The sequence below is a fragment of the Perca flavescens genome, chromosome 21 (assembly GCF_004354835.1).
Source record: "Perca flavescens isolate YP-PL-M2 chromosome 21, PFLA_1.0, whole genome shotgun sequence".
NCBI classification, from domain to species: Eukaryota; Metazoa; Chordata; class Actinopteri; order Perciformes; family Percidae; genus Perca; species Perca flavescens.
Window position 1 is genome coordinate 11,351,967 of NC_041351.1, and position 72,089 is coordinate 11,424,055.

General features: G+C 39.0%; 2 protein-coding genes across 4 annotated transcripts; one reads left to right on the forward strand and one right to left on the reverse strand.

Moving 5' to 3' along the window:
* Positions 1 to 4,930: 4,930 nt before the first annotated feature.
* Positions 4,931 to 9,192, reverse strand: ghitm (growth hormone inducible transmembrane protein). 3 transcript variants are annotated; one of them, XM_028567842.1, is made up of 9 exons: positions 9,086 to 9,192; positions 8,554 to 8,712; positions 8,035 to 8,137; positions 7,559 to 7,670; positions 7,110 to 7,251; positions 6,810 to 6,918; positions 6,429 to 6,617; positions 5,664 to 5,835; positions 4,931 to 5,547 (listed from the first exon to the last, which is right to left on the reverse strand). In XM_028567842.1, the coding sequence occupies exons 2-9, from the start codon at positions 8,683 to 8,685 to the stop codon at positions 5,460 to 5,462; spliced, it is 1,047 nt and encodes a 348-aa protein (XP_028423643.1). In that variant the 5' UTR covers positions 8,686 to 8,712; positions 9,086 to 9,192; the 3' UTR covers positions 4,931 to 5,459. The 3 variants fall into 3 exon arrangements, with proteins under 3 accessions (XP_028423643.1, XP_028423645.1, XP_028423644.1); XM_028567844.1 differs by having other exon boundaries at positions 9,111 to 9,158; XM_028567843.1 differs by having other exon boundaries at positions 9,023 to 9,127.
* A 1,191-nt stretch (positions 9,193 to 10,383) lies between these two features.
* chst3b (carbohydrate (chondroitin 6) sulfotransferase 3b) lies at positions 10,384 to 17,439 on the forward strand. The gene is made up of 3 exons (XM_028568306.1): positions 10,384 to 10,619; positions 14,926 to 15,141; positions 15,342 to 17,439. The coding sequence occupies exons 2-3, from the start codon at positions 15,062 to 15,064 to the stop codon at positions 16,567 to 16,569; spliced, it is 1,308 nt and encodes a 435-aa protein (XP_028424107.1). The 5' UTR covers positions 10,384 to 10,619; positions 14,926 to 15,061; the 3' UTR covers positions 16,570 to 17,439.
* The last annotated feature ends 54,650 nt before the right edge of the window (positions 17,440 to 72,089 follow it).

A 72,089-nucleotide genomic window follows, 5' to 3' on the forward strand; every position in this document is an offset into this window, starting at 1 on the left:
AGCCCCCGGAAAAAACAGCTGATCTGATTATGAATATAACGTACATTTTGATCTATCTGCGTATCTGATAGCAGCCAAGAGCCCGAAACTTAATACTTTGGCACTGAGAGAGTCTTGCACCTTTTAAAAACAAATAAGATCCACTTATAAGCAGATGTCATGTGAGTGCACGTTTGCCTGCTGTTTCAGCTTGGTGTGTTAACTGTATTGATTTAGTCACTTAGAGGTGCAGACTTGTGCACTTCCTATTTTCACATGTATAAAAATAGTGTCTGACGTTCAATAACACACTCATGCATCTTACTCGTTGGCAGCCAATGACAAATCTGCTCTGTTAACTAAAATAAACACAGAATCCATGAAATGCCCAGGGTTTATAACGCACTTTGAAAGTGCAGACACAATGATTAATGTTACAGAATCTTAAGGATTTAAAACAGAAAAAAACATATGTGGAAGAACTATGCAGAATTAAAAATACTCAAGTAGACATCCTGCATTCAAAACATTACTTACTGTAATTAAAAAAATGGGACGTATAATCAGTAACATGTACTCATGTATTAATAGTACAAGTACACATTAAGCAGCTTTTAGAGTGTTAAATAATTGGAATATTATAACTGATTCAAGAACACGTAAGCAACATTTTAATGTTGTAGTTAGTCAAGGTGGGGCTCCTTTTAACAACTTTTTTATTGTTAGGTGCTTTAATCTAGAATAATGAGTCGGATTTTATGATCTGATTTTTCCACAGATAATCTGAATCTGCAAAGTAAATGTAGCAGTAGTCAGATAAATGTAGTGGAATGAAAAGTACAATTTCCTACTGTAGTTGAGTAGTTTATTTTTAAAGTACTATATTTAGTAAGTTTAAAGTAGCATTGCATATATTATGTACTGTTGCTAAATATATTGAGAAAAAAGTACATAGCAGAACAAGACTAAGAGTCATGCTTGCAGCTCTTTGAGGCTGTACTTTGGCACAGTGGAGCTTTGAGCTAAATGCTAACTTTAGCAGGCTAACGCAGATGTTTTGCAGGTATAATGTTTACCGCGTTCACTTCATGCTTAGTTTAGTGTGTGTAAACTGTGGGTCTGATATGTGGCAGTTAATGAGAAGAAACAGTACGATGGAGATGAATAACTTTCTTAAGCAGCTTCAGTGGATTTTAAATCATCTAATGATTGTTGAAACATTTCACCAAAATTTACAAATTTTGATCTCATGGTAGTGCTAGAGAAGGATCACTAAAGTCTGTAGGATTTATCCTCTGGGGATCCCAAATGTACAAAATGTTGTGCCATTCCATCTAGTAGACGAGATAATTACCATGAACGTCTGTTCAAAATTTCAAGGCAATCCATCTGACAGTTGTTGAGATAACTCGTCTATTTAAGAAATTAACTGAAAAGACGATGGTTTGGCAACATTGTTATTGAAACTTATTAAAGCCTCTTTGAATTGAACTATACCCATAGCCATTATTCAGTGTCTACTTAACTTGTTCTCTCTTTCTCTTTCTCTCTCACAAACACCATGTCATGGCTACATTATGCAATAAAAACCTTGGTCCCTAACCAAATATTAGTCATCAATCTGAAAATGACCGCCAGAGAGCAACGTTTATCCCCAGTAATGCCAGATCTCCACATGCTGAAGCTTTCCCCAATCTCATCCATTATTGCCCTCTTTATCCCTCCCATCTGCAGTGTTTTTTTTCCCGATACAAAGTATATATGAGTCATACGTGTCCTTAACATTAACATGATCTGAGATTGACACACCCCCTGGCAGCTGTGTGCTCCAAATGTACATGCTTTAATGCATCACCTGCATATTTACAGATGTTAGCATCTGTTGCAAGTGCCCTGGTTTGAAGGTTTAATTTTAGAGGAGCAGCCAGATGGTGGACAAGAGGATTACTACACTAAGCCTTTGTCATCTGCTGCTACACACTGACTGTTTATAGGAAAATACAAGGTGGACCCCCACCAGTCCCTTATAGTCTTGTCAGAGCTGCTATAAGTGTGGATGTGTATGTATGTAGTAGCAGAGCGGTGAGGGGTTGAGGACAAAACTGTACACTAACATTTGCTTGCAGATTTAATACACCGCTCATTCGAGTGATGGTGGCATCGCAAGTCGTGAACAAATAAGTAAACTTATTTGTAAAGTTATTGCAAGGTCTAGCCAATACATTTCTTATAAAAGGCACCTAAAACATAATTGTTACCGTTAGAATCTTTTCAACAACTTGAGTGGATGATACTATTGTTGGAATAGTCCATTCTTTTCAACATGATCATACTACAAATGCCAGCATGCAAATAGATGTGTTCAACCAGGATCAAAGCACATTTATGAATATTTGGTAGTATTTAATTGGAAATGTTGATTATGTGGTTTTCCAAGAAAATAATTAATTGACTATAAAAAGGAAGGGTTCAATAATTGATTTAAGAAGACATTTTAAGAACCAAAACTTCTCTGTAAAATAATTCTAACTTATTAGACACAGGGTCATAATATAATTGATTAGGTATATGAATTATATTGTTATTATAGAGCCCAAATATGCAAATAACGTCATCCTGTTTAATGTCAAGTTGTCTTAATAAGGACACGCCAAAGAAATGTTAGGTCAAGTTGTTCATGACAAATACATCTTCTGGTAATGTCTCCCTGGTTAATGTCAAGTTGTTATTACAAAGACATCACAAACAAATGTAATGTCAACTTGTCATGACCAAGACCACTTCTGGTAATGTCACTTTGATTAATGTCAACTTGTCATAATCAAGAAAACCCAAACAATGCCAACTTGTCATGACAAAAACCGAATGACCCTTAACAACGGAAGTCATAAACGTTTGACTTGTTTATAACGTTTAACAGTGTGATGTCATAGTTATGACAGTGTCATAGCATGATTATGTCGATATCTTCAAGTGTTACCAAAAAATCATATAAAAAACTTTTTTTTAACATTATATATTTCAATGACAGATGTTCTTGGTGACTGGCCATAGTAGCAAAATAACAGGAGTTACTAGAAACATTAACAATGGCTCTATTCAAGTGTACCAGCAAGTAGTGAAGTTATTAAAACTGAAGTTATTGTGATAGGACCAACGCACCGCCGAACTTCGTTTTCGAAAGATATAGTTACTCTGGATGGTATTACCCTGGCCTCCAGCACTGCTGTCAGAAATCTAGGAGTTATTTTTGATCAGGATATATCCTTCAACGCCCACTTAAAACAAACCTCAAGAATAGCCTTTTTCCATCTTCGTAACATTGCCAAAATTAGGAATATCCTGTCTCAAAACGATGCTGAAAAACTAGTCCATGCATTCGTTACTTCTAGACTAGATTACTGCAATTCCTTATTATCAGGTTGCCCAAATAAGTCCATTAAGACTCTCCAACTGATCCAGAATGCTGCAGCACGTGTTCTGACGAGAACTAAGAGAAGAGATCATATTTCTCCTGTATTAGCTTCTCTGCATTGGCTTCCAGTGAAATATAGGATTGAATTTAAAATCCTCCTCCTGACTTACAAAGCTCTAAATGGTCAAGCACCATCATACTTAGAAGAGCTCATAGTACCTTATTGTCCCACTAGAGCACTGCGCTCCCAGAATGCGGGGCTACTTATGGTTCCTAGAGTCTCTGGAAGTAGACTGGGGGCCAGGGCCTTCAGCTATCAGGCTCCAGTATTATGGAACCAGCTCCCAGTCGGGGTTCGAGAGGCAGACACCGTTACCACATTTAGGAGTAAACTGAAAACCCTCCTCTTTGATAAAGCTTATAGTTAGGGACGAGGAGTTGAAGCGTCCACCTAACCCGGCCCACTGCTTCTCCTCGTAGTCATCAGTTTTTTCTATACTGTATAATTAATAATCGAGCGAGAGTAGAGGGAGGCAGGCCAGTACAGCCCGATCCGGTTGGGGGAGTTCTAGCCCGACCAGGCACCTCTCTTTAACCTGCCTCTCTTAAGTTATGCTATTACAATTCTAGACTGCCGGGAGGCTGTTCCTCCCTAAGACACACTGAGCTGCTCTCTCATCTCTACTTGTTACTTTTGTATGCATCCTGTCCCAGAAATGCTTGTTACTAATCTAGCTCTGGGGAGTTTACTCCCCGAGTCCTTATATTTCTTCTTCGCAGAGCTATGCTCTGCGATTCTCTGCATTTCCCGGCTGCATCCTGCTGCGTCCTGCTGCATCCGCAGCCTCCACCCGTGCTCTGCAGCGCCACGTTACATCCCGCAACGCCCTGCTGTGATGTTCATACGCACAGAGTAGTCAGGATCCGGTATAGGAGACTGCACTACTCAGTATGACACGATGTGCCCTGCTATGACATGAACTTCCACGATAACCTTCGAAGTCAATGTGACTTCTAATGTGACTGTTATCACCACTGTTCATCACGCCCCCAACCGGCCCGTCAGACACTGCCTACCAAGAGTCTGGGTCTGCCGAGGTTTCTTCCTAAAAGGGAGTTTTTTCTTGCCACTGTCGCAATAGCCACTACTAATGCTTGCTCTTGAGGGAATTACTGTAATTGTTGGGGTTTTGGAATTTATAGAGTGTGGTCTAGACCTACTCTATCTGTAAAGTGTCTCGAGATAACTTTTGTTATGATTTGATACTATAAATAAAATTGAATTGAATTGAAATTGAAAATAGTGATTGAGCCACCTTGAATAATACCCTGAAAACCAAAGCAGCTAAATAGAATTCAGCCATAATTAATTTTAGTATTTAATAATAGGGTTTTTCCTACAGTGACATACCTACTGTGTTCTGGGAAAAAGGCCTATAACAGGAGTCATCTCAGCGCAACCTCTGCTGGATTTTATGATCACTTTTCAACATATAAATAATAATAATAATAATAAACCATCACACAAAAAAAACATCACTTTTGACTTGTTTATTGAGTAATTCCATTGTTGAAATTACGGTTTATTTTCTCAGAAATATATGAACTAGTGCCAACCTCATTAACCCATCTCATAAGTGCAATATCAGTGTATACTGTGGTCATTTATTGTACTGAGTCTGAATCATACATTTCTTTTGCACATACCAGATATTCTTGAACTTTCATCCTTATAGAAACAGAAACACATCACCATCAAGTTGAAATAAATACAAAAACATGAAGAATACAAACGACATCTGAGGCAGGCAAAATTATGCTGACAGACAGATTTAACTCATCTGTAACCCCCAGGGTTAACCAGATACTTCCACAACCAAGGTAAGAGCTCTCAGGGTGTTATCAATATACAACGATTGGTCTTCTTCACACTTTTGCAAAGCATTCATGTATATTTACCAGTTAATCACTAAGAGAACACCTGGCGTATGCTGCTAGTAATAAAATATGTTTTTGTTTAGCTCTGTGGAAGGTAAAACTGAAGCTCAAGTCAGGATGCTGCGGTTTACTTCCTTTTGCCGCCGCCACCGTTAGCCAGAATCATCACCAGTCTCATGAAGATGTTCAGTGTGTCCATATAAATCCCCATACACCTGTACGATAAAGAAGAATGAGATCCCTACCTTGGTGCAAGTACATTACTAGCATTCTGCTGAAAACAGCATTTAAAGTGTAATAGTGTGAGTGAATATTTTCTGATGTGACTTACGCATTAATGGGGTCATATTTCTGTACACCATAGAGTGGGTGTGTCTCTGCCCTCTTGATGACCTTCTGTGTGTCATAGAGGAGGAACATGCTGAACAGGACCAGGCCTCCGTAGATGGCCACAGAGTACAGGCCTGCTCCGAACGCTGAGGTGGGTGGCAGGAACATTGATCCTGAAAAAGACGAGAAGATTGGCCTTGAGACTGACAAGTACAGATTCAAAGTGATAGCACACAGACCTAAATAATTAATGATAATAATTATAATAATATGTATGTAGCTGATAGATTAGCTACCTTCCTAAAGGGTTTATAAAATGAATGAGATGTTAAGCTGCTTGGCACAGTTTATTAATAAACATACATGTATGTGACAAATTGTTCTATTTTATCTGACAGCATCATAATTGGTAGATATGTGTGCTATTTATTTTTTATAGATTATGCAAATTAATTCCGACAGAACAAAGATACTTTTCTCTTGTGTGACATCAACCAAATTAATTTGCAAAATGGATTAGTTGTGTGAAAATGAACACTTTGGTTGTGATTTAATTTTGATTTTTTGTGTCAGTGAATTTTCTCATAAAAACATCTTATACCTGGCTATTGTCTATAATTAAGCATTATGTACACGTCATGTCATATTGACTTCTGTACTCTTAACGCAATGCCATTTTCAGTCTGAAAACCCCAAAACTTGCATTCAGTACTGCATGTAGTGCACCTGAGACCAAGTTTAAGAGGTGAAACTGCATTATACTAACCAATTGAGGAAGCAAAGACCACTCCAAAGCCAACAGCCAATGGCCCGCCCATATTGAGGAACTTCTCACTAGGGGCACACATTGCCACAGTAGACAGACCTCCCACAATTCCAGCGGTGTACCAGGCGGCCCTCATCACCAGAGGCCCTCCCAGGAGAGTAAGAGGAGCGATGACAGCCCCCATCACACCTAATCAGTAAATTAAGTAAAAAGACAACTGAATACCACATTTACAACAAACAACACAGATCTGTGCCAAACGACTAGATGTTATTCTCTGCCTTTACATGACTGCCCTCTAGTGTCAAACTGAGGCACCTACATAACAGAAACAACAGCTGAGTGGGACAAAATAAGAGAATAAGACATTGTCTTACAAACCTGCATGGAACATCCAAGCCAGGTGTTTGGGCATCGGGCTCTGCTCATATGAAATGGACCTGACCAGCATGCCGGCACCAATCATAGCCGCAAAAGTTGCTCCAATAGCCTGGGTTAGAACAAACATCAGGCATTCATATTAATAACCTGTAAATACACCTATGTTCTTTGAGTCAGTTTTGAAAAGTACAGATATTACCAAACCAGCTCCACTGCGTATTAGCCTTCAATTTAATTTGAAAATAAATGTTGCAATGCAGTGAGGACCTATGTTGGGTCTACGTGAGTTATAAAGCTTACCAGCCAAGATCCTCTCATCATCAGACCCATAAGTGCCGGGGTCCTGCTCACTGCTACAGCTGACAAAGCCGTCAATCCAATACTGCCTGCAAAGTACATGTAGGTGGAGTGGATCCTGTCCTTCACATACTGAGGCCAGATCCTGCACAGAGAGGGAAGATCAAGGTAAATATAGAGCTCTTAGAAGGAAGATTTTCATTAAATTACAAGTCATTTAGCTGACGCTTTCATCCAAAGCGACTTTGCTACATATGTCACAGGCCGCAAGCCTCTGGAGCAACTATGGGTTAAGTGTCTTGCTCAGGGACACATTGGTTGATGAATCGCAGTGGGAATTGAACCCAGATCTCCCACACCTAAGGCATGTGTCATATCCACTGCGACATCACTACTGGCCTATGCTTCAAAACAAAATTAAAGAGCTGCTTGTACACAAAGCTGCTACTCACACTGCTTTCTCAATGGCACCGATTTCATTGGACATGCCGAGTCCATAGTAGCACAAAGCTCCAAGGCCAACTGCTGCACCTCCAGCCAGAACCATTCTTCCCATGCCGTCAACTGTGGACACAACAATTAATATTTTACATATTTTCCATTGCATGCATTAATTAATTACTGATAAACACAGTGACTGTCACAGATATAGGATTTGTGATTCAATAGGATATTTTGGCATTATGGCAATTTAGATAGCCATTAAAGAAGGATCTAAACTATGCAAACTCATTATGTTTGCATAACATATTTCAGTTCAGTTATGTAACAGTGCACTCTACGTAACAGCATGTAGTATAGTATATTATATATTTTATATATATATATTTTATATATATATATATATATATATATATATATATATATATATATATATATATATATATATTAAATAGTATATTTAACTTGTATATGTAATAGTGATTACTTCTAATGGCGGTATCTGTTGCTGGTTCAAAAGCTGCTTCTTTGAGCTGGTCTTTGGTTGTCTTCCCACGGCGGAAACCAAATCTGGCCTTGGAGGAATAACCCTGGTGAAAGAAAAATAAATTTTACACAAAACTGCAATTGTTGATTTTGTGGCTGGGATTTCACACCCACCCTTGTTAATAAAAACTGACAATGATCATACTGTGGTGTGGATACACCATTTCAGTGGACTTCATTTCAACTATCATTTCACAATGTAGGTGTTTTGCTTGCAGTCGTGATGACAGAAACTACAGAGAAAGATGTTTAAATTCAATTAATAGGGGCACTGATGGTACAAGACAGACGCTGCACGGTTCAAATTTGTGACCCATCTATTACAGGACTGTTTTTAAGCCTTGTGTCAGACCTCTCAATTGTTGCCAACATCTCAAATTGTCATAATGGAAAGTAGCAATCAGAAAGCTTAGAGAAGTGTAGAGAGCCATGAATAGCAGCCTGTTGGGGTTGACAGTACCTGCTGGGGCCTGAGCAGGGGTGGACAGGCCTTCAGGGTGGGTGCTCTCAGGGCTGGGGAGCCCTGTGACAGCACAGGACGGAGCCCGGCGAGAGGAAGACTCCTCAGGCACGTCAACCTCGCCACCAACATGGTTACAGTATATTATTCTGTATCAATCTGAAAGATAAACTGAGCGTCTGTTAACTTACACTAAGCGACAGTCGTGTTACATAAAGTTTAAACACACAGGCCTACAGTATATTTGAGTAAAGTCAAAAACCAGTTAGGCAACACCGTTAAAAGTACTGTAGCAATACCACTGGCCATTTAAAAAAAAAATAATACATTTCACGTTAGTTATCTAACGTTAGCTCACATGACATTATGCTAGCTGCGGGACGTTAAAGACTAGCTAGCTAATTTCGCTAGTCTTTTGGGAACTTCTGGTATTACGATGTTCAGCCTGACCACATACATTAACTCTTACCACTAACAATGAATTATCTGATGTCCTATTTCAAGAAATTTTGATGTAAATTAAAGTTACTACCAAGAGAGCAATGTTCGACGTTCACCTTTCTGGAAACTGTAGCTAGTGCGCAATTTATTGACGCAATTGTTTTGCAACCTTCGTGAAAATTCTCCAATCGTGCGTCATCATTATGCGACAGGTTTGATGGGAATTGTAGTCCTAATTCGGGCTCCATAATCAGTTGTTGAAGAGCAGGCCTATTCAGATTATAATAGATCAAATAGAAATACCAAAATGTAAATAAAATGAGCAAGTACTGCATTCAATGTTTAATATAAGTGAAAGTGCAGATGTATTATTTAATCAGCAAAGGGTAGCCTACTTAAAGTCTCAAAAGTAATTTAATTTATACTTTTTATTGATCCCCGGTGGGGAAAGTACAATTTTTTCACTCTGTTGTTAGAACACGCTACATACAGGCCTGAAATACAAATACATGCTCAGGTCCTTTACATGCACAAATGGAGACATGTTAGAGTGAGGGGGCTGCGACTACTGCATGCTCTCCGAGCCACCGGCTGGAGGGCGAGGGGGGCTTGCTCAGGAGGTGAACTGGCACATCTCCAGCTACCAGTCCACACTCCGTACTTCAGGGACTTGAACCAGCGACCCTCCGATTCCCAACCCAACGGACTACTACTGCCACCCCAAAAATTAGCCAGCTACTCATAATTCACAATTCCCCATTGTTGTACTGATGCAGTAATGTGTTAGGAGTGATGTGTTAATGCTGCAACTGTATCTCATTTAAACTACTTTACATACAATATATTTTAAGAACTGATCTCAAAATGTAACAAAAGTAACAAATAACAGCTGTCAGATAAATGTAGTGGGGTAAAAAGTATAGGCCTATTTCCTCTTGAAATGTAGTAGGCTAGGAATGACTTGTTTTTTAATTTAATTTAGCCTAACATACATCACGTTATAGACAGAATCTGTAAGCGTTTTGTGATTATTTGTACAGAACAATGTATAGGCTACACTGAGACGCACATTATTTTATATTTCCACTAGGTGGAGTACTTGCCTCTTCTTTTGTTGTGACTAGCATACATCAATACAAATATAAAATAGGCCTAAATAACAGCGGCACTCCGGCACATAACAACAGTATCAGCCCCTCGCATTGTTTACCATGTGTTTTATGTGTATTAAGTTTATTTGCCAATTTATCACAGACTACAAACTGAGTCTGTGAGGGGCAGTGGCAGTGTACCTCCTGCCTGAAGCTCCGCTCCTTTGAACCAAACTTTCCCATGTGATTCACTGAGTCTCAACTGTTCACAGACTTGTCATTCAGTTCGGCGGGCTGCCTGACCTGCAGCCTCCTCAAACATGAGTCCATCAGACCCAAAGGTTTTACTTACCAAAACTAGTAGAGCTACTTCTTCTTCCGGATCGGACTGTTTTTTGTTACAGGAGTGAAGTATTGGGAAGTAATGGAATTAAATTATATCCGGAGTCGCTCTTCTCTTTGAGGAAAGGCTGATAAACTTTTTACGCGTGAACCAAAGCGGGACGCCTTCAGACACCGCAGCTGATCATGATGGTGGGTATGGAGAGCGGATAAACCTTATACATTTGAATGATATTTTATAAATATCAAAGGCTAACAAATAATATAACAATGGCAATTTGTAAACTCGAATGACACCCTAATAAAAAAATAAAATAAACATAAAGTAGCCTACAATAAAATCACCATAAAACAATTGTGGATCTCTAACATAAAAGTTGAAGCAAAGTGGCTTTTTCCTTTTAAAGAGTTTTCTTATTAAGAAAGCATGACTTCAGTTTGGCCGGTTTGTCCTTTTGACCTTTGAATGCAGCACATGCTCCCCAGAGACCCACTGTTGCATTATGACTGTTGCAGTACGACTTACCAAATTATAAATTAACAGAAAAGTTGCTAAGTCTCTGTCTGGATGTATAATAATATCATTTGTGCATACTTTTTTTGACTTGTGCTGCATGGCCACTACATCTACTATTTGCAAAATCACCACATTGTCCCAAACATATTCCATCAACAAGCATTAATCTCGCCTACACTCAGATTTAATTAAGCATGCATGCATGCCATACTCCAGTGTCCTTTTAAAGATGTTTAGACAAGGTTCTTTTTGTAGGCCTACTAGAAATGGACATATGTCAGTCAGTCGGACCAAGAACAAACTTTTCTGCAATCTAGTCATGATTGTAAAATGTACATATTCTGGAAAGTAAATTAAGAAACATGTTTATAGATAAAATAACCAGATGGGGATGTCTGTGTTTGGCTAATTAAATACCTGAAGTAACAATGCATCCCATTTTTAAAAGGCTGATGATGTGTTTTACAGTAAATGAAAAATCTTAATTTGATGAATTTATGAAATAAATTACACAACAATTACTTCAAAATAAAAAGAAATATTACAAAGATAGATATCACGGTAAAACCAGTACAGAAAAAATGATGGTTTACAAATTTCTAACATCTCATGCTGTATATAGTGGTATAATGCCCAATCTTACACTGCCATTATTTTTCAAAAGTATTGTATTCTGTTATTTTTGTGTATTGAGACACGCATCCTGTAATTATCATGCCTACATACTGTATTTTAGAGAGGATCTAAAATAAATGTCCTTTATCTGTTGGCCACAAATGAAAACTATTTTGTACATATAGTGCTCACTTGCAATATCGCAGGCAAAGTGGGTTTGCCTGGGTGGTGTTCAATTTGTCTTCACATAAGATTTACATTAAATAAGAGGCAGCTATTAAAAGCATTTGTAGCAAGATGATAAATGGTGCAGTGGTGGTTTTGTTATGAGTAGATGATCAAAAGTGTCATATGCCTCAGTGGTTTGTGAATATTCAACAATGTCAGCTCATGTGTGTTTTCTTTTTTTTTTTACTTTACACAGCAGATGCAGTAAGCTGAGATAATTGGTGTACATCCAATTTACCATATAAATGACAAAACCTCAGACCACTTATTTTCTTGATGAATTGTTGATGTGGCTTACTTTGCTTAGTTTTAAATTATATATAGAGATAAATAAAACTGCTAAAAGGTATAATATGTAACTTTTACAGACTAAAATGTATAAAAAGGACTAGACCTATGTTATATATTTTTGATGAATTGTGTACTTACATTATCCCGAATGTTTCCAACAATGTTCAAACCCAGAGAAATTAGTAATTTTAATCAAGATAACGGTCCATACAATTAGTTGCCTGTTAGTATGGTCATATCCTCTTTGCACATTCGTCAGCATTGTGGTGTCTTCCAGAAGCTGTCATGAATGGACTTTTTATCTAGTTTGAAGCCACATTTTTACATTACACTTTTTAGATTGTTTGTAACCATATATTTTCGCTGCGACTCGCAGCCCCTCCGGGATGTCCTGTATCCGCCGAACAGATTCAGAGAAACAGATTTTTAATGCAAAACTGCTTTATTCAGTGTTTTTACCGGTTTTAATCACCAGCTTGGTTTCTTTGCAAAGGAGGAGATGATTTGGCTCCCGGTGAAAACCTCCTGAGCAATCATTTTAAACACACATACTGTATTGTGCGTTTAAATATATAGTCTAGTACTCTAAATTGATTTCAAATTAACTTTTTCACTGAACGAACAGTCACTCGTGTCTCTTTCATTAGGCCAAATCATTTTTGCCGTCCAGTCACAGTAGAAAAAAACTGCAGACCATATATGCTGTTCTAAAATGGTAGATTTACTAAGATATTCTGGTGGTTTACTTACACAAACTGTGACTTTATTTGTACAATGTTAAATGACCACTGACAACTAAAAGACTAGTAAAAGAAGTAATATCCTTTGGTGCAGCTGACTATCTGACGTTGATGTTCAACATGACTTGTTACATCAGGGGGTTAGTTACTGACGCTGTGACGTGTGAGTGACCTGGGAGTTTATGTTCTGCGATCTCAGCCCAAAGGAGGTTTAGACTTACTCCTGTGTAAAGAGACCTTTGTGGTTGTGGCAGGGTGGTGCAAGACAGAGCGGATTTTTCCTCCCGATGAAAATGTGTCTCAGTAGACAAGCCATTTCATTACACGCCGTTCCACGTCAACCATGCTCTATTGGAACTGTAAACTTCCCATTCGTCCTCAGAGAATTTCGCAGGAAGGGTCCAACCATTTCCCTGTGTTTAGAGTGCAGTTATTTGAACTGGCTTCTGTGCTTCAAAACTGGCCCGGGACAAAGGTTGAAACAGGGTGTGAGAATTGGACCTCCAGACGTGTTACACAGAAACTTAAAAAGGCTCACCAGAATTTAGAAAATTATGCTCTTGTATCAGGCTTCCAACACCATGCTGCTTGTTTCATGTCAAACACACGACTACCTTGCTGAAGTTAGAGAAATGTTGGCCTGTTGACTTGTGGCTCTGCTGATTAATAGCAGCAGTTTCACTAATGTTTTGGCCCCGAGGCTAGACCTGCAACCGGTTAAAAGTGATCTATAAGAAATCACAGACATACTCAGGAGTCTGTGCGTAGCCAATAAACAATTGTTTTCACAAACCCAGATGTCTGATTCAGGATTTAAAAAGACAGACTGTACACATTTAATGTTTCTAAATGTCTAACTTAGGCATTTTTGTGGGCACACATCAAACTGACATATTGCCAATTTCCTCAGGGTAGAGACTGTCTCATTTACTTTTGCTGTGTTATTGACCCTTTCACAGGCAGACAAGGTAAGGCAGGATTATGCTAAAATCCGAAGATTAGTCAGGGATCTGAGCCAAGCTGCCATTATCTTAAAATATCAATCTTTCAGGAATGTGGAAGACATTCCCAAATACACATAGGCATAATTAAATCCACTCTTATCTTCATTTGACTACCCACTGCCCGCCCTCCACAGAGTATACACAACTACTGAACAGCCTGCAGGCTCAGAGCACTACAATTTATGGCTCCACGACATGCAGACTTTCCCCTTCAATTTCAGCACTGTGCAGTTATACATCTCAGCGTTGGGACATGTGTCCCCCTAGTGTCAGTCAGTGTTTTAGAAGTACAAAGGCATATTATGGGGAAGCAGCAAGCCATTAGCCCGCCACCAGATAGTCTACTGTACCATGTCACTGTGGGCCTCTGTTGAAAAGGTCTCCTCCCAGTGTTGACATGGAGGAGCAGCTGGCAGTTTGGACCGCACTGCTCTGCTTCCATATAAGTGGGAGGTAGGATTATCACTCTAACTCAGACAACTGAGATTTTAAGCAAGCAGCTTTGCAGTTGTTTTATTACAGTTTAATTACAGAATTGTGCTTGGTTGGAGTCTCTCAGTCATATTTCACTTGTCCTCTCACAATTGTTTTTTTACAAAGACTGACTCATAAATACAGCTTTTCTATGTGCACCAGCCTTCGGTCTTGCAGTGTGGGTGGTCATGTTCCTAAAATGCACTGGTGCACCTAAAGATAACACGGACTTCCTCGTGGGAAGAACTGGCTTAGATTCCAGTCTAGCACACTCAGCTATGTTCTATTCTTACCTTCTCGAGATATGGTATTTTTGTCTCTAGGTAAATGCCTCCATAGTTGGTTTTGCAGAACACAGTACAGTGATGATGTGCTTGAATAAAAAATAGAGAAAGAAAAGGCAATGTGAAAGATGAAGCACTCTGTATAACCACAACTCTGACTTGGCAATTACAGTGCAGTTTTACATATGCAACAATAGACTGTCAACTTCCCCATTTCCATGAGTGGTTAAAACAAATACCTTGATATGTTTCGACAGAAAGAATTGAGACCAAAGTACTTACTCACCGCCATGCTCAAATGTGCAAAATGTGTAACTGACAGGTTGATGTTCATTTCATTTACAGGATGAAACATCGCCTACAACGGGGAATACAAATAACTGGAAGGCTCTTTAAGAAGGCGACTGGAGACTTGCAAGATTGGCAGAACCCATTAAGAAGCAGTCTGTAAAAGCATATCCAGGCACAGCTACATCCAAGAATGAGGATCAAATACACAATACCCATTGTTTTTATTGTGGCACTTGTTATCATTGAGAAGGAAAACAACATTATCTCAAGGTAAGTCCATTTCAGTGATCAATGGAGTGCTTTAATAATTCCCAGCAGGTTTGTGTGTTTAAGCTTTTAACAAATATTTAACAAAAACCGCTTCACCAACACAAAATTGCTGCAAATGTTGAGTTAAATAACACGGCTATGACTTCTTTCTGTTAACTTTGAAAGATAATAAAACTCTGTGACTCCTCTCGCACTTACAGGGTGTCAGATAAGCTCACCTTAAAGCAGACCCCCCAGACCCCTCTACAGCCCAGTGGTATCTCCCACATACTGCTGAAGCACAATGGTTCCTTTACCTCACTCAGCAAGATGGACTCTGCTTTCACGCTGATGAAGCGGCGCCTGGAGAACTACAGCCAGCACCAGGAGGTGGTGACAAGGGGCAGGAAACACATCCTCCTGTTAGCTACCACCCGGACGGGCTCTTCGTTTGTGGGCGAGTTTTTCAACCAGCAGGGCGACAACATGTTTTACCTGTTTGAGCCGTTGTGGCACGTGGAGAAGATGTTGACGCTGGAGACCGGTGGCACCAACGCCACAGCAGCAGCCAAGGCGTACCGCGAGGTGCTTCAGCAGCTCTTGCTGTGTGACTTCACCCTGCTGGAAAGCTTCATCGACCCCGTCCCTGTGGACCACATCACCGCTGCCCTCTTCCGCAGGGAGTCCAGCAGCTCTCTGTGTGAACAGTCGGTCTGCAGCCCCGTCATCAAAGGGGTCTTTGAGCGTTATCGCTGCAGGACCAGACGCTGTGGGCCCCTGAACCTGACCATGGCGTCTGAGTCCTGCCTCCAAAAGGAGCACAGGGCCATCAAGTCAGTGAGGGTGCGGCAGCTGGAGAACCTTCGTCCTCTGACTGAGGACCCACGCCTTGACGTGAAATTCATTCAGCTTGTTCGGGATCCTCGAGCTGTACTAGCCTCACGCATGGTGGCCTTTGCAGCCAAATACAAGAACTGGAAGCAGTGGGCTATGGATGGGGATGTGCCCATTGATGATGATGAGGTGAGAAAGCTTAAAGGGAACTGTGACAACATCAGGATGTCAGCGGAGATCGGCCTCAGACAACCACCGTGGCTACGCAGGCGTTACATGCTGGTGCGGTACGAGGACATTGCTCGGTTCCCCATGACAAAGGCAACAGAGATGTACAGGTTTACTGGAATCCCGTTCACGCCGCAAGTGAAATCCTGGATCCTGAAGAACACCCAGGCCTCCAAGGAGACCAGCGGTGTTTACTCCACACAGAAAAACTCCTCCGAACAAGTAGAGAAATGGAGGTTCAGTTTACCATTTAAAATAGCCCAGGTTGTACAAAAGGTTTGTGGACCAACGCTGAAGCTTTTTGGATATAAATTTGTAAGCAGTGAGGAAATGCTAACAGATAAGTCTATTAGTTTGATTGAGGACAAAGTGTTCAACTTTTTGTAGACTTTAATAGACATGCATTCTGAACCCTGATGCAGGAAAAAAAAACAACCTTTCAGAAAACTCTGGAATGACTGATATTTATTAGGGTATTTTATCCTATTTAAAGTTTTTTACTATTTAAAATAGTTTGATGAAGAAAATGTATTGTTGAGTGGAAAATTCCTATTAAGCTTTCAACCATTGAAGCAAGGAAGTATATTGAGACTTTACATATGGGTATAGAATAGTGAAAATAGGAAGCTATCTTTGTTTTTGCACTCCGGACTATTTTCTCTGTCCAAACTGTATCGTTTGCTTGTCCTGCAAGCCTGTCCAAATGTAACTCCTTAGCAAATATAGGAAAGTCCTAATGGAGATAGCTGTGGGTTTGTGAACACGTCTGAGTTAGCAATATACCGTAGTCTGCTTTCACACCAAAGAAACTTGAAACGAAATGTTTGTGCAGAGCCAAAAAAATTAATAGCTTTGCATAGCAATGCTCATGGCAGGAAGAGGAAATACCAATGTTTTGCCAGGTCATTTCTACACATGAGATTTAGAAGTAATGTCCCATGTTAATTTATTTATTTCTTCTTTGCTAATAGTCATAATGACTCCAGTTTTGAATGTACTCCACAGGTTCTCTTCCCCTCTGCAGCTGTACTTTTCTTGCACACGTATACTGTAGTTTGCTATACATGCATGTTTGTAATTGGCCAAAAGTTGTTTGAAGTTGTCCTCGGTATTGTAAGGACCCATTCTCTAAAAACACATGTTTACACTGCCACTGTATGCTAACATTCCAACTGCAGCTGGTTTGCAGGATTGTGCGAGAAAGGTCTGTCTGTTGACACAAGTCTCTTGGCTGGTGATAAAAAGAGGCCCTGATATTCTGGCCTTCTAGACTGTTTGCTGATGTTCCAGTCTATTCCTTTGGCATTTTGTTTGTTACAATAAAGCTTCTTTAACAATTTCCGGAAAACATCTCAATTTTGGCATGAAAATACTGCATCCATAACTGTGGCGAAAATGTTATTTTAGTAAACATGTCTGAGTTTCACATTCAACTGACAGTACACTGAGTACAGCTTCCCCATTTCATTATCTTTGTCAGTTATCTTTTTTAACTGAACAAAGGACAGCATGCAAGATGCGGATGTTGCAGATCAATGCAAAAGATAACCATGTGGTGTAAAAACACCTGTCAATACAGTACACAGTGAAAAGTTCATCTGCAATAAATACTAACTGTGTAAAGGTTGCAATGGAGTATCCCACTCCCATCAGTGTTAGTGGGGGTCTTTGCCAATGTAGGCTATTTATACCAAATGCAGGAACACTACATTAGCGAAGAGGAACAGTGGACACAAGTAAACTCACCAACACTGAGAGACCCTTCACAGATTATTTGCCTAACAACACTACAAACTCAGGCCTCATAAAGACCACAATTGAATCAACACTTCCCTGACACAGTCTCAAACAAGTCTACAGCCATGCTAGCTGCTCTATAAGGCTGTACTTAGGCACAGTGTTGCTTTGATCTAAATGCTAATGTCAGCATGCTAACATACCCACAATGACAATGCCAATATGCTGATGTTTAATAGCGGGTATAATGTTTAAAATGTTCACCATGGTTATTTTGTCATAAATAAAGAAATTGAAATTTAGTCCAATTTAGTCCAAAATTCATTCTGAGAGGAACATGAATATGTGTACCACATTTCATGGTAATTCATTTTAATAGTTGTCAAAGACATTTCACTCAAAACCCCAAATGGCAACTACATTGTGTGGCTAGATGAAAAGTCAGGGCATCACCAAAGTCAGTATGATTCATCCTTTGGAAACCATGAATTCCTGCACCAAACTTTATAGTAATCCACAGTCGTTGAGATATTACTAAAAAACTAAAATATCAACCTCATGGTGGCGTTAAAGGAAAATGCTGGGTATCACCAAAGAAAGTAGGATTCATCCTTGCGGGAACATGAATATACAGTATGTACCCTCCCCCACCAAATCCAACGTTGGAAAGGTGTAAGGGGATGGGGTTTCCGAAGCTATTCCACTATCAGACAACCACTTGTGATAGAGTATACACATTACACTCTTCCTGTTAATTGGTTCAATACCAGTAAAACTTCTCATGGCTGGTTCACATTTATAATTTATATTTACACGTATAAGAGTTTGTTGAGCCATTTCATGCTTTGTGGGAAAAAAAGAAATCTATAAAAGAAACATTCACAGTTCACTTCATGGAGTCTTAGTTGTAAAACACAACCACTCACTGATTTCCAAGCCTCCTTACTTTCTGTTTGAGTGCATGGTTAATGCATGTCACTGGCTTTTTTTTTTTTTTTTTTCTCTAAACTAAATGTTTAAGCTTTCTGCACACTGACTAGCTTCACTCTAAGGAGGCAAGAAAGAAGGATACTGTGGAGGCAGCTGCCTTGACTTCCAGTGTGTTTACCACTGCGGGCCGGGCTATTTAAGTCTCCAAACCTAGTAATTACCAACTTTACATATAATGTGGTCCAAGTCATTTTCGTCCACCTGACCCCACCCGCTTACAGAAACGCAGGGAGGCAGTCATTTCTACAATCTTTCTGCCTCAGTCATTCTCTTTTACACAAAAAAGTGACTTTTTTAGTTTAAATATTTATTAATTCACTCATCTGAGCTCTTATACATTGCCAAGCAAAGCCACATCAGAGCAAGAAGTACATTCACTCATAGCAACCGATCATTATCTGGTTAGTTTGGGCTGGTTGTTCTATTTCAATTAGAAGTGTTCCCAGGTCTGCAGCTTGAGTGTAAACCTAATAAGAAGAGGTTGAGCATCCATAAAGTCTTATATTGGAGTGGCTTTATGTGGGATGTGTAGAGGGTGGAGTAACTGGATGGTTGGAGCAAATATAGAATAACCACTTTCCACTGAATTAAAGCACCCCCCCCCCATAGTAAAATGAGAACATTTAGGTAACCCCACCCTCCTGCTCTGTTATATGGGGCCCTGCCACATCAACCATGAGGGGTTTGAAATATGCAAAACAGCCTGAGCAGAGGATCTAAATGATACCTGGATGTAAGATCTGTGATAAACAGACAGATATTGAGTTAATTCAGACATAAAAGTCGTGCTGTTGCAGGCGATAATGATGGTTGGGGCGGAGACTATAATAAATCTAAATAAGCAGTAAATTATCTCACAATGAGGAATGCAATTCATACAGTTCAGGTTGTTGCACGTGATAATGACTGACTGTGCCAGGAGTGGGCACAGAATTTCAATGCACAGAACTCACTGAATACAACTGATGAGCGACGAGTTTTCATCAGTCATTTAAAAACTGATGTATTGGATAAACATTAAGTTTTCTCTCATATTTGACCATTTCCCAACTATACATAAAATCCATATGTGCAGTTTTTCAGTGCATCAGCAGAAGTTGCCTAAAGCTCTGTGGCAAACTTTGCATAGGAAGCACTTCTTGTCCAATAGCATGCTGCTTTAAAGAAATTGCCAGCAATACAACCTGTTTTTTTGCAAATGTCAACCGTCTTGCTGTTATTAAAGCCAGACATTTTTCTAATTTTGAGCTTAAACAGGAAATGGTAACCTGGGGATTTATGAGTGCTGTTATATGTTGTTTCTTCACATACAACCCATAGACAGACATCAAAGATCTGATGTGGTTTGGTTTCCCCGATACAGCTGCACTGATGTGTTTACCGTCAACATACTGTACTTTAAAAAAAAGCAGTGTAGAAATCAGTATGAACACCAGTTTTTCTCATACACAATGACAGCACAAACTTATCAGTGATGTGCCAAAACTTTATGCACATACATCACCCCCATCATTTTATCCTTATCTATGTGTCCATTCATCTTTCAGGGGGAAGACAAAGGCTCTTTCATCATGTTGTGTCAAAATTTTTGAAATCACAATTTGGCAACTTTGTGCTGAAGATATTAATGCAATCATTTCATAACTCACACATTGTGACATGACACATAACCTACTACAGTGTGGCTGACCAGTGTGGCTTTTGGCAAAATGGATATAGATGCCCATTTTCTCTGCATTTAGATTTAGCAAGAAAAAAGTGTCCTCGAGATGTGGTCAGAGGCTCAAGCTGTCTGACCATTACAGCCACTAAAATGTTTAAAGATACAAAATGACAATAATTGTGATGAGTGTGGTAGCTTAAAAAATGTAGAAACCAATTTTCATTCCTACAATTAAGTCTCTAAAGTCGTTTTCTGCGAGGTGCCAAAAACAATTCTACTTAAGAATAATACCTCTTACAAAAAGTGTAAAGTAATTTTGTGTTTATGTTTCGACTACTTTGTATTTTAATTGTGTTGATGCTATAGAGTTGAATCACCTCGTCCCTACAAAAGTCCTTAGAGTACTATAGGGCTTGGGGCATGTGATAAACACCAGGGATTTCCACCCAAATACAGTGTAATCTTTCACTTCCCTACTTGGTTTTCTCTTGGTTTGCATTTGTTGTCACTGGAACACCCTTTATCATTTTGACTATGAGCTCAGTGTTTATGTACAGTACAGCCAACCCCACTACCCAGCCCAAATAAAACATTACTCCCACTCTAAATTTAGATATCTATTCTAGTTTGAAATAACATGGGCATTTCATGGTTTTATCTAGCATGAAATTTAGTTGTAGTCAGCCCCCAGCGGTGCAAACAATGGCTTTGTGGGTGAGGGGAGAGTTTAAGTAAATACTTGGAGTAAGGTCAGCAGGTGATGCAAAGAAAACAAGATGATAAAGTGCTGCGCCGATTCTCAGTCATTCCCATATTTACTTTACGTTTCTTTTTCTCAACAAGGAAATGTATTGTGCACATATTTCAAACCCAGACTGGCATTCCTTCCTGAGACAATTCAAAGCCACCAAATGTATTTCTGCTGTGCCAGAAAAACACACAACATTTATGATTTTCCACATTCTTGTGCGCTTTGTTTCTTGCAATTGTTTCTTTAGGCCTTAGAAAAGCTGACCTGAACATCATGCCTGTTAGACAACAAGAGTTTGTAGGGACATTTACATTACAGCATGCTGTCTGTACAAAACACTGAGAACTGTTGACAACCAGAATTAAAAAAGAAAAACAAGTATTGTATTTTGCATCCTTCAAACTTTGCATAAAATCACTTTTACATTCAAAACATTTATTAAATGTCTGTGTTGTGTGTTAACTAAAGTACTGCAAAAAGCTCAAATAAAAATAGGCATACTGTAGGTTTCTCGAGTTCAAGATGTGCCACCATTTGCATTTTGAATTAAGGTTTTGGAAAGAGCTGTTTCCTCTGCCAGTTCTGGTGGGCATAACACAAGGCTTCAGTCTTTCCTCACATCAATACCTCCTTTTGTATCAGGACCAAGCCAGAGCGAAAAGGTCTTTAAAAAAAATGTGAACTACTGAATGGGTCGCTCCATTTGTCCCACTCTGCTGGCTTTGCTCCAAATACAGAGTAAGTGCCTTTCTAGTGCCACTATTAGTCACAATAAAACAGACATTACAGTTTAGGGCTAAAAAGAAGCAGAAGGAGCAAGGGTGGCTAATGGGCAACATTAAGCATCAATAGAGAATGTCTTAATTTCCCATAAGATGTGGTGCTGATGCATTTACCAATTATAGATTAATCTCAAGCCTCAACAGTGTAATGACAGGCCTTTTCCTTTCTGACGCAACAGATGCCATGTGAACACCAACCATGTGATGCTGCTGCATGGTCACCACAAATGAAAGATGTTTGTAGAGCAGACCAGCATGACCACCGGAAGCAGACAGCGAGGATCCATTTTTACATGTAGGAAACGATGGTGGAGAAACTGAACCGCAGACGTTCTAAAATCTAAATTGTGGGCTTTCATTCCCACCTTTCTGCTCACTTTCAAGTGAAAGTTTTGTCTTAAAGTAGAAGCTAGACAAACAAAGAATCATTTGTGTCTCTCAAAGCGCATTATGCACCACTAACCGAGGGACAGAGGCGGTTTATTTTGAGTATAAATTCAACAATAATTACAGACTGTGGTGCCGTGTTGTGGGATTAAGAATTTGGAGTTGTCATAGCAAACATTAAATAGATGTTTTTATATTTACTATACTGTGCTAATTTTAATATGGGTCAGTAACAAAAATAGAGCTATGCCCTGTATCAATAATATGCTTATGTCCACATTTCAACATAAACCATAGTCCTTAAATAAACGAACACACCGCTGTCCAGTGTGCTACACCACAGCAGGCCAGTATGCAGCTCATAACAGAACCAAATGAGGATCATATGGTTATTTGTCAAGTTTAATGTTACTAACTAAATGCTATTTAAATAATTGTGAATGAAGTGGTGATGACAATAAATCAAACCACCTAATGCTACAGTCTAGGCAGGTATTTCCAGGCCATCCTATCAAATTAAATCCTTGGATCTATAAATAGAGATATACAACAGACAAACAATGAAACTCTTCATGGTTTTCTTCGCCTTTTGTCTTTTGTCCTATGCTATCTCTGCCTCCTCTAAACATACACTGTGTAAACCTGTGAGAGGAGTCAACATGGCAGAAAGCAAGTCAGCCGTTTCCAGTGGCCGCTCCCTCTCTCTTTGACTGGAGCAGCAGGAAGGGAACATTTTCATACCTTTGCCCCAGCAATTTCTCGTATACAAAGCAGCTCTATTTCAAGTGCACAAGGCTGTGGTCTTCTATAGTTGGCGGGTGTAGATCAAGTACTGGTAAAATTCCCCTCTGAGAAAAACACGTTATATAAAGAGGCCAATGCGTCCCCATTCCCAAAGTGGCACCTACAATGCTGTATGTACCCACATTTTGCCATCCAAAGAACCAGTTCTGTCGTTCAAGCTGGTTCAACAGTCACAATATGTACAAAATGTCTTATAGAATGTGTTCCATACAAAACAAAAATATGACATAATAAGAGACAAAGAATGCATCAAGAGAATTCCTTTGGAGGAACCATGATTGACATGCTATATCTTTCTAGTACCATACTGCTCCACAAAGGCAAAGTAAAAAGTGTTTTTTAGATGCCGTGCACCTGTGTGTCTGTTGAGGACAGATTCAGGTGTGCATACCTTTTAACAAAAAACAGAGAAGACTTATATTATTACTATTACAGAGGCAGGGAAAATTGAACGGGTGCCGCACATACCGCAGAGGACAACAACCGCTGGCCTCAGAGTGATGTCCCCTGCAGCTACAAAAAACATCTGCGTGGCACTAGAATATGCAGAACAGGTGGTGAGGCCAAGACCCTTCATTAATACCTGGTGACAGATGAGCACCAGTTGATTGGACTGAAAGCACTTTTCTTCTTATGACTCACAATGAATACATTTTTTTGTATAAAGTATAAAAAAAGGTAAGGAAATATAAACTTTGGATTCAAGTGCTGCCAGGTCATTGGTACATTGGTACAATCTAAATTTTACATTACATTTGTTTGGCTTTTATCTTAAGCGACTTACAGTCCTCTCCCCACCCCCCTCCCCCATACACACTCATCTGGGGCAATTTGTGGAACAGTTTCTTGCTCAAGGACACTTCAACATGCGGACAGAAGAAGCAAGGGATCAAAGCACCAACCCGATAAATGGCTCACTCACTCTACCACCTGAGCTACAGCTGCCTCTCCTCCCCTTTCCCCCTTTTCAACCACCTTGGTACTTTGTTAGTTTGTGCAGGAAGGGGGCCCCTCTGAGGGGGGAGGCACACCTCTCTTTACTTTTCCAAGGGCAGGAGTTGAACTTTGAAGATGATGGAACACCTAGTTGCTTGTATTTAGCATTTGAGAATTCAGTACGGTTGACTAAACACACTGACTTAGAGTCACCTTTATCTGGGTTTTACATAACCAGGATTAGGTTGAAATGCACTGTACAGAGTAGGGTCACCGCATGTCAGATTTGTCAAATAATAATCACATTCCTTCTAATCTTTATTCTTATTTCTTTACAATTGTAATAATACGTGTAATTCATACTATAGTAATACATTTGGAAATGTGTGGTTATTTGGCATAATGCAAAATCTAAATAAAGTGCCAGTCAGTACCCACAGGCAACATGGGCCTCTCACATGGCTCATAAAGGACCAGTTGCTCACACAAGCAGATAAGTCAGTCCCTATGCTCACCCTTGACTTTTCTCTTTCACAGATGTTGCTAATCAAATCTCTGGCCGACTGACGTGTAAACTGGCGGCTGATAATCCGATGGCAGCAGCTTGAGGCAGCGGGAGCAGCAAATGTGGCTCCGGGGGCCCTCCAGCTGGGTCACAATGATGATGTTTGGCTAAAGGACAGATAACATAACATGTGATTGTAGTGATTGAAGCAATGTTTCATTTCCATGCAAACGTCAATTATTTACTGACCTGAAAGCTTTAGAGAACAGATCACAAACGGTCTACGCTATCTAATTAACAGGGGAGTTACGTGATAGATATATAAGGTAATAAGGCAGTTACTCTCTTGAATTAATTGCAATTGTTGGGGTTGAAATTGAATGTACACAACACTCCTTTAAGTGTGGATTTATTGTGTATAATTTCCTGATCATTTTATTTATCATCAAGTTAACTATCGTCTTTCATAGTTCTCCTTTTAACTGTTAGGTAACTTTAACTGTCATATATTTAATCTGTTGAAAGAAATTACTTCACATCTAATTCACTTGCATGCAGATTGTAGGGAAAATTAATATATAAATACAATACTTGTATAAATAGAAAGTAGTAGTAGTAGTAATAAACATTTAACATTCCTTATCCCGTTTGTTTTGTGAAGCGTTGTCTTGGCTACATCTCTTTCTGAGTTACTTTATTAGCGTTAAGTTTTAGGGAAGTACACAGCTGCAGAAACCACCAGAAAATAAAAAGACTGATGATTGCAATGACTGTTTTACAGTTGATTTGACATTATGTCAACATTTTTAAAATGGCATTATCAAAACAAAGAGAAAACATACAGAATATGGGCCGAGTGACTGCCTTTACAGACTCCTCACAGGGACAAACCAAAGCTATAAAGGCAGAATTGCACCTTATAAAAAAGATAATTCATATGTTTGTGTTTTGACGTCAAACTAACAGAGTAAACACCCACTGTGAGCCCAACAGCACAACTGCAGCCTTTAAACTGCCTCAAAACTCTCAGTTTACGTGCAAACTTTAAATACAAGTGATATATCCAACCTTCAATTTTAGCTTTGCAAGTAAAACCAAGTGGCCTCTGGTTTTTACAAAGTCAGTGATTTAAAATACAGAAACAGCTCTGAAAGAGTGAACAAACCCCCAGTGCTATATACAACACTGTACGGTTGGCTTGGACGACATGCTAACAATTTACTAGAGAGACCACCGGAGGAAACCAAAGAGAAACCTGTGTAAAACCTGCTGCTGTACAGTACACACAAACCCCCTTTTAAAAAGGTTTCCAACTTGGGAATCACTGTGAGGTATTTTGTATAATTAAAATATAATACAAAGAAGAATTTCCTCTGTTTGAAAAGGTAATGTCAGCAGAGTTCCAGAATCCCAATGGAGATATTTGTCTAGTAACCTTTTGTCCCTGTAGAGGTCAGTGTGCTCCAACATACAGCACTAATAACTTTCTCTCAACCATTCATTCCCAATCATGACTCTCACTAACATATATTCTTCAACTTCTCCAAGCATCTCTATGTGACTTCATGAGGATCTCCCCTCCAACAAGTTTTTACAGCCTTATAGCCATGCTATATACAAGCTTGGATCATATTGTGTTGACAGATATATGAGAAAGTGTGAAGTGACTGTGCTGGGTTACACAAGCTTGTAAACACTGTTTACAATTAGAAAAAAAGAAAGAAACATTTGATCTCACTGTTATCCTTTCCCCTCCTTCAGTTTTAAACACAATTTGCGTGACGGACCGGGATCTAATTCTGATGTCCCCTTGAATTGTCTGACGTGCTAAGTTTCCACAATGGCAGCGGATACTTCAAGTCTTTAATTGTGACTGAAGAAAAATGGTCACAGGCTTCCCTGTGTGGACCGTCTGCATAGTTTCTTCTATGATTGCTTCCTGATTTTCTATAGCAAGGAAGTGTGAGGAATTACCTCTTTAAAGGGATGTGTGCCCCACCAGCACTAATCCCCAGTTAATGGCCAGTAGAAGCAACAGACCCCAACAACCTCACATCCTGCAGAGGATTCATGTACATAATTCCTTTGCCAGGTTAAAAAAAAAAAAAAAGTCCAACATTGGGAAAAACTGTAAAACAGAATCTGTATCCTCTCCTCATGATGAAAATTTGGGAATACCTCATTTGGAGAAAAAAAAAGTTTTCAAATGTTTCAACTTAGACAAGAAGATTGTTGCAAAACACCTCTTTTACGGTTCTTATACGTCAAGAGAGGTGTAGTCGTAATTAGTGACAACTTTCCTTGTGGCAGGGCTGAGGCTGTTGGAGAGGTTTGTTCCAGTGACTCTGAGAAACAAGCACAGCTCTCCCTGGTGGCCTCGAGCTAAACCAACAGACCGTAATTGGACCCACAACCCTCCAATTCACAGAATTAAGGAGATTCATCAGCCTGTCTTGGTCTGCTGATGTTTGCTCCACACTTTTTTTAAAGAAGACTCCAAGAAAATTGAGATTTTGAAATGTAGGCTACTAATACATGTTCAAAATCACTGATATTAAATATGAATTTTTGACCATTTAAAGGATTTTCCATTAAATGGCTAACATTATGCTGTGGAACATTAACACATGGGTCCAGAAAGGGACCAACCAATTATCACTTTAGCACTTCAAAGTCAAACATTTACTCTAATACAAACACAATTAATTGGTGAAACATGGATGTTGTTGCTACACACATGTAGAACAGATGCCACTGAGCCTTGGGGAAGCGCAAACACTTCACTTTCACGTGGCTGATCTCTCTGGCTGCTTTGCAATGATTTAGCATTTGTTCAAATTATTCAGACATCTCCGTTTGTGCCATGTGACCTGTCAGCGCTCGCTACAGAGCGGGTAAGGCTGAGGAGGTGTGACACGCAGAGGCGACTGTAAGAGTTTGGATGGTTTGAAAACACCAGTGTTTGAAACCTGTCAAATCGGTGAAGAAAATGCTTGTTAATATTGTTGAAAATAACATTTATCATGATGAAAAAAAATGACAACTGTTGAAATATTTCCACTATTTCATGACACATAATTCAAACTCCCAATGATCTAATGCTTTTCTGTGTTATTGATTTATTAATGTATATAGATGAAATTGTGCTGTTGATTTTCATTCATACTACAGATAGTAATTTCTCTCTGAGGTCGCAAACACTTTGATTGGTAATTTCTGGATTATTTGTGGTCCTCTTCCAATATTCATGCCCTCCGTAATGGATATCAAGACATTTTTCAGCTAATGGTTGAAGATATCACCACCCAAGCTCAACGAGGACACCGTCTATTGGTCGAACCGTAAAATGTTGAATCTTTAATCGCCTCACCTTTTGGCTAATTCATAATTTAGTGATGGGAGTGAAGCGTTTAGCTTTTCCTGGCCATGGCCCGCTAAGTGAAATGGTGTGGAAAGTGCGAGGTCATTAACCTGTTACAGGTATGTTCCCTCCTAATATTGGGGATAATGTATTCCACCCAAGTGTGACAAAAAAGAGGGAGAACCCGTTCGCAGGTTTTCGTTTTTAGAAAACTTCATTTGAGAACATTAGGTTATGAAAAGTTAATATGGTTTTTAATCAGGCGAGATATCCCTTCATATCTGGGTGAGATTTCCACTCTGCTGCTTGTGGACCGATGGAGGAGATAATTTCCCATCATCCTCCTGTGCATATCCCACTGTGTTCATTTTTAGCATTGAATTCTTAACTGAACCATTATTTCTTTGCAGTTGTCACTTAAATGTTCAGCCAACGATAAGATTGCAATCTAGCACCTTTGTATAACAGGATAAAGATATAGTTTCCTTTTCATTTGGTCTTTGATTATTAATGAAAATTCCCTTTAATACTAATTTTGTAAAGTACATGTTTTTGGGTGATAATGTAATATGACCGATTCTTGGCTTTCATTAGAAATATCTAGTGATGATATGATGACGTTATTGAAGTTTTGTTTTAAATAAAAAAGAAAAAGATTTGTCAGACAGAGTGCAAAACAGTGGAACACGATAACTGAGTTAAACATACGTTTGATTATTTTCTATGTGATTTTGTATACATTTGCCACATGTTTTATATTGATATTGGAAAGTGTGCAACTCTACGCTGCTAGAAAATGATTGTAAGAAACATGTTGGTTATTAATTTGCTTTATTATTATTCTTTTTATTTTTAGATCTGTCACCAGATTTAACAAAAAATTTAATTTTCCCTTTTATTCTACGTGGAATAGATCAACACCTGAACACTGCTTGTGTTTATGGTTCAGCCCCACGTAGTTGAAAAATAGAAAAATTAAGATCTAAACGTTCAAATACAGTAACTGAGCCATTATAAATATCTTGCGATATCATTGTACAGTGAATATTCAATGCAAGTTGAAGTAAAGTCCTATTAGACATCACTATTCAATTGTATTTTGGTTCTTACCCTCCTCATTTGTTTTTGTCGGGTATTTGACCTGGCTGCTGTAACACAATTTCCCACAATCTATTAATCTATATCAATTATAGTTTGATCTGTGGCAGAAAATGCAGATATTTTTTGCATTACATTGCATTTTTTGACATCTGTTCTTTGACTTAACTCCAGCATACATCTCAATACACTTAATGTTTTCTGACGCTCTGCTTGACTCGGTGCAGACGATGCCATAACTCCTGATGTTTTTATCGATCCTTCAGCCTCTGTAGAATTTATTTCTACAAGTCTATACAAATCTGTTTCTGTGCAGCCTATTGTACCAGAGGGGTTAATGTATTATACAAAGTGTTCAGATCAGGGATTAGATTTTCCCCCAATTCCATCAGTCAATTCTTGGTGCTCTCCAGGGCATTCATCATTTTGACAGTTGCAGATAAGGCAATTATTTTCCTCGAGCAACTACAAAATGTAGACAAGTGCTTCTGTGACAGTGTGTCTGTTTTAGGGGGAAACACAAATATTATTCCACCAGTCACTGATGGCACATATTGCTTGCTACAAAGCGATACCTTCTGCAACACAAAGGAAACAGATGTTATGAGCATTTATGTGTCCTAATGCACTTCAGCGTTTCATCTTTACACAGTGAACTGAAGCTCCATACTGCGATTCAATAAGACGTCTTTACATATGGCGTGTTGTTAAGCCTTGCTTTGTGCAGCTGGAGTAAATATATACTCAGTTATATAAGCCATGATTGTTTTTTAATGGTAGGACATGGATGTTCTAATATTCATTTAAATACCAATTTGATTCATTTTCCTGACTCTCTTCTGAAAATCAGCTTCAGAGCAGCTGCAAGAAAACACAATCAGTGTTGTATTATTGCATTATGTGCATTATTTTACATTGTCACATAAAATAAATAAAATATATTGAAATGCAAATCTGCATACGAACTGTGCAGCCCTAACAACCAGTGTAATGAAATAATATGTATTTTCACAGATATTGAAAGAAGAGTACAAGCATTTAGTTTTATATTGTTTTGAGCATGTTATCCATATAAAAGAATACAATGTCCAGCCTACTGTCCTGAGATCTGTTCCCTCAGCATTAGCGTATACACATACAGTACACATGTTTTAACTGCATCACTTGAAATGAAAGAGCTGCTGGCTGAAGGACTGCCTGTGATCTCCTCTATAAACCCCTGGGGGGCAGCAGAAGACCTTCATTTCTACACCGGTACAGCTGCTTACAGCTGACTTATACCACTGTCACCTACTGCTGAGGCTCAAGTCAGGACATGATTCAGGGTGCTGATAAATCCTTCCCAACAAACAATAAAGTTTGCTCTAACAAACAAACAAGGATTTCATAGAAACTTCTTTCTTTCTTCTTCTGCCTCTGTGTCTCTCCGTCAGATGTCAAAAAACGTACGCAGCAAAGTTAGATTTAAATAATGTTACTAATGGCAAACAATTGTTTAATGCAAATGTTCAGAACTTTATCTTTATACTCAAAATTCCTTAAATGAATCAGTTATATTTATCTATGCAAACTTGATAACAAGAACATATAAGTAGAAATCACTGTGAGATTGCTTATATATCGGTCCGCTGTCATTCATTGCACAGACAGACATTAATAAGGTTGATTGTTAGATGTTAAATACTAAATAAACGTGTCTTAATGTGTGTTGTAAAAAATTAAGAGAAATAGAGATAGCAATCAAATCTTAATTTCTTGGATTTCTACTTCGCGACCAAAACAAATTTGTATGGGAAGCAAAACAAAGCTCTTAAGTGCATTCTTGGTGGATTATGCCTTTATATACCATAATACCTTTCATAGGAGTATTATAAGTGCCAGATTTTGAGTGGAAGGCGTTGTTGTCTGAACCTCAGAGTTAATAAATGTGAGAGAGCGGAGACAGAGCAGGAGGATGACGTTAGGCTGAGCTCAGGTCTGTCATCGGATCAAAGTGGGAACTTGTTCTCCCATCGCTGTCAGCACGTTTTAATGATTGTTGAGCCGGGCCGATTCCTCCCGAAAACTTTCCCATACCCAAGTGTCTGATAGATTCATGGCTTAATCATTAACTTGCAGTTAATTCGTCTGGAGCAACGTTAAGCTCAAATTACAAGGGGATTTTGGCAAAGGTCAGTTTCATACAGTTTGCTGACATGTCTGTCCCTAAAAATAACTAAATATATATTATAAAAAGTCACTTAGTAATTACAGCAAATAAATAATTGCAAGGTAATGTAATTTCAGAATGTTTATATTGATCTGAAATTAAATGAATTAGCCCATGTTCACCTTAAATCCACTAATTATTTTGAGCGGACAAACTTATTTTACTTTAATAAAACGTCATCCTTTAAATGTACAAAGAGCAAATGTTGAAGACTGAAGGAAAGATGTGCCTATGTAAAATAAGATTGTAAGTAAAGTAACCCATACACTTGAACCTGAGCCATCTACAATAATAATTGCTAAAATAAAGAAATATTACAGTCCATGTCTTCAACATTATGGGCTAAGTTACATCCAGCAGTATGTCAGACTAACAGGTTCATCTTGTTCACTAAAAGTAATGTACAGTTTAAAAGACATCATTGCTCATCGGCATCAAAAAACAGTATTAATTAATGAATTAAGAATTAATTCTTCAGTAATTAGCCAAGACCTCGTTCAGCAGGACTCACTTTGTAATTTGAATAATCATAAAACACAGGAAAGCAAAGATACCATTAATGTTTTTTTCTTGAATACATAGCTATTCTTTAAACTACAGTACTACCCTCCTACATTGCAGTATATAGAAGTAGAAACAGTGACTTTTTTAGTGCAGGAATATATAATGAAACAGTTAAAGGAAGAAATTATTCAAATAACAAAAACAGTGTCATTAGTGGACTGACAAAGGTTTCATGAGGCCGTCTGAGCTGAGCTACTGTGACAATAAATCAAACACAGAAAGAAGGCCGAGGCCTTTATGGGGTGTGCCACCCATATATTGACTGCACATCATAGCAGCCCTCCTGTTGTAGGCTGGATTATAAATCCCATTTCAAAAAGATATATGGGACTTTTGATGCGTCAGACCTGCCTTTTCTTCAACCCAGCCACATGTTTAATTTTTCCCCCCATTTATACTCACATTATTATTCCCAAAACTGTTTCAAAGTCAACTTTAAAGTCACTGAAAAGTGCTTTACAAGTTCGGTAATGAGACCTTTGATCCAATTTTTATCCTACAAAGCCAATAACATTACTACTACTTGGATAACATTAAGGTATGGTATCAATAAGAAAAACTTCTTATAGACATATAAAATCTTTGTACTTTAAATTAGCTTACCGCTTTTTGTCTGAAAGTGTCCCGCCTGTTTGTACGTCTGACTGGATGCATAGTGCATGGAATGAATAAGATGGCTTGTGTAGGCCTCTATAGGGCTGAAAAGTTGTTTCAAGGAAAGAGAGAGAGAGAGAGAGAGAGACAGAAAAAAGATCAGCCAACAGATGATGAGAGGAGAATCCAAGCTGAACCGGGGATCAGCCCCTTCAAACGGTTCCAAAACTGACCTCTGTCCCAGCAGAAACTCTCATCTCTCAGCCTGCCAGAGACGTATATGTAGATCTACTACTACTACTTTTTGAGTACAGACCAAATACATCTATAGCACCAGGTATGGATAACTGGAGACAAAAACTGTGAAGTGCTGAAAGTTGGTGTTGAATGCTTCGTCACATTCTTAGTTTTGCGTACTTACCAGAATTTCCATTTAGCTAATTTTATTTAGAAAAAATGCTTGTGCAACCGTTACAACACAAGCGTAAAGAGAACTTAATGTGCTAAAGATAAAAAGTGTTGTGTTTAAAAGTGGCTTATATTCTCTACAGAAACAGACATTGTATTTGGCAATGGTATTGAACATTTCAAACAATGCAAAGCCCTGAGGAGACAAGATCAGGTTTTGTCCTTAGTATTTGTTCCTGAAAATTCAAGAATTTAGTGATGTGAGGTGGTTTACATTTTACTACAACTACAACTTTTTTGTCTATCAAGCACTGACTATTGCTTATGCCTTTTGCCACCAGAATTTTATTCCTGGCAGTATTCAGATGGCTCTTTGAAAACAGCATTTAGAACATCAATAGATGTTTGACGTCGAGAAAATACAATTAATGAATCAATCAATTAAATGTGGGGAAAATAAATCTAAAATAATATGCAGTTTTTGGTGTCCTGTTGTGACCTCAGTATTTTGAAAAAAAATGTCCTGGAGCCTGCAATTCTTTATATAACTTCTCACAAGTAAACATTTGGGCGGGAGTACACATTTATTCTTTCAGACAGGAATACTTTGTGACACTTAATGCCTTTACATTGTCTTTGCGTAAGGAAATATATTTACATTTCCATTGCATGGCTTTTGCTGAAACTATTACTCTGTCTAGAGTGACTTATGGTAAGTTTACAGTCAGCGCTTTAGAGCACAAACAGATGTACAACTATACACAGAGGGAGATAAACACAAACACAAACACATGCGTGCGAGCACATGACCATGCACACACAAATCGCACACACCATCCTTCAGAGCCATTGATTCTGTTTTGAATGGTGTATTTTCTCCTCAGTCTAGATAGTCTTGCTACTGCCCATGCTGTTAGTGCGCCAGGCATTTTCAAACTCTTTACATCCATTACATCCCACTAGGTAAATACCTAATGCTGGAAACATTTGTCAATGTGTGCGCCTGGCTGAACAGAATAGATTATTGGGGGCTGAGTAAAATACACTGCATTTCCAAACAGCACTATGCCTGTGACATATTAAAAACTTCACACAACAAGACCCCGTGCAGTTTCACCCTGCACCAAGGATGTGTAATATTTCAAGAAAATAAAGCTTGCAAACAATAGTAAACATTCTTGGTAAAGAATAGAAATGTCAGTATTTCAAATAACATGCGCTGCCAGGCTATTTCTGCCCCTTTAGCAACACTATACAGTATGTACCAATCTGAGATCCTCTCCACGTTTACTGTAAGTGAGAGGAAACATTAGCAACAACCAATGTATTTAAATGGCGAGCACTGTTTACCGTAAAATCATTCTTCAACTGAATCACACCTGATTGTAATTTGCAACCATTTATCCCAAGAAGTGTTCTGCGACTCCCTCACTTACTTAGGGTTAAGGCTTAAGACTTGCGTTTGCCACTGCCTTTTATCAATTCAATTTGGGACTATTTATGTCATTGTAGCTGCATTGAAATGTTTGTTCTCCTGTTTAATCTGTCTTATTCTTATTTTTTTAACTTCTATTTTATTTTACTGTTTTCCAATCCTATTTATGTCTTTTAATATTGCCATGTGTTTCATTGCTATCTTGTCTTAATGCCTTTTAATGTCTTATGACAAGCACTTTGAAATGCCTTGTTGTTGAAACAAATACACTTGTCTTGCCTTATAAATGTCTCAAAACATTTGTCACTGACTCAAGTATTTATTGTTTACACTTTGGGAAGAAATGATCTAAAAATCTGGATTGCAGGTATTTTCTTAGATTGAAACCCGACCTGAGTAGAAATAAACCATTTTATATTGAAAAACATTGCATACTATCGTCTATTCTGATGGAACCTGTTGCAGAAACATTTCAAGCTCATTTCTTCAATTACCACAACATTCAAACAGGGATAACCGACTCATCTTGAAGCCTGCACAAACCTAAATAGTAATGGAAAAGGACCAGTTTGAGTCTCAGTAATTGGATTAACATTTCTCTGAAATGGCTGGTAATAATATGCATGAAGCTGTGGGAAGTCCCCGAAATGTGAGTTACGGAAAACAAAGTTGACTTTTTTTTAACTCCAGTAATTAGAATCAGTCACATTGTCACACTTAAATATAGAAAAAGTGTTCACTAAAGTGACAAAGTAAAGTATTGTCTCTTGTTGAGCAGAAACATATATAATAAATGGCATATATAAGATAATACAACCTATAATATTCACCAATGAGATTGTGTTTTACATTTCCTCTGTTTGCATTTTGTTAGATGTTGTTTGTGCCTCTCTCGTTACTGGGATATCTCAAAAACATTCTGACAGATTGAAATGGTGTAAGGTCAGGCATTGGGTCAAGTAACAAGGGATTTCTTTTTGGTGCAGGTCTAGGCAGTGTTTAAAGTGTTTTTAAAATTGCTAGATGTAACATTTTTAAACATTTTCTTATGTTCTACTAATTAATTGAATTAATATAATTGAATTAAATATAAACATTCTTGCCCAGGGCTCGACATTAAGGCTTGTCCGCTTGTCCGGGACAAGTGGATTTTTTGTAGGACAAGTGGAAGAGAAATTTACTTGCCCCACTGGACAAGTTAAAACTCAAACAAAACAAAATGCCACTCATTTCGTCAATGTTACAGAATTGAAACAAATACATATTTTACCCCACAATCCCGGGCAGCGGGTCGGCGGGCCGCTAACGTTAGACCCAGCCCGCTGTTCAGCACATTCTCCGAAAGCGAAGCAGCATGAAAGCACGGCGAGCTAGCCGGTGTTAGCTTGCTAACTCCACCTTAACGTTACCTCCTCGCCACATTGTTTACAGAAAACAAGCTGAAAACAGAAGTCACTCGTGGCGATAGCAATGTGCTTTGTGTGGATGAAGCATTATATACGTTATTATGTGCCACTCATTCCATTTATGTTACAGATTTTACTTTACTGATTTGAAACAAATACATTAACTAACGTTAGACCCAGCAGCAGCGGGAGAGCGGACCGCTGACGTTAGACCCAGCCCACTGTTCAGCTCATTCTCTGTAAGCGATACAGCATGAAAGCACCGCGGAACCAGCAAGCCAGGCAGCCGGTGTTAGATAGCTAACGTTAGCATGCTAACTACGCTTTAACGTTACCCCGTCTCCACATCATTCACAGAAAACGAGCCGAATAAAGCTGTCACTCGTGGCGATAGAAGTGTGCTTTGTGCGGATGAAGCATGAAGTTAATTTGACTCTTGACGGCTGGCTCTCTGCCTCGTAACGTTACTAGCTGCTCCGCTACTCGTTTGTAGCGGATTAAATATCAGGAAATAATCAACTGTAAAGTAGCTACACCTTTTTAAAGGATCCCTTGGTAAGTGAAATTGTAGAAAGAAAAAAAAAAACACGCTGACACCAACATTTAGTGGCAAAATCCATTGTTATGTCTACAAAATTATTTTAGATATAGTATAAGTTCAAGTCACCACTACCTCTGGTCAAAATATTGAATTAGTATCTCAATATATTGACTCAGTATCTCAGAATATAAACAAAGAATATCAAAGTAATGAGAAACTATAAAATATTGACTTAATCTCAATATATTGGCTTAGTATCGTAATATATTGACTTAGTAACTCAACATATTGGTTCAGTATCTCAATATATTGACTTAGTAACTCAGAATATTGACTAAGAATCTCAAAGCAATGAGAACATTCAAAATATTGACTTACAATCTCAATATATTGACTCAATATCTCAAAATATCTCAATATATTGACATAGTAACTTAGGATATTGACTAGGAATCTGAAAGTAATGAGAAACTTTAAAATATTCACTTAGAATCTCAATATATTAACTTCTGCACACCGGCGTGCAAAGTATAATTTTGTATTATGAGTCTGGAGATCCTTTTTTCTTGTTGAAGGGGAAATCTATTCTTGGGACACATTTGTTTCTATTGTTTAAACTGAATTGTATTAATGTTGATAGTGTTTGGATGCTTTCAATGGTTTCTTCAAATTCTACATTAGCAAAACACCAAAAAATTTATAAAATGATGAATCTTTACCCGGACAAGTGACTTTTGTTCAGTGAAACGTAAATGTACTTGTCCAAAGGACAAGTGCCTCAAAAAGTTAATGTCAAGCCCTGTTGCCTATGTATATGTATTTTCATCACTGTGTGCATTTTGATACAGACAAGAAAACATTTTCTACAGCTACTATAAAATAAACACATTTAGGGGATTGTGCAGCCCTGGAAATGGCCTTTAAATAATACACTACATGGAACTACGTAGTTCTTATTTGTGTGTGACTATGTCTAAACATATTTTCATAGAAAAATAGTCTGAGATTATATAAAAACTCAGTAACACATTTCATTTCATCAGCATGCCTCTCCTCTACGCCTCTTTGATCTTCAGTAATTGATAGAGAATGGGACTCCTGTGGCAGACCCTCTTCAACAAAGATAAACAATAAAAGCAGAGACTAAGAGTGGACAGGGGTGATGTCGGGTCTCTTATTTGGGTGCGTTTCCATTCATTCCTTCAATATTCCATTCCTGGTTCTGCTTCATAGGTTTGTCTATTGTGGAGCGCTGAATGGGAGAGCGCAGGAGCGTCTCCGCTTCCGTTAATTAGAGCTTTTTGCAGTTTCCGCTCCTTGAGGAGTCAAAGTTTAAGCAGCGGAGAGAGAAAAAAGAAACCCTCTGTGCTGCTCCAACCTCAGTCCTCCATTGTGGCTTCAAAGACATGAAAAGGTATAGTTTACCACTGGTGGATGCAATGTTGGAGTGGCTGAGGCTAGGACAAACAGTGAAAAGTGAGATTTTTGATGATAACCTACAGGGCTATGTGTACTGTTTTGGTAGTTTTAAAAGCATTGTTGGCATTGACTTAAGTAAAAAGGTGTCACAGCAGCGTTAAGAGCAGCGTTGGGGATAACGCGTTAAAAAAGTAACGAGTAATGTTAGATTTGCAATTCAAGAAATCAGTTTTTTAGTTATGTTACTTCACTTAGAACGTGACGTAGTTCATAAAGTTAAATAAAAAAAGTCAGCCTCATTGGTGAAAGTCCTGTTTGACCCATCTTCACACACCAACCTACCTCCTTATGTGGTGTTTCGCGTTGTTATACTCCGTCACCTTACTTCCTGCTTTGCTGTCGTTATCATTACTATGGCCACTAGAGGGCGCTGCCACTATAAATGTAAACATGGGTCGTGATTGCTGCTTGACCAAACAACTAATGGGGTTGTTTTTCAAGTGTGGACAGTCTCAGTGGTAACGCTTTATCACAGAAACTCAAAGTGCTTCGGGGGTGGGGGGGGAATACTCTCTACCACCACCAATGTGTCGCGCCCACCTGACTGATGCACGGCAGCCTTACGACGCTCTCCAAACATCAGCTCGGTAGAGAGGGAGGGGAAAATGTTTTTAGTGGATGGGGGGAAACTGGAGCACCCAGATTAAACCCACGCAGACATGGGGGAGAACATGCAAACTCCACAAAGACAGGCCCGGGACGACAAGGGTTCAAACCCGGTGCCACTGTGAGGCAACAGTGCTACCCATTGGGCCACGGTATGCCAGGTATGCGTCTATCAGCTGCGAAGAGCTCTACTTGAAGAAGCACCTGCAAGCTAAGCACAACTCCACAACACTGGTGGAGAGGCCCAATCGCAGAGAAGTTACAGTGCTTCAATCTGGTAATGCAAAAGTACTCTAACAAGTTATTTAGTTACTTACTAAGTAGGAAGTGGCAGTAATCTTGTTATGTACTTATGTTATGTTATGTTACTTTTAAACATTGGTTTAGAGTATTTCTTAAAGAGCTGTCGTGACAGTGAAGGGCTGTACATCTGATTATGAAGGTCATATGGAGTTAAAAGTGATGAGACATTCCAAGGACTATTATATGCATACTGATTGTGCAAGAACCCTTACTTGTCTTTACACATGAAATGACCAATTGTTCGCGGAGGCTTATGTGATGCACGAGGAAAAAGAGAAAGAAAAAAAAAGTCCTGGGGTCTGTAATGACATTTGGCTATGGGTGTCCTTTTATACCTTGAGAATCCCTTTGCCTCATTAGTTAACACACTTTCTTAGTTTTGAACAATACCTTAGCTTGAGTTCTCCCAGCAGAAATCCCCCCGCTCAGTCGATATTTCCAGGGCCTGCAGCAGAGTTTCAGAGAGAGGGCCCTTTCCCCCCTGTCCTAACAGCTTTAATACTTGTAATTATCTCTTGCTGGGGGAGGCTGGAAATTGGATTAGGGTGGTGAGTCTCAGCTGAATGAATTACCTTCATCTCCCCACTTGGTGGGCCACACACTGATAAAGTGCGGAAAAACGGATTTGGATTCAGCCTTAGCATTCATGGCTTCCTTGTGGAAAAATGAAATTTTCCAACAGAAGGAGCCAGTGTGCCAGCAGTATCTGTCCACAGCATGTTTCATCTGCTCCAGTTCTTCTGGAAATGCAATTACCTGCGTTATCGGGCCTAAATGGTGACAGTTTGGCAGGGGGGCAGTTCCACCTGCCAAAGGTGTCATTTGACAGTGTTTTTGTTGCATTAGGTATTCTTTCAGTTTGAAATTATTCCTCATTTCCACCTTTCAGGAGTGAAACAATATGCTGATTTATTTACATGTAGGATGCAATTGTTGGGGATAGACATGATAGAAAGTAAAAGAAAAATTAAATGTACAACGTTAACTTTAATATTTTATTATGTTTATATGACCAATTCTGTTCATGTTATTTATCCCTAAATCACATACAAAGAGCAACAATTTAAAGCTGAGAGTAGCGGAATCATGGAACAACAAACCAGAGAAAAGAAACAAACGGAACAGCCAATATAACAATGTTTAATTTCTGTAGTGTTCCTCAGCCTTTACTTGAATGAATGCACATACAGTATAGGTTACTACTAAATGATTTATAACACCAGTATAGCTGTTGTTCTACATGTGTGGTTTCTCTCAAAGGAGAAAAGCAAGGCTCCTTCAGAAGGTCTATTAAATCAATATGTTGGAAGGCTTACCAATGTGGATAACTCACCTCCAATACATCACACAAAAACTGAACTGAGTAATTGGTGCTTGATGTTACACTCCAAACTGTCAAAACTCACTGTAGATTTCATGTTATGTGCACTGTTTCCAGATGTATTTTCCAAGATAAAGGGTTTGAAATTGGGATTTTATTACAACCCATCAAACACTTCCCTAAATGTTGTGTCTAAGTGAAACGAAAATTACCCCAGACTAAGCTGAACTAAAGAGATAATGCTCTGAGGAGAAGTTAGACTTTCACTTAATTTGGAAGGGAGCCAACTTTGTTTCCCCGTTGTTCATTAAGTAGTGGTTTTAATTCGGTTTCATATTTAATTTCCCGCTGTGTCATTGTAAGGAATCAGATCAAACAGAGGACAAACTAGCCCTACATACCCAGCGCTTGCTATCACACACCCCCCTCGTCTTTTCCACTTCCCATTCTTTTAACCCCCCACTGAGGACAATCCTTGAAGGTAGATAAAAAGAACAACAAAAGATAATTAAATCTAAAAAAGGAGGGAAAAATCTCTGCTTTCTCACTCAAACAGTTGGGGATAGATTTCAGCACAGTAAGGGTTTGGCTAATTTATACAATGGCCTGATGGGAGTCCTTCAACATTTACACTCTGCCTGGGACATGGATGGGTAAAGAGAAATTATATTTGCCTCTAATTGTTATATGTTCCTATTTTTACTGTCTTACCTTATCACCCTTCCCAGCACAAATAAAACACACTTTATTTGCATTTGTCCGATTGCAATACCACCAAAGGCCAAATTCAAAATAATTTATGATAAGATTATCAATTTACAGCTGTGCCGTTATCAGAGGAGTAAAGATTGCTTTGACATGCCTTGTTGTTCCAACTCAAACCTGCATCCCATCGGTGACAAATCTAAAATTATAATACAGTAATGCTTCACATAGACCCAGCTATTTAGGCGTGAATTTAATATTCATTGCTTTTGCAGCTTGGTTGGTTTTAAGGTGCTATCACCCTTATCCACCCTCCTCCCAACCCCACCCACTCCCCAACATCGCTGCCACCTATATCCAACAAACAGGGGCAAATGGCAGTCACTGGGACAGACGCACACATACATACACACACACACATCCAGCCGTCTCTTTGTCCCTCCCTCCTTCACTCATTTCCCCCCATTCTCTTTCTCCGGCTGCCTCTCTCTGTCCCCCATCACTCTCCCTGTCCTTGTTTTTGATCTTCAAACGCTGGTAGGGATAATGACTACAAATCAGGGATGAAGGTGAGTGATCACAATGTGGCCCACCCATCCCAGCTGGCCTTTTTACTCCCCTCATATGATGCATCTTCCCGACTCTTTCTGAGAACCCGCTGAACTGCACCGTGAGGGTTTCATGTGGAGTTCACAGGGGGCTGAATACAGTTGGATGGACTGTGTTTTGGGCTATAGCATGGAAACAATTAACTACAACGTGTATGAAAATAAATTATTACATATGGTTTGTGTAGAAGACAATTCTGCTATTGTTCAACAATATTGGTCTTACTGTTTTATTGCTACTTATCGCTTTTCTGTGAATAACGAAAATACCACAGCACCAAAAGAGTGGAAGTAATGACAAGCAATCAAAAAGGTCTTTCACAAGTCCTCAATTCATATTGTCTAAACAACAAGTAAATAAACAAAAATGTGCCATTCAGTTTTCAACTTTGCACTCATTCTGTTACCATAGTTGTGTATGTACTAGTGTTTAAAATGCGAAGGCAAGTACAATATAACACATTTCGCGTTAGTTTTCACTCTAAAAATTCTGAAAATATTCTACATGTTTAAGATATGTCTAAATGCTTGTGTGGCTGCAATGTGCGCTTGGTTGTAGAGTTGTTTCTGTAGGTGCTTTTCCATCTTTCCACCTGTTTCATTTTATTTTCCACCTGAGTGGAATCAGAAAGTTATAAAAAATCTGATGTGGAAAAGCAAAATGAAACAATGAAAACAGACTAAGCGAATAAATCATGACATACAACAAGCATTCAACCTAAATGTCCACTGGAGAGACTAAATATAGTAGCAGACGCTATCAGATCTGTGTGGAGCGGCTTTAACGTTCCTCAAATGAATACATGAAACAAACAAATGCTATATTTTCTTATGTCAATATATACTCACAACTCAGTAACTAAGCTACTGAATACAGTGTCATAATGCTTGATCGGAATGATAGTGAAACTTTGTAGATTTAGGCCTAGAAGTTGAAGAAAAACACAATAAAAACAAGCTGTCTGCCAACAGATCTGATGGCCAAACTTGATTGATTGATACTGAACATCCAACCATTGGGAGCCTGATTACAAATGCAGCAACTTCAAGATATCCTTTCTGTTTTGACATCAAATTAAAAAGTGTCCTAGTACCAGGAGTCCTATCCTTTCACATCATAAGTTTATAATGGGCAGTATAGATGATTCATGCCAATCAAACATCTGTTCTGCATTCCCCTTGTCAAGAGGAGCACCTGTTGGCCTCTACCTGACCTCTGCCGGTAAGCAATGTGTTGGGAGAGAGGAGACTAGGGTTTTCTGTTTCAGGCAGGAGGACAGAAAAGACCAGGAAGAGGTAGTTTTATGACCACTGTTTACCTTGGTGGAGGCCTGCCTCTTTTCCTCTTTTTTTTTCTTCTTAATGTGCCCGGCAAAAAAATGTTTCACTAGGGAGCAGGAGGTGAAATTTTTCTCATCCAAATGGATGGCAATTTCCAACCATTTAGCACCTGAAGGTAATTAGCTTGAAGAGATTGCGGAGTGAGAAACACGTTCATGGAACATTAACTCTCGTACATTCTCCAGTTGCAGGGAATTAATAGGAAAGATTAAAGTTTAAAGAGAGCAAATGCCATTACCACACAAACCACCTCTCTGTGGCACCATCTTGGGCTAACTTTTCCCCCTCTTTATAATAAGTCTGTATTTCACGATGGCATCGAGGTCTGGATTACAATAGCAGGTAATAAGTGGTGCAAATGACACAGTTCTGCAGGTTTGCTATGCAGTTGTATTTGAGACAATGAAGAGCCTCAATAGCCTGCAGCTTCATTTTTGTCCATAACAGCTTCCTGCCTGCTTTCTCTACCCTCTGATGTGATATGCTAATAACCAACTTTGTATCCTTTCTCTTAGCAGCATGTTAAGCAAATGTAAATGCAAACCTCAATTTAATTGATATAACCTCAAATAACACAGCTTAATCAATGACACAGGTTTTCTTAATGTAGTTCTATAAAGTTGACTACAAGATGTATTTTAAAGATTATCAAAACCACACGATGAATCATACCTTCAGATTTAAGAGCTGAAAGAAATTAAATTGAGACATGGTGGAATTTATTGCCCAGAAAATCCCATTCTACTATCTGATTTGAAAAGTCCAGTCCTCCAAGCTCTCAAAGATCTATTTTCCACATTTTAATACCCTGCATAACAGTCCTCATAATTCATTCGAGTGTGTTAAGCACAGTTTTATTAGATCTGAAACAAATTTTGGTGGGGGATCCTATAGGCCATTAACCATGGAGTAATTTTATCCTTGTTTCCTTAATGATGCCATAATGGCGAGTGAATTTCTTAACTAAAGACCAAAGAACATTTTGAAGGTCAGCTTCATCTGCAGACTCCTTCATGCGCTTCTCTGAGAGATTGGAAAAGTCGGAGATCTTTGAAGAGTCATTAATAATGCTAAAGCTGAAGGCCTATTTGCGTTCTCGCTTTCTACCTTTTAATGTTACAATTTCTTCCTGCTCTTTCTCTCCTTTTCCTTGCTTCCCTGTGTTTTGCAGTTTCTCTCATGCAGAAAGAATGGAGTGCTGAATGAGAGGGTAAAAATGGCAGCGCAGTGACATACAGATCCCAGATGTGGTGCCTCAATAATTTAAATTTTATGCCTTTGTTATCACTTTAATCATTTTCTTTATTCGTTTTGTTTCAGCGATCGGAGAAACAGTTGATAGGCCAAAATGCCATGGGAACAATTTTTATTTGGTGTGTGGTGCAAAGTCTAATTAGAATTAGAATTTTGCTGAGCCTTGAAATGGCTGGTACTTTATCCTGATCGCCTTAGATATTGTTCGAAGTCAGTCATTTGTCATAGCAGAGCATTCTGGGAAGGCTGCTGCTAATCAAGCCTCCATCTCCTCAATTCCTTTTCTGCTGCCATTGCACCTCTGTCCAAATAAATGCTGTTGGGTAAGGATGAATGCAGTCTTGGCTCTGACACTGAATCTTATGGGAGCCCTGCGATGGAGCTTTCATGTTAAACCAGACTACAAATTCCAAACTTTGAATTTGTTTAGTAACATCTCGTACTTTGCTAACTATTTCAAGTAATTTGATTAACCTCTCTGCTGACTACAACCATAAACGATGGATAGGAGAGGAATGAAGTGCTCCAAGTTGACAGCAGTATAAGAACTTTTTGAGACTTTTTTGGGGAGAAGACGGGTCCCTTGATAATCCTTGTTTATGTTATTTCAAGCTAAGACAGATTTTGTGTGCTAATTGAAACGAATCACGCGATTATGGCAATGTCTCTGCAAGGTCGCTGATCCTTCCGGTGGGTCCCCTTGTAAAATGACATACATCTGAGCCCGGCCGCTCCACCCCCTGAAGATTAGCCACATAAATAAATTAGACCCAGGGACAAAGGAGCTCTCGCTCCCAAGTGATACCTCACTGCTAGTGGCAGAGGCCAATTTCTGTCATTGTCTATCAGGGCCAGAGGAGTATTTCCCTAAAACAACACAGGCATTTTATCCCCCCTGTGAACCAAGGGTCTTTAAAATAAACTGAAGCTGACATCCGTTAACATTTAGAAATGTACCAATAAATGGCTTTTATGCAGACATATCCCAATGCCTTGGTGGCGCACACTGTCACAGCCAGAGTCGCTTTTCAGGAGTGTCGGGTTGAGTGAAGCTGTCAGAGCAGTTACACCAAAATAAGCCCCTCTCAGGATCTAGACCATCTATCAGTGTGGTGAAACCACACTGCTGCCTCATTGTGTGTAGTCAAAGAAACTGGAATCATATTCAACTTATTTACACACTTCACATATTAATACACTTGCTGCAGCTGCACCATTCATCAAAGAGGAAAGTTACCTGCTGCTACAAACAAATAACTAAGAATAATTTACTGAACTCTGATACTTATTCATTGTTTTCACCATTTAAAATATCAAACAGAAATGTTAACTACTTATAAATTCTATGTTGTCCAAGTGCCAGTTATGAAGATCTAAACAAATGATTTAAGACTATGCGCAAACACTAAGAGACGTCCAAAGCCAACCTCAAAAGGTCTGCTTTGTTCAGATCAGCTCTACATGAAGAATTGCCTGGAAGCCACAGCCTCCCTTGGGCTCCTTTCTTCCAAATGTTCAGAAATTACCTTTGGTGGAAAAAGACCTAACATGGCAAAATGTGCCTTTAATAGCCAGAGACATTTTCTTTTTCAGCAACAAGTTTAATTGAAAAGAAGTAGAATTCACTTTGAACGGGCAGAAAAAAAATAAATCGGTGTGACAAGATGATCGATTACCTGTAACTCTACCTGACACAGAAATTAGGGTTTTTTAATGATGGGCTGCCTCTTCTTGGACATGAAATTCAAATGCTCTCCCAAAGTCTACCTTCAGCCATCACTTGTCTCTTGCGCTGGTACGCTCCAAACGCAGGCACTTTGTCTTTGTCACCGGAGAAAGGACATTGTTATTACCGACATGCCTTTGTATTAACCAATTTCATTCCTTTACAAGTAACATCTCATTGGTTTTACCTATGCTGCTGTCTCACATTTATTCCCAGAACCATATAGGATTCTATTTTTATGAATTTTGTTAAAACATTATTTTTATCATTTGTTTATACCTTGGCTGGTTTATCCTAAAATATTCTAAAGAAGACATTGATCTGCTATGATTTTTGAAAAGTAACTGAAATTGTAAGAAGATAAACAACTAACTACAGTGCAGTGCTGACTGAATGGAATCAGTGACCAGGTACAGCCTTTCCTTCCTATGTATTTAATATATTTTGACACTAAAATAACCATCCATGAAGGGGCACTCATTTACAGTTCATAAAATCCACATATTTCTCATTTATGACCGTAAGATATGCTTAATGTGACACTTTTCTTGATCAAATTATAGGATGAAGTGTGTCAGAGGAGTGTGAAGCTCACAGTCTCGGCGGGATGGTGGGAGGGGGGCGGGGGGTGAGGTGTTTGCAACTTGGTCTGCTGTGAGAGTAGTGATGCAGCTCCCAGCCGGCTGTCCACTTGGCTGGAGGTATTGATCCAGTTATCATTGCTAGATCATCACTATATAGACTCAGCAGCAAAGAGAGCTGGGACACTGACTGACTGAACTGACCGGAATCTCACTGACTGAGTGACTGCCTGGAGAGAATAAAATAGCTAAAATGCAGCGCTGCGATTGGGCCCAATAAGAGCAGCATTTAGGCCAGGGCCAGTCCCTGCTTTTTTAGGGGCCCTAAACAAGTATTGAAACCACCACCAGCAGCCTCACCACCACCCCTATCCTCAAACGTGCACGACAACAAATAAAACTCCCTGATTCTGTTTCCCCAAATCACCAAATATGACAGAGCATAACACAAAATCTGTTAGTTGTTATAATCACAATTTTTTTTATTTTTTGTAACTTTAGAAGCACCCATATAACTCCAAACCTGTTCAGCTGTAGAGTCTCTAAATCCAAAATTGTCAACATTTTTTAAAATGTTTTAATTGCAAAATTTGTTTAAAGGACCCCCCCAAATTTGGTCAAGTACCTGCGAAATCATTTTGTTAATTGCTAATTTGTTTTTAACACCTCAACATCACATTGTTTTATGACATCCCCTAAATGTTTTGTCATAATTTTGAACATGTTTTAGCATCGTCAAAACTTGTATGGCATGTGCAAAATTTCAGAATTTCTTATAATCCATGAATTTGATAGAATGGCTCCAAGTCTCTAAATTTAGCATTGCATCTGCACAATGTTTTTAGTCATAATTTCCTAAATGTGTTATAGAAACCCCAAATCCTATTTGAGTGCAACATACAGTGTATGGCACTACACCACATTCAGGTGGTGTATCTTTAAATACTTAAATTACAAATCCCAAAGAAACTCAATTAAATATCAAGTTCTCATTCATTAGAAGCTGAGGGATCCTAAGCATCTGCTTATGGCTCGGGCCAGCTCAGGAAAAGAAACTTTATATTCCAGTTGCCTAGTCAACTAACTCACCACCCATGTGTAAGAAAAATTGTTCTACAACATATGAATTATTTTACACTTGGAGGTAGAAATGCATCCACCTCCACATCCTATACACAAATTAATCCATCTTTATTTTCACCGTCTTCAAGCATCCAAACATTATAAAGTTCTCGAACATGCAACGCTCCCATTGCCAAACCCTCTCAGAGTAAAGGCAGAACATGCAATAAGAGAAGCAAATTGCCCAGGACATGCAAGGTATGGCTCCCCTAGAGCAAAGGCTATAAAGCTCACCTCACCTCACTGAGTTATATGCTAAAGTCCAGATATTTCATTTGCTTGATCACTTTGCCTCATCATAATCACTTTTATACAGATTTATTGCAGCGTGGTTCACAGTGCAGTGGAGGTGCTGCATTCTCCAGCTGTTTATGCCTCCTAAGAGCTTTCTGCTCACCCCGCTTACATGGTCTTTGTCTTATTTAGAATGAAGAAAATGTGAAATATGACAGGCAATAGTGTCCTCATTTGTTCTGTAGATTGCCTCACACACACCTCCCCACATGTCGGTGCCAGTCTCGGTCTACCAGCAACTTCTATTCCACCCCCCACCCACCCACCCATAAGAACCCCCCGTCCCCGTCCCCCCACCCCTCACTTCCACCCCACGCACCACTACCCCCACTGCTTCCCGACTCCCCCAAGTGTTGTGTGTTGTCCCTGGCCTCCACAGCGAGGAGGAGGTGGGCACGGGGCTGTGGAGCACAGCCGCCACCACCAGCATCGCCTCTGAAGGATAATGCTGTTTATTGCATTTGTCAGGCGAGCGCTGCAATACTTTGTAAGTCTATTGCCCACTTACTGCCATGTACTTTAAGCCGGTACTGATGTGCCTCTTTTGTGTGGTTCTGCTTGTGTTATTTGGCAAATTGACTCATGGCTGAAGGTTGGAAACAGTGCTCAAAGAATTATAATGTGTTACATTCTCCTGTTCTTTGTCCCTTTCTGTCCCGCTTTCTTTCTTTCATCCCAACAAATCTTTTCCCGCTCTCCATTTATACACCACTTTCTCCTCTTTCATTCGAATAGCTTAAGACCAGACTAGGACTGATGATTCAAAATAAGTAATTCCATTAAATTTTTTTTTAAGCCACAGGAGCCCTTGTATGAGAGCCCTAGTGTACCATTATTGATGGTTTCATTATTATGTATAGGATCCCTCAGTGAATAATAACCCATTATCTTTCATTTTTCCTGTTTTTGTCAGTGGATGTTGGAAAGGTTAGGCAATTTATTTTAATGTTAAAACTGTCAGGCACTTACACAGCCATGTCTTGGTTCCCAATACATTCGGCACTTGGGGCCATGATTGGTTTTAAACTAGGCTACATCTTTGAACAAGCTATTCCCACAAATCTCAATGCTATTTTTTTTGCTTGGGTTTTTATTGAATTAACTTCACGTCACATTGAGACAAAGCATCCCAGCCCTAATAGTTAAGCCTTCTTTAAATAATTTGACCCACTCTAAATACAACAAGAACACTACGTCGCAGAAGCCTTCATATTTAATTCTGCAGTGTTACAAAAAACAAAGCAGCTTGATAGTGATACACATATACTCCCACTCATAGACAAAGGAAGAGGAGAAAAAAAATCCTCTGAACGCTCCAGTGCATTTAAATTTATACAAACTCTCTCCTTGACAGTGATGAATGTTACACTGTATTCTACAATATGTTTAATGCATACGTCTGTTAAGTTAAGTTTTCTATTCCAGTGCTGTGCAGCGGAGTCACCTCTATAGTGTACAATATTACCAGTGCCACAACAAGAATACATCAGTCAATATCTGTGCGGGTGTTTTCATCTTGTAGATTATATATTTTTTATCTTCTAAATATCCACCAAATGACAGAGAGATTACTGAGCTGAGGGAAGACTCACAAGATACACTGTTAACATAAACTATGATAGTAATCATGATGCAGTTGTTTTATGATATCTGGGATTACAATGTACAGTACTGTTACATCATCAACAATGTATTTTATTTTTCTTTGCTATAGTTATTTGTATACAAATGCCTCGAATTTTGTTTAAACCTGGTTATGCCCTGGACTGCAGGCTACAGTCGATTAATTGATCGCTAGAACAATAATCAGCAGCAACTTGGACAAATGATAATTTTTAAAGCAATAATGCCAACATATTGCTGTTTCCAGCCTATTTATTCTATCAGTTGTTACCTTGGTAACAACTATTCTTTCTGAGGTCCATATAAAAAACATGTAAACACATGTTAACACGGCCACGATATACTCTGCAGTGGTGGAAAGTAATTAAGTGCTTTTATTCAAGTACTGTACTTAAATATGTTTGAGTCACTTTTACTTTACTTTTCATTTCATGCTACTTTGTACTTTTACTCCACTACATTTCAGAAGCAAGCATTGTACAGTTTCCTCCACTATATTTATTTCACAGCTATAGTCACTAGTTACTTTGCATATTAAGATTTTACATGTAAAACCATATGATCAATTTATTAAATAAGATGCATTGCTATACTGTGGATTATACCTAACACCATTAAAATGCATCAGTATTAATAGTGCAGTAACATATATATCATAACATGACACTCTGAATGGTGCTTTCGCTCAATGATTATGTTTACTTTTGATATTTTGAGTACATTTGGCTGGTAATACGTCTATTCTTTTATTTAAATTGTGAATGCAGGAATTATTTTCTTGTAATGGAGTAATTTTACACTGTTAAGTAAAAGGTCAAACATCTTCCACCACTGACACTCTGTATAATAATACATTTACAATATTATATATACACAATAATTATTTATCATTTATTTCGCAAGCCTATCCTCAAGAACAACATATTCAGTTTCTTTTCAAACCCCCTATTACCCACATTCTTGACATATGAAGGCAGTTGAGATTAGCAGGAGGCAGACTATTCTAATAAGACATGGCTCCATTTTGGAGGTTTTGGCATTGCATTGGTCTTTAGTTGAGGTAGCGTAATATATACCGTTTTTCTGTATGTTGTAAAAAAAAAATAAAAGGTCACTGGCAGCTTAACACAAAAGGCCCTATGGGGTTTACCTGAGTGATAACGCAATAATTTAATGTAAAAGAATAAATTGTGCAACATGTTGACAGTTCATCTTCTGCATCACAGCGGCAACGTGGCAAAACTGAAATGTAGTTGTTGTAACACATGTTGGTGTGTTTGCTCAGGTATCATGCATGCCCCATCAGCAATGAATGTTTGTATAGATGAGGGAGAGAGAGAGAGAGGGAGAGAGGGGAGAGAGAGAGAGCGAGAGCGAGAGCGAGAGAGAGAGAGAGAGAGAGAGAGAGAGAGAGAGAGAGAGAGAGAGGGTTATCTGTTCACACAATACACAGTCACTCAGGCAAGGCTTATAGATTCAGGGAAATGGATTCCATGTCAGGATATCACACTTACCAAACCTTTAGAGTGTGGCACCTTGTATCCAGGCCTGACTTGACATTGACACAAATACTCTCTGGCCCATATAAAACCATCTCCACGGACAGTGTTTTACAGACGACCCGTGACAACAAAAGGGCATAAGAGAGGTCAATTAATTAGATCCTGCGTAGTAAAATCAGCTGGATGAGGGAGTCGTGAGCAACATGTCTGGAAGTCTAAGTTAACAACCAAGCTTTATGACCTTGATACTGATCCAATATAACTCCACAATGGCAGTGCAAATACAATTAAATATGGATGTGCAATTAAGTAAAACCTTTCAAAGTGTTTTGATTTGGGTGTTGTGAAAGGAGTGGGGATACACTGCAAAGTTTGTGTGATTGCAAACTTGAAGGTGACAGCAATAAGTAATGTTTTACAAGATTACACAGATGCAATTTATTGCATTTTGAAATTAGTAGGCCGTCGTAAATGCAAGAGGCAGGTGTGCAGCGACCTCTTGATGAGCGGATGGAGTGGTAAAAGCAACAAACAAAGCCTGACTTGTGTGTTTCTGCAGTATCTTATCACAGAGTGTGGTAATTTGCCAAAGCACTGCTTTAAATTGCACCCCAGTAACAGCCTTTAAATGGTTACCTATTGAGATACAGTAGCTCTGTGGTATAATGTATTTCAAACACAGTGATTGGAGTGAAAAGGTAGGATGTACTGCTGCTCTCTGCACATGTGTTTACCTGTTTGGTTTAATGCAGGTGACTGTGAGAAGTAATTCTTGTCGAATCTTTTTTAATGACTGTGTTGGTGTACAACAGCTCACACCCAAGTTCAATAAAAAAAGGAATCTTGTATACAGTATTAGCCTCTAAATTAAATGTAAAGTGGTGGATTTTTTTTTCTTCAGGTCATTCAGGGTAAAATCTGTTCTTAAGGAGGTGCAACAACTTTCTATTGAACACTTTAGATCACATTTGAGTCTGTTTTTAGCTACAAAATATCTATTTTTGCTTATTTTCTTATTTCCTTGCTTGGATTGTGTATTGGTCTATATATCAACATACTGTATTATTTGATATTTCCATGTGTACTACTCTGACACTGACAATAATGCCACACCACACTGTTGAAGCAGCAAAAGCACGCCAGCGTTATGTTCCTTCTTTGGTTTTATGAGCCATACACAGAGGCAGGGTGATGTAAGGGCTGCTGAACCCTTCAGACTAGAGTAAAGAGTGCAATATGTAAACAAAGTTGCTCATAGGCACACTGATTTACAGTGCTCCCTCCCTGACTAAGAGTACAAGTCTTGCTCCCTGCTGAATTGGTTGCGCCGCTTTAGTGACAGTATGAGCTCTGATGCATTTTACCCCTCACCAGTTTTTATGGCAACTTTGCAACTTCTGACTCACTGCAAAATATGCCCAAACAATGTTACCCACACACATACACACAAACCCAGACCTTCACCCCTCCCCAACAGGAAAACCACTTCTGTTGTCAGAGATCAAGCATATCCTCAGACTCTTGATATGCCATCTGTATCTTCCCCCCTTCTTGAGATTAAGTAAGGTGGGGTAACCAAGCCGCGAAAGGTTTTTAACATCTGTGCTGGGCTGCTGTAAGTGATACTGAGGAGTTATAATTAAAGGTTCCGACTGAGGGAACAGTGTTTAATGTGGAGCACCCCTCTGCTATCCATCTGAAGTAATGGGGTGCAATGCAAGCACCCGACTGCCACTCCCCAGGCCCCGTCTCACTCTCTCATCTTTACCCCACCTCTGATGGATGGGGAGGACCGGGGGCCAACTCTACAACGACTCCGACTGATAGTGTACCACAGATCACTATCTCACTCTGCTTTTGGCTTTCTTCTCATTTAGCTGGCACTGTGCGGCGTGTAACTATAATGTGAACGATAGCTGGGGGAATGACTGATTCCACATTGCGCTGTGACTTAATTGAGAGCATGTGAAATGTGATGAGGACGATCTACAAACCTGTGAATGACAAATATCGCAGGAGCTGTCTTTCAGCAGCTTGACCTTTTCCGCTGATAGTGAAAGAAAAATAAACGCAAATAATGCTGAATAAATCAAGCGCAGATCATTTGCGTTAACATAAAGACGTGCTCTTGGGGTTTGATGGAGCCTGGAGATGAAGTCTGTGATAAACATGAGCTCCTTATATGAACATAATGCACTCCAATGATGCACATACTAACCTGCTCTCTATGGTAATAGGCTGACGTGTGATTACAATGAAGCATTTGGTTGCATTACAGCAGATGTAGCATTCAGTCTTCGTTTAAAGTATTTTGAGCTTTTACATGGATGTAATACAAGCAAGTATTAAAGACGTTTTACACCCTTAATGACACTTTCATCTGTTTCTGTTCTTATTTCTTCCACTGTGAACAGGGTGAGTTCCTTCAATTGCTTCAAACACTGTCCCTCATTTTTCATGTCTGTGCCAGAAAATCAGTTGTGACAGGTAGATTCTGACAGCACAGAAAATCTAGCCTCAGTCATTAGAGTTAATATTATGTTTCTTTGGCAATCCCTCATCATTTTTGGGCCTCATTGACTATTTTTCTTTATAAGATATTAAGTATTCAAACCTCATTTACATCCTTATTTTTCAATTTGCTGCCGCAGTAGTTTAATTTATTCCATATAATTTCTTTTTCTGAGAGGGACATTAATCATTGCCTGTTCCTTTTAGTGCCTCTGGGAATTTTTTCTTTTTTTTTTAAATCAATAAAATAAAGGCTCTTCCTTTGCTGAATATGATAAAACATTTTGCCAAGGGATATCAGTGTCCTAGCCAGCCTGCTTCCTCCTTCTTGTTTTATTCATTTTATATTCCGGGCTTGTTTATTTATCATTCAGCCTAATACATGTGCTTGTCATACACACATGCAGTACACAGAGGGAGAGGTCGGTCCATTCAGCAAAAAAAAAAAAAAGCGGGTGAAAGTGCAGCGAGTCATTTTATCATTCCCAGCGAGTGGCCTTCCCCTTGAGCATCTTCATAAGACGCCGTGTAATTTTTTTTTTCTTTTCATTTTTAATAGCTGATGTGGGATAGTCAAGTGTGAAGAAGAGGGAGGTTGTTATAGAAATTTAACTATCCTTTACAAATTGATTCACACTTCACCAGCGCACAAGGTCCAGTAGGTAAATTACCAGGAGGACACAATCTTAATTCTCTGCCTCCATGGCATTACTGCTCTGTCCGGAGATGATCATGACATTAGTGGATGTAGATAGTTGTAGGAAGATATTTGCAGATATTCGGAAAATGTGTGTGGCTCCATCTCTGAAATGTAAAAATGAATGCTTCCCAATTTGTCTAAGTGTACTCTTTGGTCACATGACTCCAGGGTTGAATCAGTGTTATTCCATGACTTGTCTTTTATTGACTCGTTGATGAAACCAATGTCCAATCAACAAGGACATTTCACTGTCACTCAACAAAAAACTTCAGTGATTGAGTGATGGATCATAAAAAAATAAAAAAGTTTTTAAAGTGTACAGCCAAATGAATGGTGGGGTCTTACTTTAAATGGTTGCCCCCCTCCTAGCCAAACTGCTCATTACTATGGGGCGTTAATCTATATTAAATCATTATAAAAATGGTCGTCCAAAAGAGTTCAAGTCAGCGTTTTCCAAACATCCACTCCTAATGACATCATTCTTCTGCTGTCATTAAGGATATTAAAAATTCATTAAGAAGAAAAGTACTGCTGAGTGGTAACAAATCAGTGAGCATTCCCCCTTCAAGACTAAAGACTAAAAAGTGTGGCAAAGTTTGAGGTATAATTTTAAATGACATAACGGGGCTCAGTTTTAACGCCTCAAGGTTGTCGAACGGACCATATTTCCACTTGTTAAAGCAAAACACATGACTCATATGTTACTTAAATTGGAATATGCCTGACTGTCATACTGTACAGCACAAAAAGATGTATCTGGCAGAGGCTTTCAGTGACGAGCAACAATGGTTAATATTAAGATCTGCAACGATTAAGAATGTGGTTAAATATATCACTAGATTATAAAATGTTCTTTGTTAAGTTTGTCTGAAGAGTACCTAAAATATGTTTGCATCGTACTTCATTTGCTGATTATGTTTAAATGTATTCCTGAAAGCTGAACATGTAGAACAAACCAAGTCCTTTGGAATCAAAAATGTTTAAAATTGAAAAGAAAACATTAGTGCTTCACACCAATGAAGCACAACCCTCGGCTTACTCTTGAATGTCATGACATGATATCCAATGTTTCAACTTTTTTCAGAAAACAATAACGAACCTTGATATTAAGTGGGGTGAGCTTCAGCAATACAAGGACTGTTCACAGTCTTCTCTGCTTTGTGTTGTTTTATAAGCTAATACCTGCCCATAATGTGTTTGTACTTTACATCTTGCAGTACTTAACATTTGCACTCCATTTTGTCGGTCAGGGCCCAGTGAGTATGTACAACAATTTCATTTATGCTATAGGGTTCTCTCAGCATTTTAATGGTTTCAACTGAATACACATCTCGTTGGATATATACTGTATACACTGTGCTCTGCATTTTATCAATGTAAGCCTATGTTCAGTGCCACCACGGCCCATTGCTCTATCAAGTTTGCCATCAAGATGCTGAAGCCTCGGCGCTTCTAGGAGCCTGTTCAATACATCCGAGTAAAACAAGCAAAGTCTTTGACCCCCTCAGTCTCTCAGCCAATACCAAAAGCATTACACCCAACCAGAGTCCTCTTGGTTTCTACAGTGAAGTCTCCCCACAGGGTCTGCAGCACAAAATACTGCCGCTTTGCATGCAGTTGCTGTTAACTATAAATTTGATTACAAAATGTTTGTTAAAAACATTTTAGTAAGATTTTCCTTCTAATTTATTTTGTATAACATTTCACATGTGTATAAACAACTGAGGAAAGAAACCTCAGCTGTACATCACATCAACACATTTTGACACCGCAATAAACTGTATAGCATTAGATGCAACCTCAGTCATATTGTATTAAAGTGATATCCTGCAAGATTCCATTTTTCCTTTCTAGTTCATTGTATTAGCAAAAGGGCGGCAGCTAACGATTATTCTGTTGTTTTCTCAATTAATGGTTTAATAATTTTGTCTATAAAATGTCAGAAAGAAGAGAAAAATGCCCAGAATTCAGTGTCCACGTTGACGTCTTGAAATGTCTTTTTTTTTTTTTTTAAATGATTCAACCGATTTATCAAATATTAGTAGCTCTGTAGGTCCACTTCCAACTCTGAGCAATCGTGTCAAACCTGATGTCATTGTTCCTGATGGTGACGCTACAGCAACATGACTCTTGAGATTTTACACAATCCTTTCTTGTTCAAAGCAGGTAGGATTTATTGCTTTATTTATTACTTTATTAGATTGAATTAGGTGCACCTAATCAACTGGCAACTGAGTGTATATCTTCTATCATTTAAATATCTAAGAGAATTGTGCACCCTTTTTTATATTAGTGCCAAGCAGTGTCCAGTACTCTGATGTCTTCTTCTGTGAGTTTTCTGGTCATGAAGTTTAATTCTCTATAAGCTGCACTCTTTTATTTGCCTGCCATGATGGAAATGTATTCCAAAAAAACTATTACAAACATAAAACAGATCACTTCCCAGAGGGTGGACCTACACACAACTGTAAACATTTAAAAAAAAAAATTAAATATAAAAAATCAGGAGGACAACACCTTCAATGAGTTTTTAGGTTTTATCTGTCTGTGAAATAGTGACAAAAAAAGAGAGTAGAAACTGTTATTTTATGCCACCCCCTATTCTGCCTATTTTAAACAGATCAGCATTGGTTTAGGCCATATGAAATGAAGTGGTAATGACAGAATGTGATGGCAGAGGCCTGCCTTGCTCGGTAGGACAAACATGGTCAGTAAGGAGGTGGCTGGACACAGCAGTAATAACGCTGATGAGATCTTAGCAGGGCGATCTGATTCCAATGTGAATTAGAGTTGAAGAGAGCTCCCTGCTGGGCTCATACTTAGGACAATCTCCCTCACTGCCAGGCATTCATTGTTAATATGACATTCCCCGAGATCCTGGCTAATAACACTCTCAGAGGGTGGGTTCTTTTATGACTGTAAGATGGGGGGGGGAAAAACACAGCCATTCTGCCTTTTGCTTAATGTTTATCTCTTGGGAATTGCACAGTGGCGTGGCACACAGCGATACAATCTCTTTTAATTCTCTTTCTGGTCTGTTTACACTCAGAGGAAGAGCTAAGAAAACAGGAGGGTGTGGGGGCTCTTCAGAGGACACACTCAGCCACATCTACCCTACAGCAGCTAATGCTTCAAGGCCATTATATTCTGATTGGAAATCTAATAAACAAATCATTGATCTTAATGTGAGTCTACACCAAACATTAGGAGGCTGAGAGCCACTTGTGTTTCAAATCTGACACAACTACACATACAGTGGATAGACCAGCTCTGCTAACCGGAGTCTCTGTTCTGATCTCGTGGCATCCTCCCTATTCTGGCAAGTTCTAATTAAGGCCTCTGGGTTACTCAGAGATTTTCCCATTTATTTCTCTTCACAATTTCAGTAAATATATTATTGAATCACATTATCTGTTTTTGCTTCGGCCCCATTACTCACAGAGAACAATCTGTAATGATAGTCTATCATCAACGTGGTGGGTCGTGTTGCACCATTGATTATAATCCTCCAAACAGCTTTTATGTTTATGAGAAATCACCCTAAGAGCAGTCTGCATCGTATTTCCCCTGTCTGCTTCATGCAATTATATATTTTGGTGCGATTGCAAATAAAAATTTACTATTGATCAAGGTGTGCTGCCCACAAAGACAGACCTGCATGGCTGTCTCCTTAGCTTTCTATTGTCTGTAGTGGGACATTATATATGGCAGAGATGAAAATCCATCAGAGTTGACAGGTCCATTACAAACCAACATCAAACTGTTTTTGGTGGTCTGAACCCTTTTGTCCACTATGTCCCACTATGTCCCACTTGAAGTATTACAAGCAAGTTGAAATATTACAGAGAACAATTTGTCTGTGGCAAAGTTTAATTTTCTCTCAAAATTATATCTCGATTTTGTATGTGTTGGACATGAATTTATTGGTGGTGGCAAGAAATAATAACTGCAACGGATTAAAAGCAAGAGTGATTTTTTAAATTGTTCATAATGTTATAATCAGTTATAATGAGTGGTAGTAAGAACCCCTCATCACATATACTGTACTGAATTTGAATTTACAATGAGGAATACCCAGGACGTTCATTATGAGAGACTGTTTGTTATTGTTGCATAAGGGAAAGAGCCACTAAATCAGCTCCCACAGGACTGCTGCTTCACCAGGTCGCGCACTGCTCTGCTTACCCTTTGATATGTCTGGCTATAAATTCTCAGTGCCGCTCATCTGCTCGTGGTGAGACAGTCTGCTTAAATACAGGATTGGACATTTAAATGATTTCACTTGTGACAGGCCTGCTGTGACAGAATAACAGATTCTGCTGAACAAATAGGCCGTGGAGGCTGCCGGGGTCCCAGGAGTCAGCCCCGAGCCCTCAGGCTCTGTTTTGTAAAAGGACTTGTTTCAGTATGGCAGCACTTCTGGAAACATATTGGGCCTTGTTACATTGAATGAAATGCTAATTCTCCCAGACTGTGTGGATTGTGGGTCTTTGTCTGTGTGTGTGTGTGTGTGTGTGTGTGTGTGTGTGTGTGTGTGTGTGTGTGTGTGTGTGTGTGTGTGTGTGTGTGTGTGTGTGTGTGTGTGTGTGTGTGTGGTGGTCACACGTTGCACATGTGCACAGGAACAGAATTTACTCTGATGTAAAAATCACAATCAGCCACAAATAAAAGAGGTAAAATAATAATAATTTAAATGTAGTGAATTTCAAATCTGTGCTGAGTTCATCTAGGATGATACCTGCCTCTCTTGCAACATTTGATGCAATAGATAATTAGGATTTCTATTTTAACTCTAAATTAATTTGTCCACTTCATGCTGGCCTTGGATTAAAATGACTCATGCCTTATTTTAAGAGTGAGTGGTGGCTGTGCTTGTTCTTTGACAGCCTGCATAGGTGGGAGTCCCTGAAGGCATTATAAGTTTATGACGGCATGATGAGGAGTAGGTCAGCCAGCATCTGCTTAAAAAAGCCAACCCAAGCTCTTTCTGAACTTACCTTTCTTTGTGTGGGGAATTGGACAAAAGCCATAGTTCCCTCTGGTCTGTCAAAGCTATTCTATAATCAACCAACCGTGGCCCTCCCCTTAAAGAATAGGAAGACATTATTCAGCTTCCTCCTTCTGATCTTGGGGCCACAACAAACCATGTAAGCCATGGCTGACTGGTTAAAGCGGAAAAAAGAGGAACACAATGTCCCCCTGTCAGCGACTGCAGATACAGAGGCCTATGAGCCAGACACCATGTGATCCTTGGACCACCGCCTCAACCATGGTGGCCCCACCACTGAGCACCGCCACACAGAGAGAGGCCTTGAACCCAAACCCTCTCAGTCTTCTATAAGGTCAGATGTCAAAAAGAAGGAGTCTAGTTATTTCAAACTGCAACTACAAGTGAAAGATGTTTCTTAATCAAAGCTATTACCACATATTTAAGAGTCCAGTGAATTAACTGAAAAAAGTAAATGTCATCCACACACTGAGTAATCACAAGTATTCAGCCGTTCTGGCTGCTAGTACTCATTTAAGGAAGAAAGAATTTGTACTGAAAGGTAAAATGAATGGCTTATTTTGTTAGTGTGATCTGCAGATTGAAGCTACCACTAACACTAGGAGCTGTGCTTGAGCTCATTTCCCCAGCTGACTGAAATGTAGAGACTTAACAATCACCCAGAACATTTACTGGCTGGATGGTCTCAGTTTGCCAAACTGCAAAAAGGGGATTTTAAATTAAAGAGGAGGCAAACTCTCAATGCTGCAATTCTCATGGGGACAGTCATATCAGGGGGAAAAACCAGGAAATGAATGTGAAGTCTGTATTTTCACTTAGCAGTAGATAATCCAACACAGGCATATTATGAAGAACACACTTTAAAAGCATTTACTGTAGTTAAGTATTTTCTCTTGAGTAGGACCTTTTTTTTTTTTTTTTTTTTTTTTTTACAAACCACAAGACTCAAAACTAAAAATGCTTATACAGAAAATGCATGTCAGGAATTTCTGAGTATTACAAATGACAACCACAAAAAAGCATGATTGTTAATTACAAGTAAGAAAACAGTTGTAAAAAATACACATATTGATCCCTGTGTGATAATATATATATATTGTTTTCCAATTGTACCAAATAAAATCCCAATTTCTTGTTGTGCCTACAAGCTTAACTGAAGCCTCTTCAAAACTGTTATTATTCCACTGAGCAACGTTGATTTTATAAGTGTACTGCCAATGATCAGGGAGTGAGGCACTGAATGTTAAATAGGTAAAGAGCCCCGTGGCAGAGGCATTGCCCCCCTGTTACCACTTAGCCCTATTTGGCTGGCCTCACTCACACTCATAATTAAGACCCCCTGCTGTGAATATAAATGGCCCCTCAATCAATAGTGATAGAGAGAAATAAAAAGACAGAGACATGAAGACCATGGGCATATCTCAGGGGCAAACATGATAGCATTATGAAAGGAGCAGCTTGAAAGCGGCTTTTACTCTGACAAGGGAGCTAACGTTGTAATTGTCCCTCGGGGGACCAGAAGCTCTTGTTATTAGAAAACAATTTCTCCCTCTAGGCCACTTCTTCAGCCTGAGGGCACACCAACTCCACGTTCACTCCTCCACCCTGTTATCCAGCTACACTCTCACGTACGTTGAATAAATGATGCTTAAAAGTTAGGAAGTTGTGATTCTCAGTTCGAACAAAAAAATAAGCAGTTAAGTAATTCTCAATACAGTAGCAAAAAATGTCCCTTTGTACTTTAAATGAAACAGTGACATAATATTCTGTATTATAGTACTAGTTCAGGAAAAGAAGTGGACTGCAGTCTAATGTGTGCTAAACAGCCTGACTGAGGAGTGAGTGGATATGCACTGCTGTCTTTGTTGGTCTGTTTCCAGCTTCCTTTGTTCTGTTGGCACCTTTATGTAATTTACACTGTCCTGTGCTAAACATATATCATTTTAAATATTTACCTCATTCCCTGGCTAATTTCAAAGGTTTATTTCCTGAAATTAATCCCCTTTGTCAAATCCATTGATCCTTGCAAATCCAGAGCAATATTACTGTTTGTATAATAAATTGACCTGTAATGTAGATTAAGTTAAGGGGAAGAAAAGAATGAAAAAAAAAGAAAAGTGAAAAATGCCCATTAACATTTTGCCTTGTGAATTTGTGTGGTTAATTTAAAACATTTAAGGCTGGAAATGAGCTTCTCCATCAAATGTCCCACTTCCATTTACATTTCTTGCATACAAGTCAATTTGTGGCTGCCCCACACCATAAATCATTGCCACCGGAATGCTGTGTCGGTACCTCTAGACATTACCCTGGCGCATGGTACTTAAAAAAAAGCAATTTAGAACTCCATTTGCTCAAAAAACAGTGTGCTTTCACCAGACTCACACTTCTCCCAGCAAAATGAAGATTAAACAGCATTGCCTAAAAGAGTTTTATTGTATATGAATGTCTTGCAATTGTTCTAGTTATCTTTTTTTCTTTTTTTTTTGTGTGATGTATGTATATAGGAATGGGTTGAATAAACCGGTATTAGTGTGTTATTACTGCAGTTGGAGACATTTTTCTTACAAGAAATCAAAATAGTTTAGTATTTAGGGCTACAATTAACAATTATTTTCATTATCAATTAATCTGCTTTTTTTCTTAATTAATCAATTCATAATTGTGTCTATAAAATGTAAAAAATTTTGAAATATGCTGTGATCGACAGAGACTAAGGGGGCATCCTCAAATGTTTTCTTTCATCCGATAAACAGACCAAAACCCAAAGATATTCAGTTACCTGTTATGCAGTATATGAAAAATAACAGCAAATTCATGGTATTTGAAAAGTCGAAAACAGTGAGTTTGGGGAATGTTTGCTTGAAAAATCGATTATCCAAATATTTAGTTACTGTTTTTTTATCGCCTAATCAATGAATCAACTCATAGTTTCAGCTCAGCAATTATTTGTGCAATGGGACAAATAAATAGTTACATTTATACATCATGATTTTAATGCTACTGTGAGTTTTGGTATCTTTCGCATCCTGTGTTATTGACCTCACTCCTCAGCCTTTAGCTCCCTGGCTGAGAGAAAGCAGAAATAAACCTACAGGTCTGTTTACTGTGCTTCCATTCACCATCAATAATGGGCTGATAAAAGAGATGCTATCTGACCAACCAGAAAGCAGTGGTCAGTAAAATAGGTACAATATTGTGTCACGTATCAGGAAATAATTGATGACCCCCTTCACAGGGATCTCAAACGGGGCATTGGGAAATCATTTTCAATCTATGGCTTAGCAGATGAAACAAATGCTCCCGGCTTGCTTTGTCAATTCTCACTCCTTAGGGTCAAACAAACAGCTTTTCCAGGGCCAGCTCAAAGGCTAGTGTACAGGCAGCCAAGCTTAAAATATCCCTTGTCTCCACAAAATGATACAATGGAGCATTTCATATACCAACAGTTTGTTATTTGTCATTGGCTAAGTTATAATAAGAGGGGCCTTCATATTCATTGACCAGGTGACCCTTCCATTCCCAAAGCCTCCAGCTCCATCCACACAAACTCCCTGGTCCATGTCTCCACTGTGCTCTCATTAATGTCCTGGCCAACTGTTTCACAAGGATTATGCTTGTGGTAAAAAAAAAGAAAAAAAACATGAGCAGAAATGCATGTGTGGCATGGTGCATATGCACAAATCAGTGCTTTTCACAGACAGTCAATTAATCAATTAGTGGATTACTATTTTGATAATAGATTAATCATTAAAGTCATTTTTAAGTAAAAACACTTACAGTGTACAGCTTCAGTTTTTGGTCCCAAGTGAGAATGACAAATAATAAAATAAATGATATACATTAGTATATTATTTATTTATAATCTGAGTTTTTGACCGTTGGTCGGACCAAAAACGCGTTTGAAGACGTCACATCGGGCTCTGAAAAAACTGTGCTGGACATTTTTCACTAAGGTCATGCATTTGTTTTATTCAGTTCAAATGAATAATTCTGAAAAAAAACTCGTTGCAGCTACATGTATACTGCCAAGTGTAGATTGAAAAAGCAGCTGAAATGTGACAGTACCCTGGTAAGGCCAGTTAGTGTCTGTTTTTAGTTTTTAGCACGAGGATGGTTGTTGTCTGCTCAGCAACTCCTTGACTGATTAGTTTAGCTTCAGTGCTACCAGGGGCCAGACAATGGAAGCTATGGAGGGAATATTCACACAGCCCACACAACGCATGCAGCTAGAGTAATGCTCTACTGCTGTGCCAACAGCTAATGAATCAATAAATTAAAATATTTACAATTATTTGTTGATGGAGGTTGCTGTTATTATTTGTTGATAGAGTGTGTCTAAAAACACAAATCAGAATGATGTTTAAATTAATCTTAATAGATGCAGGGTTGACACTTTTTATTTTTACATCTTTATCAGTGCAAAATTCATGGTTGCTTTAATTGATTCACATTCAATTTCAAAATGTGTGTGACAGTAACTGAGTCATCAAATTCATTCAAAAACAAGTGACAATAGAAGGGGTGACCAATCTAAACCATCCAAAACAGTAACAGAAGGCTGTTAACTAGGAACTCAGCACATTCAGTCCTGGTGCACTTTCCCTTATTCCAATTACAAGCAGAGAAAATACCTCTGACAAACTTTTCAAACACATCCGGCTGTGGTGCAGAATTCCTCCTCCACTGCTCAGAAAACGCTTTCCATTTCTCCAGCTGGCTTGTCGGAGGCCGTGGGGTGGAATCGACCGGCCACGCGCATGGGAGCCCCACATCTTACACACTTCTGTGTCCACGGGCCTCCTGCTCGCCTCTGTGAAACCAACAGTTTATTCTTTACCAGCAGGGCCAGGAGCATGCTCTGGAGGGGGGCGCATTGTATGGCATTACCAAGACAATGGGCCATATGGGGAACAGAAGGATCTCCCGCTCGCCTTTTCAGCGCACAACAAACGGTGTAGCATATTATGCATGGCAGCGGTCACTTTAGGGTTACAGTTTTTAGCATAACAACTGATGAAAAAGGGAAAGTCATTTTATCCCCATTTAAGGCTATTATTGGCACGACGTAAAGGGGTGAGATTTATGGGTTTTGAACAATACCCTTCTTGGTCAACATACTGACGAAGGCTCGGGGAGAGATAATGGTACCACATCATGTTCATCAAATCAACATCATGTCAAAGGCGGCTGCTCTGTTGATTTGTGTTGACTCCTGGGCCAGATGATGTCTGATTATTCCTTTCTTTCTACTTCTTTAAAAGGCATATTTGACACACAATAGATACCTAAAATGATAGAGTAGCAAAACACATGTGTTGATGTATCTTGTTTATAAATCCAAGAGAACCAAATGTGAGCGTGTGCATACACAAACGAGGCAGCCGTGACGTCACATGCAGGGCGTTGTAAAATGATGCAACTGTAAATGTCTGAACATCTTGTGTGTTGATTGGAGCATCGCAGATCTTTGTGATGGTAGACTGCAGATCCAATCCATTCCCGGTGTATGGCATCTTCACACACAGCCAGCAAAGCAGGAAAAATCATATGGTGAAGTGTTGCTTGATCTACGACAAGCGCATCAATGCCAAGAGACTCTTTTTTTTCTGAGAGGATGCTTTAAATATCCTCTTCAGTGAAAGCCTGGATTCTCCTGAGATTTTGTAAAAAACTTTAATGAATTCAGCTCAAGACGTTTCATTTATTCAAAAAAGTACCTGTGCTTGTCTTTTGTTTTCAAGTAATTTAAGAGTTGCAAATGATATGCTCTTGAAATTATTATTGGTATCTACAGTGTCAATAATTATTGGCCTATCTGCATGTAATGAATTGACTATCCTCATAATCTGGCTCGTAATGGATTTAGGACACCAAAGGGTCCTCTAAAGAAGATGAGAGCCTATTGATCCACAAGATAAATGCTCTTTAGGATGTTAATAGTCTAATTTGCTTTAATGATTTCTCCTAGCACTCCCCCAGTCAAGGACAGGATAATATACACTTAAAAAGGCATTCCAAGCAGAAGCACAGCAACTGGACGCTTCCTGCATAAAAATGTAGGGCATTTGAGTCGAATGTCTGAAATTGATGATCAACCCCACCATTAGTTTGTCTTTATTTGCTTCCTTCCAAGGTAATTATCATGGATTAATGCTTTTCTGGAGTGTCATGCAAAATAACATTAGCGGTATCCATTTCCAGAATAACCTGCCCAGGTCTAATAAGCAGAATAATAATGCTTGCAGGTTTTGCTTTGATGTGGCACTAAAGCGCACATTGAACACATGGTGTGTGGGATGGATGGTTGATGTATTATCTAATTAATTAGCTGTCAATTATCAAACACAAATTATCCTAAAGTTGTTAGTAACATGTATTGTAATAGTTAATTATTTGTGTGAGGAGATCACAGTTTTCTTTTGATCTTAACAGGAACAGCTCTTTAGTGTATCTAATTTTAAATAGTAAATAATGGTCATTTCAATTTGTCTTTTTTTCTGCTTTCAACATATTCTGTTAGTAAATCTTTGCTCTATAGGTATAAGTGACATTTTAGGATTTTAGACCATCACCGAAACAAATTTTAATCTCAGACAAAGGCAGTGTAGTATGACACACCAGAGACAAGATGAGCTATTGCTTTAGCAGTTTCAGGCATAAATGACATTGACTTCTGGGAGATGGAACTCTTTAACATGCTCTGCACCAACTGAGTCACATCTGCCGTTGACAAACAGCTAAGGAGTAACCTGAGTCTATGTTCTCTTTACTGGCAATTTTTACATTTTATCATTGAAGTCAATGAGCCAATCTGCAATTTGCGCCGTGGAGAGCGGGATGAGTGTATTCAGAACCCGGTCACACACCCAATCTCCTACTAAAGAGCAGCGATAATGTAATAATGCCTCACTGATGTGCCAGGCAGTAATGGTGCTGAACATCTCCCATTCATCCAACACTACCTGATCATTGCTTTAACGGAATAATACATTACGGCTGGAAATAGCTGTAAACCTCCAACTTTATCTTGGGAATGTGCACTCCTTTTTACCTCAGGAAACGTTCCTGTCCCTCGGTAATAAAAGGCAGAGCTATCAGGATGAAATGGAAAAGAGATTGAAACCCCTTTGTCTCTGACAGGCAATGTACAGAGTATGGCCTCTCTCTTATTTTGTAGCCCACAGGCTGTTTGTATTATTATGAAAATAGGTATTATGATCTCACACTTCCTCCCAGAAGAAAATGAAACACTGGAGATGTTTTTTTTCCTCTTCTGACTGTGAAGTAGGTCTGATTGACTCTTACTTCACTCTGTTTCTTAGCCCTGTCAATTCTTCCTTCCTTGACAAATGACACTTAGCCGTCTGTCAATAATGGCCCACGTAAATGTGCTTAAATGGGCCAGGGCACACCAATGTTATGGCTGTTCATCCTATTTAAATTACTTTCTGCCTTACATAATTACAGAAAACTAGTATAAGAGGGTAGCTCAAGCACAGAGGCAGTGTAATATATAGAGGTGAAGGCAGAGATGCATACAGTATAAGGCCATGTTACTTAAGGATATAGAAACAAATGACACACTGAACAAAGCTTCATGATAATTGAGAAAAGACAGAGGCGCAAGAAGGTGACATCAGCCATTAACCTTATATCATGCCATTTTGTAAATCAATGTCACTCACATTTAATAACAAGTGTAATCAAAGGAATTATGCAAATTTAATTTGATGCCTCTTGCATTATGCAAATCTCAGCCAAATATAATGAATCCTGACACCTGACCAGTGCAGTATAGAGCATGGGTGGTTCTCATTGTTAGGAATGACTGCTGTCAGTATTTGGAGAAAAAGGCAGAGGTGAAAGGGGAAAAATGCACAAGAGATCATCAATTATATTATTGTTTTGTGTTCTGCATTTGGTTGCTATAATATAGACATTTAGATTGCTATGATTCCGTGTTCAAGCTACACTGGATGTTATTAAAAGGTCTTTGTGTAAATTTGTCTAGTTATTCAGAAAATGTTTCTGTAATGGATTGAACAAACTGAAATACACAAATGAAAACAAACAACAAATGCCTGCCGCAGAAGCAATTTCCTGTGTATTATATTAGTGACCAACATGTCTGCATGACCCAGCGACTTTGACAACAACCCCACAGACACACCGTTACAAGTGGTTCATAATAACAAGGGACTCCTCGCATCGGATGCAGTCAGCTGGTTCACTACAACCAAATGTTATGGAGTAAAACAGCATGTCATGCTGCCATTTGACACGGTGAAATAAGATTAGATGAGATCCATTTCAAAGTGCAGAGGCTGGCCTATTCCAGCATACAATCTGCAACATACAAATACCAAGCAGGAGGAGGTGAACTCAGGCATGAATGTTGACACACTTACAGCATCCGCTTTTGATGGATGCTGCTACATTTTTTTTTAATTCATCATCCAATCAACTGGAAATCAGCAATGTATATTACAATATTTATACTGTTATTTTACGGCAAACAAGTCTAAAATATTATTTATGAATGCTGATCTAATAAGAGGATAGATGGATGAAAGATCTACATTAAGCTTAGTCAACATAGTACATTCTGGATCAATACATTGATCTAGACTAAGATCAACAATAGAGCTGAAATGATTCGTTGGGAAACTGATTAGTCAATCAACAGGAAAAATGTATCTGCGCAATTTCCGATAATTGACTTATAATTTAAGTAATATTTTATGGTTCTAGCTTCAAATTTTTTTTTCTGTTTTTCTTAATTAACCATATTTTTGGTGTTTAGGGCCGTTGGTTAGCCTTTGAACCAGACAAATCTTGTTTTATTTGCTCTGGCAGATACTTCTGGGCCCCCTCCTGTTCAGACAGATTTACAGTTGACCTGGCCCTGGGCGCAGTGGCGGGTCTAGAGGGGGGACCCGCCCCCTCTGAAATGTGATTGCCCCCACCACCCCTCCATTGGGCTAGAGTGCTGTCAATCTGACAAATTTGATTCCCATTGGATCAGAGTACTGTCAATTTGCTGCCTGTTCTGCCATTGGCTACCTTGCCATTTGGTAAATGGATACATACTTTAAACACACATTGTATGGCAACTGTGTACTTTGTTGAAATGTTAAGGCCAGTTTAGAAGTAGAAACATATTGAACTCACTGCAGAGCAGTTGTTGCTATAAGAAATAAATTATGTATTGCACTTTATTTCTGTTCAGTTACCTATTATCTGAAAACGGTGTAGAGCAAGATTTTCTGTGTTGAAGTTTGAGGCAAGTTTATTGTAAGTGTATTGCACCTTATTTTTATACGGTTCTATGAAGAAAAATAAACCTTCCCAGCCCTTGTCACATGACCAATTAAGGTTTGCCAAGCCACATTTTTGCCTTAAGAGCCCATAGAAAATGTGTATTGTAGGCCTATTTGGATTAGAGGATGGACACCCGAACCGAGCCCATCAGCACCAATCGGTACTCGAGGGGCCGGGCCGGGTTCGGACAGATATTTAGAAATGATGTTCGGGTTTAATGCCTGTCGGGCCGGGTTCGGTTATTGCTCTGTCGGACGCGGGCCGGGCTCGGACATAAAAATGTGGCCTGATCCGCACTCTAATTTGGATACACAATTTGTTGAAAATAACAAGTGAAATTAATAATGAATGTGATGTGTTTTATTTAGCAAAATGACATTGTGTTGTTCAATCGTATCCAATATTTCCTATATTTCTAAGCAGATTTTCTAGGCTGTATTCTGAGAAAAATCCCGACTGATTATTGGTTCCCCCTGTGGCACTGGCAAAAAATTCTGGAATCGCCCCTGCCTGGGCAGACCAATCACAACTGTTTATCTTATGTGGGTGCGGGTGTAAGACAATGACTCACAGAGGAGCATTATGCTTGAATGTTCCTTTGCGTAATTACTGAAAGTAACTGGTATTCATCATTCAGGCTCACAAAATGGTAAAAGTAGTCAGCGCTTATCAAATATGAATTAAGATTCTGTTACTGTATTGCCTATTTCTCACCTAAATACGCATTTGCAAATTAGTCTGGCAATTCCATAATGACAATTATCATCATCAATAAACAAAAAAATAATGCTTTTAACTGAAGTCATTATTTTAGATAAGCTAAAGCACTAATAATGGCTTATTTGCAGTTGTTTCTCTCAGAGGCTATTCAGCAGGATCTGTGTGCCTCAGATGGTGTGTGTTACTAAAGAGTCCTTTAGTGTACACCACTCTAGGAGTAAAATGAGCTTCGATCTGTCCCAGAGGTAGCCCATCAAGAGGTGGGGAGGTTAGTTGGTCGTCACGGCCATCTAGACCCTGGCCTGTGAAAGCCTGCCAGAATCAATGCTAATTATGCTGCCATCTGCGAGGTGCCTGTGCTAGGTTGACACCTGTTCACTTCCAAGTGACGCACAGAAACTTCAATCAAGCCGGGAAACAAGACGCTAACACTGCTGAAGAGGGAAATGATTGGTAAAAGTATTGACAGCAATGATGGTTGGTGGATAACCGACTGTTGACGATATAGTTGTCATACCTGAAGTTGGCTGGGCAACATATAAAAACTCATCACTGTTTCTCAGATGCTATGTACTAGGGGTGTGACAAGACACCCAGTTCACGAGATCGAGACAAGGTTTTAAAACTATTTTTACAGAAAACTTCAATGAAGAAATAAGACTGGAAAAATAGTCCTTTATTCAATCCAAAGTCACAAAATGAAGACCAAGCACTGAAAGGTTTTGCCATAAAGTCAAATGACTGGCTCCTCTCCTGTATAACTAACAGTTACACTGTTACTTATTCCATAGGTATGGAGGAGAGAGAGTCTCTTCACTCAGAGAACCAAGGTTACAACATAACTAAGCGTTTTCTGGCAGTAGCCTAGTTGCGGCCAAATGTTTTGTACTTGGTTTTGTCATTGTACAGTAGACAGAGAGAAAGCTTATTTTACTATTGTTTCACATTGATTTAATTCTAAAGCACAAATAAATTACCATCAAACACTTAACAGATGATTTTTGTGAAGAAATATGCTCTTTTCTCATTCTCTTCATTTTATTAATTGCAGCACTAAACAAGGACATAGGCTACTCTATTATCGATTTATGACCGTTATAGGATGAAGGGAGTACATTTCTCTTTGTTTAATATCAATTCCCGACTCATTTTAACAGAGAAAGAGAGTTGTCTGCGTGAGACAGCGCCACAGTGAACTGCACGCTGCGGTAGCGTGTGTGTCTCGGCCAACAAAGGGTGAGAGAGAGTGGGAGTGAGAGCGGCAGTAGGCCTACTCTCTAATGTTCTAATGCTGGGTTTAACAGTTAGCCTTTTTCTTCCACTATCGCTCTGCAAAAGTAGGCTAAACTCAGAGTCAACTTTGGAGAACGGACGGGGGATTTACTATGCTAATTTTAAGACTGCTGCTCTACACCTGTGTACTGATATCGCGAGACACTTTTTACCTCAACGAGAAATCTCGTCACATTTAATCTCGCGAGATCTCGTGGAGACAAGATCTCGTCACACCTCTACTATATACAGTACATCCCTACTGAAAATTCCTAATTGACCCTTCCACTCTGTCAGCACAGTCCTGGAATCCCAACATGTGTGATAAATGTCCTGGGGCAATAGCAACACTGTCCCTTTCCAGATAATTTGTCATGCAAAGACAATCAGTCAGGGGACTTGATTAATATTTTCTGGGGGATCTTTTCAACTTTGGAGGCTGATCTAGCCAGCCACATTAGGCAGAGTGGTTGCAAGAGGAAACCAATAAACTAGGTTTGGCTTTTTTCTCACTGAGACTGGGGGCCTGTCAATTCTTTGCCCCTTGAAAGAGATCTGCCATTAAGGTGACATGAGAAACAAATGAGGCCAATTTCTCCTCCAATGTCCCATCTGATATGTCAATAAAAGGCCCAGCAGCCGCAGGATGCTCCGAGATGGATTTTCCCTTGCAGCTAGACAATCAGTGGAATACATCTAACTTTCCTCCGATAGGTGAATCACTCAGACAAAACCAATGGACTAGCGTTAAGTAGCAACTGCAGATCTGGTTTCAAACAAATATATGAATGAGATTTACTTCCGAGGTTTTGTTTTCCATCTTACAAGATAAGATAAGCCAGGCAATGCATTTGAATTATGTCTGTCTTTTAGCTGGGTATAAAAATGGAGCTGGACCAGACATCAACATCTCCCTTACAGCAAGGTGTAGCAACAAAGGATTTCATCTGTATTGTTGTTCATTCATAACTCGCATCAGTCTGTATATATAAGAGGTTGATAAAAAATTGATTCCTATCCAGACAGTTTCTGTTCATGCCACATGGCAGGTGGATTGACACAGCTGACTAATATTAGAAGCTAAATCTCAAATGCAGAGTAAGAAAAGTCGCTTTATTAAGTTGACCAGCTGTCAACCGCACAGATCAGGATTTTTGTCTCTTTTATTGTACATCAACAAATCTGGTTAGGGCAGAAAAAGAAAATGTAAACCTTAACAGGAAATAACTATAATATACTGCTAATTTATCTTTCTATAACAGCTTGCAAATTAACAATGTAAATGGTACTGCAGAATGGTCTTTTACCCAGCCTCGGTCCAGGACCAGGACAAAAATTAGAATAGATCACAATTAGAAACATTATAGACCCACGTGTGATTGTAATACTTATATGTAGAATTATAGCCTCATCTGCTGAGCCGCAGCTTCGATAGGCATTCATTAAGTATGCAGCTCATAAAGTCAAATGTTTTTCAATAAATATCATGGGAACGAGGTTCGAGATACTCCATATTCAGAGACTTACAATGGCAGCATATGTTGAGGTGGATTGAGTCCTCAGGCTCCAATCTGGCTCTCTCTCCCTCGGACTTAGAAGATAAATTATGTGGGCTATTTTTCCATTATGTTAATCAAAACACTCGCCATATGCATTACTATTATTAGTTTGGTAACAGAAAACATCCTGTTTTCAATGTGAAATTGTGAGACTGTGAGCCTTAATTGATCACAAAC

Excerpts from the sequence above, each read along its gene's own strand:
- ghitm (XM_028567842.1), bottom strand. The coding sequence starts at position 8,685 with ATGTTGGTGGCGAGGTTGACGTGCCTGAGGAGTCTTCCTCTCGCCGGG. Across the intron at positions 8,138-8,553 it reads CCCTGCTCAGGCCCCAGCAG|GGTTATTCCTCCAAGGCCAG; the intron begins GTACTGTCAACC and ends TTCTTTCACCAG. Across the intron at positions 6,919-7,109 it reads TGATGAGAGGATCTTGGCTG|GCTATTGGAGCAACTTTTGC; the intron begins GTAAGCTTTATA and ends GTTCTAACCCAG.
- chst3b (XM_028568306.1), top strand. The coding sequence starts at position 15,062 with ATGAGGATCAAATACACAATACCCATTGTTTTTATTGTGGCACTTGTT. Across the intron at positions 15,142-15,341 it reads GAAAACAACATTATCTCAAG|GGTGTCAGATAAGCTCACCT; the intron begins GTAAGTCCATTT and ends TCGCACTTACAG.